Raw genomic sequence first — 56,287 nt, forward strand, 5'->3', positions numbered from 1 at the left:
TTTCTCGGAACTCCTAAATCCCTATGCCCGGTGAATATTGCCATTGTAACGTGACCGGGGAAATATTGCTGTTCTGAGAATTCTAAAAGCCCTTTTTCTGTCCCTTTGTTGTTGCACTTTTCCTCCGAAACCGAAGTTTACTGGAGCATCTTTCATCTTTTAAGAAAAGGGAGTGTTTCGTAACCAATATTTAGATATTCCAATTCTTCGAAAAAAATCTACAAATTATAATCAACGTTGCAACTTCGCGAGCAGTATTAATTAATTAGGTTGGCGTTACATAATCGGTTTACGTGTTCTCGTTTAGGAAGTTGAATTAGATTTAATGAGATAGGTTTCTTATTTGTTATTTCTCAAAGATCTTGACTTTAAAAGGTACTGTATTCCTTGAAAGTGTCACGCTTCATTAAAGCTTCTGATGTTGGAAAATAATTTCTAAATCAACAAAGTTTAAAACACCAGCATGTGTTTCTTCTCGGACTGTCTCGGAGGCACCTTAAACTTTGCATCAGAATTGAATGCACTAAACTCATGCACAAAAAACTCGATCACAAAGTCAATGTTAGAAGGAATGCAATTCACTGCCGCAATCAGCACATATGGTCCTCGGGCGGCACAACACTTTCTCTCTAACAAAAACAACACTTGCATCTTTGGCTTCTTCCTGCACTTTTTCGAAACCAAACACAAGGGAAGACAGAGATTACACACCACACAGGTAGGTAGTTACCGTAGCTGTAGGCACTTTATTAGAAGCAATTGCATTACGGCCAGCGCCAGCATCATCGGTACCACCGGGGCCCCGTCGGCCAGCGCCATCGCACCCCGATTGCACGGCGTACGTCCGGCGGCCGATTCGCACACACACACCTCGATCTCCCGGCCCTGGCGGTCCTCCTTGTAGCAGCTGCTCGACGTGGACGACTCGTTATCGACGTTCAGTTTGGCGCACATGTAGGTTATGTTCTCAACTGTGGCCCATCGAAGGCGAAGAACCGGAACCGGAACCGGGGGATGAAAAAAGGAGAGGGGGAAAGGTATGGATGAAGAATACAACAGCTTTTATCCACCACCACCACCACCATCTTCTTTTGACGTCAAAGGTTGTCGTTTTCGAGCGACAACGAACAACGTTCGACGTGGGAGAAAAAAGGCCTCGCCATACGCAAGATGGCAAACATTGTTGCGACAAACGCAGCACTTACTTGCGCCATTGTAGCGATAGGAGTACCGGGCGCACACCTCACCCCGCACCAGCCGGCAGGCGATCTGTAACGGTTTGTCCTTGTACTCCTCCCACATGTAGTTAGTGTCCGGCACGTTGGTGTTGTCTGGTCGGTGATTTTTTGTTTTTGTTTTTTCGGGCAGGTAGACGCAAACGGTGAAAAAAGAAAAATAAATCAATTTTATGCCACGCGTGAAATTTTCAAAATTTGTTTCGTGCCGACGTCGACAGCGATGGAGCCAACGCACACAAAATCGCACAAGCACTACGAAGAAAAACACTCACTAGTAACGACCAACGGATGGAAGCACGGGACACCCTTCGCCTTCTTTAGGACGTTCTCGCAGCTGAGGTTTTTGTACGGCGTATCCTTGTTGTACTTCGGGCCCATCCAGGTAAACCGGAAGCAGTACGGATTGGTTTTGTAATTTTCGACCGGCGCCAGGGTCGTGTTGGGTTCCTCTGCAAAATTCAATCACATCGTATGTTTGAACATGCGAATTGCTTTAGCTGTGGCGATTTTTTTGTTTGCAATTCCCGGTTTTTCTCTGTTTTATGTTTTAGCCATTTTGCAGCTGGCCATCGTTTCAATTTTTGGTGGTTTTTACGGGACGCTTTTCCATCCACCTGTGCTTGGAAGCTGGAAGAACAGTACACCTACCAAGGCCGGACGTTGCCGTGCAGAAATAAATCAATCCAATCGACAGCAAATAAATTGCTTTCATTTCCGAATCGAAGATGATCGACACCGGTGACGACATCGATTGGAATTCCGCTCGTTGAAAAAAACACTTGTTGCTTGGCGGCGGCCAAATGGGTTGGGAAGGAAACCCCACAGTTGGTAGAAAGTTTCAGTATGATTTGTGCACCCCAACGATGGGGATAAATTATTGTCCACTACAACAGGCAATCAAACGAAATCACGTTGGGAAGTTGGACGCGCAGAACTACAATCGCGACTGCACCTCTTAGAACTACTGCATGCCAGACAGGAACCACAAGAGGAATGCTTATCAGCGCAACGCAGCTTCGAAAGACACTCGATAACGGGGAAAATAATGGAAAGGCCAAGATATCGGGTGCCGGTTGATTATCTTATCAGCGTCGTGACTAAAATATTCCACTTCTTCCGGAACGATGACCTGCCACTAGCAATATCTGTTCCACGCACCCACTATCGATATGAGTAAAGTGACTTTAAACAAAAATCTAATTTTGAAGCATCTTACGCGTTTAATTATTACCCGTAAAAAGTACGACAGTAGACTGAACTATTAGAATTCTGATACTTGAAACGTTTCGTTTTGCAATGCATCTCATTCTTATCAATGGATGAGTTTTTGCACAAGTTTGTCTAACTTAAACCGGGCCCCTCGACTTGGCGCCACCACTCATCGAACGTAACAATTGTTAACCCAGCGTTCCAGGTGGAGCCGAATACTTTCAATTAGCACAAGATAATCGCCGTAATCCACCAGATATCATCGAGTTCTAGGATTAATAGTCACCGAGAAGATTTCTTTCACACAGTAAAAACAAGTACAGTATCACATCACTTTTTAACCAAAACAAAAAATGATGGTAAAAAAGATGATGATTTTCATAATTATCTCAATTAAATTTCACACAATTTTAGTTTTGAATCGTTTTAATAATTTCATTCAATTTTCAAAACTCCCAAGTGCTCGTTTGAACCCTGGCATCCCCTAACAACTTGCACCGAATTGTTTACCAAATCAAATTTGAAATTAAATCCCCTTAAAACAACAATTTTGTTTATATTAAATTATTCTAATATGCTCTGAAGGCGATCTGACTAATAAAAATAACATTTTTAGGTAAAAAATCATATATTCCCAAACAATAAACGGTCATTTTGAGTAAACTATTATGATTCATCTGACGTATCGTGTGACATATGAACAAAACAGAAAACATGGAGTACCTGACGTTGTCAAAACAAAGCATTTTACAAAGAGATCTGCGTAAACAAAATCTAGTGGCGTCTTTAAAAACATATTATTCATAGAAATCATACACGATGACCACTGCGGCCCGTCCCACGTTTGATCCCGCGCGCGGAGGAAGCGGACGCGGTGAAAAAGATTTGAGTGCACTTTCCAAACAGTACAGCAGCCGCGACTTGCCTGGACACACGAAGCTGAAGTACAGGGACCAAGGGCAAAACTCGACCGATGAGCTGCGTAGCCGTGATTTCCGTGAAGAGCTCGAGAAGCGCGAACGTGAAACGAAGCAGACCAAAGGCTCCGCTGTGCCTGTCGCCCGGCGCAGTGTCGACCAAGGGACGGCAGCGATTGCCGGAGGCCCATCCAAACGGCAAAAATTGGACGCTCCCCAGAACCTGGACGCGGACGATCCCGTTGACAGCGAAAACTCGGACTCGGACTCGGATGAGGACGATACGGCCGCACTGTTGGCGGAGCTGAACAAAATCAAACAGGAGCGTGCTGCTGACATGGCGAAGAAGGAACGCAGCAAACAGCAGGAAGAGGAAAAGATTCGCATGGAAAACATCCTGTCCGGAAACCCGCTGTTGAACTATTCGTCGACCGCCAAAGCCGAAATGAAAGTGAAGCGCCGCTGGGATGACGATGTGGTGTTCAAAAACTGCGCCAGGTCCGAGCCCGAGAAGAAAGCCAACCAATTCGTCAACGATTCCCTGCGGTCAGATTTTCACAAAAAGTTTATGGATAAGTACATTAAGTAAGCTACTACGTAAATAATCCGCTTGTACCCTTCAGCATGATGTCACATTGAAATAAAACTGTACATTTATATGGTAATAATACGAGTTTCAAAGTTCATTTATTTCTCTTCGAAAGTATTTCACCAATTGAGATGCGCCAAGACATCGATGTCGCTTCCAAAGATATAAATTAATTTTTGTTTTTCTGTTTTATTCCTAAAATGTTGTTTTTCATCTGGCTTTCCTCTTGGTTTTGCCCTCACCTTCGTTATTATTTACCATATGCATACAAGCATAGATATACACTTATAGTATTAAGTTGTAAATTCCATCGTATATGACACCTTCATCACATGGCAAAACGGATGTTCCGATAGCCGAGCATAGCCTTGCGGGGCCGAAATCGGCCCATAATTTTTCAATTGATCACACCATCCCTTGCCACGACGGTAAACGTACGAAGTAAACGGCATTCCGTGATCCTAGGGTGTTCTTAATAGTATTAAGCTTGGTAAGATTTAATGTCCATGCATATTTTGGTAATGAGACGATCGAACGATCCTTTCCGTTACTATCAGTTGATTGAATTCATTCCCAGCTTTGACGGTGCCAGGTAGAAGAAGTTTGTTCAACTTAACGATTAGTTGGCAAAGTTTAAGATAGAAATTTTCCTCAAATAGCTCACTGACTGGCTTTCCAATCATTTCGCTGCCTATATCTCTACTGTTAAAATTGATCGAAGGATTGATGCAATATCATCTCTGCGTATGATCATGTAAGAGGGAAAGTGTTTGCCGATTCATCTCGATTTTTAGCATTTTCCTCAATTCCACATCCTTCTAGTTGCCCAGCTCTTAGCCTACAAATACACATACGGGCACACACACACACATACGAACACAGACACACGTAGAGACACATGATGCGAAATGCAGATCCTTTGCGATTTACTTAAACAGGACACCGAGGAAAAGTATTTGCAAGAACGAACTAAATTTAATGGTACGGTTGGATTTGAAACGTTTGGTACGATTTTGATACTATAAGACTAGCTTCACTAAAGTTAAAAAATAAATAAAAATAAAATAAAATATGTTTTTTAAAACCATAATTTAAATAAAATAAGCTCCTCGGTGGGTAAAGAATAGATATGACCGAATTATTCACCCTCTCTGCTACAACCTATGGGATTTCCTAATTTTAAATAAAAATAATTCCAATGGCCACACGCGTTACCATAACTAGATTTCTTTGGAAAGTTTACATTACAATGCGATGTACTAAGATCGTACGTAGCTTCCAACGACGGACAAACGACCACTCCTAGTCCGTTCCGGCGCGTAAACTACGAAAAAGTTTCTTTAAAAGTAATTGAACCATCGATCAAGATGCTTCGCAAAAATGTACATCAAGCGCCTCACTACAACCTGCCCGCCCCCTGTAGGAACCTAAATCGTTTACCAGCGAAAGATCTAACCTGGATTTTTAGGATTTGTAGCGTCACCTACGGACGCTCGGTAGAATGTTCGAACGAATCTAGTCTGAGACGGAGCACGGGAAACCTTAGCTGGTATTCCGAATGCCACAATCAGTCAGTGGGCTTGCCAGTTCCGGATTGCACTGTAGTAGCGCTGATACAGAGCTGATCGATGCAGTGTTTGTCCTTGCCTTGGCCGCTCCGTTTCGCCGTCGACTACTTGTGCTGGTGGCTGGGGGAACGTTGGCCGGGGGAACGACGACACCCAAATCCTCGCCAACCGAGGTATTCAGATCGAGAGACAGTTGTGCCTTGCAGCGTTTCAAGTTCCGGTGCATCAGATAGTACGATCTGTGTTTGAACAGCTTGAAACAACCCTCGCACTGGTGCATGGTCGGCTTCTTGTGGCTTCCGATGTGTTTGTCAAAGTCGTACTTCAACTTGAAGCTTAGATTGCACTCGACGCACTCGTAGGTGCGAGGTTTACGTGTGTGCTTCGGCAGCTCAATCGTTTCACGCGGCGCAGTTTGATGGTGGCTCCGGATGTGCAAACGGAGTGTCGACTTGAAGTTGAATGCCTTCGAGCAGATCGCACACACCAGATCATCCTTGTCCGCATTCAGGGCCTCGACACCGAGCTCCGTCACGACAAACGTACCGCAAGCAGCGTCGATGTAGTGACCATCGATACCACCGGGCGTTGGTGGTGACTCGAAACCCTGTCCATCACAGGGCATCGCTATGTGCACCGGTACGCCGTTCTGCATGGCGATGGTACAGGTTTTACTCTGCGCATCATTGCTGTACATCTGGCTAAGCATTTCGTAGTACGCATCCTCATCGTAATCGTAGCCAAGTTTGGCGCGACATCCGCTACACAACGGTTCTATCTTTCCATTGACGGCTTTAACCTGGAACGTGATGAGAAAAATATGTTTTTAATAACAACTTACTCCCTTCAAACATAAAAACTGATAACGTCCATACGCACCTCTATTTTGGCAATTTTGAAAATATTGTCCACTATCCGCTTCAGTTCCTCCGGTGATTCCGATCCGATGGAGCCCAGCTCGTCGAACGATTGTAAGCACATTAGACACGTGCCGGGAGATTCTTTGGTTTGCCCATTTGTGCCACTGTTGCCGTTTGAGATGGTTTGCGGAGTTGTGGATTGGTTGGAAACATCCGTGGTAGGTTGGTTCACTTCCACCGCTTCCGCAGGCCGACTAAGGTATAAAATCCGGGAAAAAACATGTTAACCACGTTATGAGTTTTCGATAAAGTAAACGGTACACACTCACCTCGCAATTGATAGTTGATTTCCATTCCCCAGCTGACCATCCATAGCCCCGTAGGATACACAGCACTTGAACTGAATGAATTCGGAAAACGGAAATACACTTTCCGGCAAATCCTACTGGATTTACTAGAAGCACAAAACCACAGCCACCCCGCAGACGAAGCAGGGAACAAGCAAATATTTGTAAAAAAGAAAAACTGTGACTCGTAGTTTCCTTTCGTTTTGGTTTTGCTTAATTTTTCTTCGCCCTCACTTTGCGCAATCCCGCAGGATCCCAAAGGATCTGCCTGTCCCTACCGCCACCACCACCACCACCACCACCAACACAAACTGGGGCCTGTGCGTAAAAGGTAAATAAACTAAGCAGCCAAAAGTTGTTTAACAATAACGGTTGCCGCGTCACGGAGAGCGTGTTTCGAAAAATGCCGCCAAAGCTACACAACCGATCGTTGAATGGCGTTTTCAGCTCACTCGGGCCCGGAAAATTTGCACAACCGCGAAAGGAAAACTTGGAGCACTGGGCTTTTCTTCCTTCTTTCTTTCTGTCCCTGCTTCGTCGTCCTTCTGATGGGTTTTCCTTTGAGTTTTTTTGCCTCTCCCCCCCACCCCTCCCTTTTCTATCAGCGAGCGACTGTCAAACATATTTGACAGCGTTGACACTAGTGATGTGCGCTCTGAGTGAGAATGATTGAGTGATTCGAATCTTAATATTGAATGAACGATTTAAATCCTAACTGATAGTTTTTGTGACTCCCTTTGATTTGAATTCTCAACTGGGATTCGAATCCCAAAAGAATGAACGAGTTGGTAAAAGAGTCGCTAGTGGCCATAGAGATTCGAATCCCAAGTTGTGATTCGAATCCCAGTTTGGGATCACTACATGGGCGACTAGCGACTCTTTTTGGCCTTATCACACTGGTCACCAATGGTGGCTTTGCAAAGCCACCGTACTGTCAAAATTTGGGTTTGGCATCCAGTTTGACATAATGGTGCCTCTTGGTAGTGTGATAAGGCAGGCCACCTGGGAGTGGGAGTTTATATAATTCACTTTCGGTTCATGCGGTTTTCGGCACTTTAAGATTAAAATACCAAAATCTTATAATCTTATTATGCCTATAATTGATTATTAATAAAATTAAAAAACATGAATCACTTTCAAATCAAGCTTAACATGCCAGATACACCAAACTCCACACAATGACAGGTCGGTGATACGGGTAAGCTCATTCACCAACGGACCCCCAGCCACTCCAATGTCATTCGTTTTCGATGGTTGTTTGACAATCCAGTGCTTTTTCCATGCCACCATTGGTGACCAGTGTGATAAGGCCATTTACCAACTCGTTCATTCTTTTGGGTTTCGAATCCCATATAGTGATTCCCAAACTGGGATTCGAATCATAACTTGGGATTCAAAACACAACTTGGGATTCGAATTACAACTTGGGATTCGAATCTCTATGCCGACTAGTGACGCTTTTACCCACTCGTTCATTCTTTTGGGATTCGAATCCCAGTTAAGGTTTCAAATCACCTCGAAGGTTAATAAATCATTTTACACGTTTTAAATCCCAAAAGAGTGACTTAAAGATTCGAATCATCGTTATGATTATTCACTCTGATTCAAATCTCTAAAAAGAGTTGTTATACTCATCACTAGTTGACACTTGGCATGGATGGTAGTTAATGGTGCCGCAGGTTGCCCAAGTTTCGTATTTTTCACGTGTTGCGTTAAATATTTATTCAAATATTTAATTTACAAACGCTAAGGGTTTAGATTATAATGTTTATGATGTAGGGAGAAGGTTAACCAACATGTATACCTATTTTGTTACATGTTTGAACGAGTCTACCGTTTGACTTAGCTTTGAAATGCTTTGCCTACTCCAACTTTATACAAACGGTAGAACTGATGCTTTCCACTCAAATTCGAGTCATCAACATTCTTTAAAATTCGACAATTTCAAGTTTTAAGTTTTCCTATCCATACGATCTTTATTTATGGATATTTTGTAACGGCCTCTTTACATCCAACACCATCTTTTCCACACAGTGAAGCATCCCAAAATGTGCAATCTTCAATCCGTCGCGGGCTTCTGCTGTCTCGCGGCCAGTCTTGTTGGGCCTCTAAGATTTACAGGTAGTTTTCTGGGAATTCGAAGGTCACGTCGCGGCCAGTCAGCTTCTTGTACACCGACGTGAAGGTATCAACCTGAGGAAAATGAAGAAAATGAATTGATTAAGCGATCAAAATAAATGCCGTCGATCGAAGCAAACGGGAGAACAGGAAGATTATTGTGAAGGAAGAACAACTGTAACCACTCAGCATCCAACACGTTGGTTACTCCGCAGTGATTTAGACGAAACGTAGCAGATAAAATAGCTTTTAGCCTTCGGAATGTAGTACAATGCTCCTCACAAATGTTTCACAAGTTCACTAGATATTCGCCACAGATGCACACTGCTCGTTACACCACTTACTTTGTGTTCGATGGTGGTTTGCTGATTCTTGTCCAGGTGCACCTTGATCAGCTGGGAACCATCAAGCTTGACGCGGACACGCTTGCCAACGACTTCCGCCGGGAACACCAAATCCTCCAGCACGGCATCGTACACAGCGGTGAGGGTACGGGAGCGTGGTCGCTTCTGCTTGTTGGGATCGCGGCGTCCGCGCATTGGCTTGGGCAGAATACGGCGCTCGCCAATGAACACTACGTGCTTGCCGGAGAACTTCTTCTCAAGCTCGCGCACCAGGCGGGTCTGGACCTTCTGGAAGGCCTTCTGTTTCGGGACTGGAACGTAGATGACGATCGCCTAAAAATGATAACAAAATATTCCGGCATAAGGAAGGTGAGCTTTAACACTCCGATGAATTGTTTGATACGACGTACCTTCTTGTTGTTGAATTCGATCTCACGAGCGCGGGTGATGTGCAGATCACGAAGCTGGGGCTTCAGATCGGAGTTCATCTCCAGCTCCAGGATAGCCTGGCCAATCTGGGCCTCGAACGCATCGGGCTCAGCGCCCCCGGCCTTTACCACCTTTGAACCGAAAACCATCTAAAATTATGAGACGAAGAGGAGAACCATACAGTATATGACTATCACAACATGTCCTTCCGAATCAATTAGATCCAGTTCTTTGGCCGCAATCCGTGCAAAGGACCGGTACCGCCAGGGTGGCATGTCATCAACATCCACAAATCTGACAACATCAACCACTACCGGGGGTTCGATCTGAGACGGGTCAGCGGGATGTTATTCGGTGAACTTTTTCCAATTAAAACCCCCACAATCTATATCAATTCGATCATAACTGCACGCGGGGACTTTTCAACCATCGGTTGGGCGGCATTTCACCAGATTCCTTCAATTTTAAGCACCACTTACATCGATTTTAATTTGTGTTCACAACGAAATGTGTTCACTAGCACATCAAGATGCCCGGAAAAAGAGCGAGAAAAGAGAGTTTTTGACATTTCTTGGCAGCGCCGGAAACTGCTAGCTAGCGTTGCGTTTTTGGTGCCGCTGTCAAAATCGATTTGACCGATAGGACAGGGTTGCATTGCACCCCAATAAAAATTATTATGGAGGTTTTATTTCAAAGAAATCAATGTTCAAACATTGACCAACACTTTATAATTTTCACCATTATTTTATCTGAACATCGTCAGGGGTAAAACATGAAAACTTTTCAAAATTGTACCATCCGAAAAACGCAAACTCGGTTGCTTGAAGTTTGCGTTTCTAGCCAATTGACAACCCATTTACCCGGTGACGTGCAATGAAACACCAAACTCGTCCATTTCGTCAAAAGTCGTTCTAAAGGGAAGTTCGGACTGGTTCAGCGCTGGTCAAACGTGTGTTGATTATCTCGACCAGGAAAAACTCACTGAATAAACAAAATGGTAAGTTTTAGCTTAAGGCAATTACGTTAAATATAAATTTCCACGTGCTTTACTCATCCCACCGTTTCTGAAAACATCAGTCGTTTTGTTAGGTTAGGATGATCGTGTCTTGACTGCCCACATGGTAATAGATTTATTGATATTCAATTGTGTTCTCTCTTTGTAGGCCGCCACGGGAAAGGACATCGAGAAGCCCGTCGCTGAAAGCGCGACCGTGCATCGCATCCGTATCACCCTGACCTCGCGCAACGTTCGCAGCCTGGAGAAGGTGTGTGCCGATCTGATTGCCGGAGCCAAGAAGCAGAAGCTGCGTGTCAAGGTAAGCATTAAGCACAATGGGACTTCATCGCCGATCAGCATTTACCTGGAGGGATCAGGGTGACCAAATATGTCCTTTTCCTTAGTTATGTGAATGCTAAAGAAACTCCTTCATGTTCGAGTGATTGTGCCCTTCCTGAATATTAGTGGGTTGGACACGTCGAAAAGAATTGTACATCCTCCCCATCAACAATGAATACAAACTTGTGCATTAATGCTTATGACTAATCACATTTTCTCTTCGTTTTACAGGGTCCAGTGCGTATGCCGACCAAGATCCTCCGTATCACCACCCGTAAGACGCCTTGCGGTGAGGGTTCGAAGACTTGGGATCGTTTCCAGGTGTGTATTTGTAGAAGTACTATACGAATTACGGCAACAGTTTCTAAGCAATGTGCACTCTGAATGCTTCGCATTCAACTGGGTTCATGTTTGAAAAGGCGGCCTAGAAAATCCGACTCCTGTCATAGTGCTTGATTAATGGTCTGTAATTTTTCAAGTCTCTGCGGTTTCGTACATTTTCCTTTCCAATCGATCCGTCGGTCACATTTTCCTGATATTGAGATAAAACTAATTTGGAAACTCCTTTCATTTTTTATTTTACAGATGCGCATCCACAAGCGTATCATCGATCTGCACTCGCCATCGGAAATCGTCAAGCAAATCACTTCGATCAACATCGAACCCGGTGTAGAGGTTGAGGTGACCATTGCTGACCCTTAAACGACCCAGCAGACAACTGAGGGCAAATCGTATGTTGGTTGTGATGGATTGTGGAAAAAATCTTTTCCGACATCATCGCGACAGCTTACGATTATCTCTGTCCGCCGTTTTCATGCATTACTTTGCATGTACTAGGCACAAGGCCTTCGAACGTGGGGTGCTAGGTTGATACATTTCTTCTGGACTGTAGCAGAGCTTGATCCCTCTGACATGCCCCGAAGATGTTAATCAACTGTATCCCGCTTCGTGAAACAATAAAAAAAACTGTAAAAAGTACATGAATTTTGTTAAAACCCTTAAAGAAAGAAACATTGTCGAATGTGAAATCTAATTTTATCACTAAAATACCACGAAATAATCATATTCTTTCACTGCTATTTCATAACAATTCAAATTCCACTAACACGTGTTCGAGACGTTAACGGCATGACGAGAATATTTTCATTGCTCTACTTTTGGACTTGCCGGAAATCACAATATTAACCCACCCTTCAACGTAATTGAAAATACATTCTCTCAAACTCAACTCTTTCTCTTGCGAAACGATACAATACTGTAACTTGCCACCGTTATCGGCTGCCCATGGAAACCATTCCAGACTGGAGGTTTCCAAAGAAGCGTCCTTGTTGGATCAATAAACTGCAAAAGTGTAGCGTTACGCGGTCGAAGGGATCGTCCGGTGTTGTTATTATTGTAACCCTCTGCAGGATTGAAAGTGCAAGTGGCTCTCGTTTGTTTTTCGCACACGCGAGGCGATGTGGAAGTTGAAGAATAAATTAAAAAGAAAGTTCCGGTCCTCGAAGATCGACTGTAATAGTAATCGGGTCGATTTCGATACGTTTTCGTTCGATTCCGAGAGTGCAGCACAACCGGAATCGGAACAATCCGATACATCGGCGGCGATAAATGGCGGTTACCATGGGCGCGCCCCCGTGGCCCCGCGGATGGAAGCCACCGGAAGCGGTAGCAGCGAGAATTCTTCCACGCTTAACTACAACTGTTGCTATAATTACAACTTTCACATCAGCTACAACGTACACCATCGATTGCAACATCATTTGGCACATCATCATCACCATCAGCATTCGCATCATAATGGACATTCAAATCACCATTTTCTGCCCGAAGATACAGACGGTACTCCTTACGAAAGCACGAGCTGCCTGACGGGTGCCGGATCGGAGAGTTCTGCGGAACCGACACGTCCCAAACGACACGCCGGTGGCCAACGAAAGGTTCGACCAATGTCCACCGACAGATCCATGCGCCACAGTGCTGGATCCAGTGCTTCGTCGACGAAAGTTTCCTCCGAACCTGGCGTCGGGACAAAGACGTTCTCCAGTGGGGGTAAAAGTGCCACCCGTTGCCTTTCAACAAGCGATCTTTCATCCTACAAAGGATCTCGTGATCGACAACGAAGAACTGGCACAGGTGATGGTGTCGTTAGACCACGTTCGGCATCCCAGAGGCGCCCTGCACGTGCTACCGGGAGCGAGGGCGGTGATGGAGCCCCTTCCGGGGATTATCTCACCCTCTGTAGAAAACTTCACGCCGTGTCGCTTCAACCGGAAGCGGCTCCAACCGACCTAACGGACCACGATCGTCGCATTTTGAACTGCATGGTGTTGAAGCGAATCAAAGAACTCGAGCAGCTGGAGGAAGCGGTCCTAGCGCAGCAGTGCTGGGAGCAGGAAAAAGTCTTCCGGAAGTCGCTGCTGGATCAGCAGGAGCGCAACTATCGGAAGGCGATCCGACAGAAGCGCACGATCGAGATGATCGAGGTGCGCAACCGGAAGCAACGGCTCGCCCGGCTCGAGCAGCAGCAAATCGAGAAAATTCAGAACGAGATCAGCGAAAAGGACCTCCGGTCGGCCAGCCTGCTGAAAAACATCGAGATCAAGAAGGGTATCCGCGAGTGCGAGAGGAGAAGCCGCGAGTTGAAGCGCCTCGAGGACGCCACGGTGAACCACGAGGAAAAGGTGCTGGATCGGGACATCTGGCGGCAGTCGTTGGTTGAAACGCTCGAGGAGCGAGCCAACCGGGCGGAAGGACTACGCCGCAGGGTCATGGATGTGTACCGGCGGCGACTCAAGATCGACAATCAGCTCGAGCAGAAGATGCACGCGCATAATCTGCAGCAAACGCTCGAGCAGGAGCGCTACAAACTATCCCTGCTGAAGGAACGAATTACGGTGCGTGAAAGCCGGTTCCAGAAGTTTAAGGACAGCAAAAAGAGAATCTTTGACCAGTTGAAGAATCGCGCCAAAACGACTGCCGCCCTGCGGGATATGGTGAAGCATTCGATCGGTCCGGGCAGCACTGCGCCGGGAAGTGCTTCCGGTACTGGGAGGCCCAGTTCGGTCGTGCAACGGTGCGGGTCTTCCGCACGATCAGTGGCCACTATCGGGGGCTCGATCGGTGGCATGCAGTCTCACCGGTTGCTCGATGTTGTTCAAATTAATTGAAACGGATGCAGCATCGAGTGTGAGAGCAGGACATTTTATACATAGTAATTAAGAAAACCGAAACCACGATGTACCCTTTGGTGTGCTTTCAATAAAACACTACACAATTCATTAATTGATATATTATTCCATTCATTTATGTATTAGTTTTAATATTATTAACAAATTGGACAAATACTCGGATGGCTTTTAAAAGAGCGTAGATAATTTAAAATTTATTTTCAATAATCGTTCATCATGGGACGTTAACTCAAGTGAACCTTACATCTGCACATATTCTCAAGCAAAAAAGAGGTAACTGACCGCTGGCAGATTCATTACCCCTTTTGGTCAACGGTTCTAGAAGGGATTAGATTCGTCCTTGAAGCATCCGTTACCGAGGGGGGAAATGCACACTGCACTTTTGTGCATCGCACCGGATGCAGAAAATTGCAACTTACAAAAGGGAGGGATAAAACCGGTTTGATCCGTCGATATACGATTGTGTCGTTGCAAAAATCGGGGGAAAACTTTGCCAATGCACATCCTTTGCTAATGTCCTTCCCATCGTACCCCCGTATACCTGTGGCCAAGGGACTGGTGGTTCTCGTTTGGCTGTAGGTTATGCATCGCTAAAACAGCAGGACGAGCTCTGGCCACTACCTTCGGGCCGGACCGAGTTGGGTTAGCTTTGCGCAGTGGCGATATCGTAACCAATGAGGTACAACCGAGGTGCGATTATTGCTAGTTGAAAACTAATACCAATACCCCGCCTAGAGGACGTGCAATACCGTCCGCTACGGCAATTTTTGAAAACCCCGAAAGGGGTAACTAATAACACATCAAACAAATACTCCACTAAAGATAATCAAATTAAAAGTCCCGATAGTATGGTGATGAATTATCTATCGTCAAGGACTTCCGACGTCGTAGCTCCTGATCTTTATCTAATGTTCTAACCGCCGGGCCTGTGTATGATCTCTTGAACGGTCCTAGACAGTTCGCAGATGAATACATAAAGTAAAGGATAAATTAGCTGTTTTTCTAGTTCGATTATCTGCTGCTTTAATATAGACCCGGATTCATGTCCTAAAACGAAATGGTGAGAGTTTATTTGTACCTTCCTCAATTGGAATAGCTACCTGGATCTGGAGATACAGGTAGATTCTTCCGCGAAAACTTTTTTCCGCAAATCTACCATCGATTCATCGGCTCGGCATGGGCTACTCAACAATCTAAAATATCTTTAATTTCCCTAGTTTTGGATCAACGTGTTTTGTGTTTGCAATTTTGTAACAGAAAATTTTCCAAGTATTTTAAACAACTGTCAGCAGTCCGTCAGTTTTGTTTGACAGAACGACAGCGGATTCGATTGCCACCTCTCTGCTAGACACACAAACGTGTAGTTATGTAAAATAAACGCAAATAACATAAGCCGGTAAAATGTTTAAAGTTTTCCAATCATCAGCCTCGCTTGGGCAGCATCTAAAAGGTTTGATAACTGTACGACACTATGGCAAACCGAACAAGAAATTCCTGTACAAAGATGGCATTCTGAAGGACCAAATTTATTACTATCCAAGGTAACATGCCTCTGTTGTTTACCTCCGTACAGCAGAGGAAAATGTACAATATCTGGTCTTTTCATGCGCTTATTTTTAGGGACAACAACCGAGAAATACCACCGTTGGAAGGTGAACCATCCAAACTATTTCGTGTCACAAGATTGAAGCCCATCAAAGGACTACCATTCTGGGAGAAGCGGATACTGCGAGGATTGGGATTGTTTGAGGTACGCGGTAGTCGATGAACACACCTTCGGATCGTCCGTATTAGCTGGATTTCTTTTCCAATTCACAGCACAATGCCGTGGCGGTGGTGAAAAATATTCCCGAAAATAATGCTCGCCTATGGAAGGTGAAGCACCTGGTGGAAATACAGCCCATCACGTTCAAGTACGGCGAACCGACGGAGGCCGACGTTGAGCGGACGTTTCTGAAGGAAGATGGGGAATGTGTAGTCGTTCGAAAGCTAGAAGCGGTTGAAATTACCAATACGAAACTCGAGGCGGCCGAAGAGATCCGTAATGCCAAGAAGCGTATGGACGGAGAGACGTTACGGAAGGATTCTAGGTTAAAGTGGCTCAATGCGTGGTAATCGAAAATTTGTTCGATATGTGTAAGGGGAGAAGGAGGGTAGTTTAAAACATAAGAGAATATAAAGGTAAATCTCTAAACAAAATTAATGAAATCAGTTTCGGAAACAGAAAGAAAGACGGCACAGTTAACACCAGTTAGTTACACGATACATTTAAATAGTTCCACTGTGTATTAGTTGCACATAATCATTTCAAGTAGTTTCGTCCGCTTGTCGTCACAATAGGGAAGGAACGACCGTATAAGGCCCTGGTAAAAGTGGCCATACCTGCGATCTGGTACGTTTCAAAACGTTTTCGTAAAATGATTCTTTTTCCCCCAGCAGGACTATTCAGTTTCGGCGAATGGTTGTTCTCACGGGTTTTAGTAAATAGTAACATTGATATAAGATTTGAGTTCCCTTGCATTTTTTCCTAATATACTTGTACAACACCGACGACAGTCTGTAGCTAGTTAGTTAATCTAATTGGCTACACTTTGAACGAGAGCAATAGGTTTCTTATTTGTCCTGTTGATTGCGGTTAGTGTAAAGTTTTCCTCCTAAATATTTGGCTTCAATTTTGTCCGGGGCATCTGCTGAAATGGTGTATATTCGTATATGGAACCGCTTAAGGTCCCGCTTCGGTGTGAGATTCTCGTCAAGCAAAAAAAGAGGACAACGTACCTCGCCCGCCACCGTACTGTACGTTTTGGCATCGAGAAAAGAAAGTGCAGCAAATTTTACCATCGTTTTGGTCGTTTTGCGTCAATACAAACTCTACAGCTATGAGGAGATGGAGTAAATTGCATATCAAAATGCTCTCGTCTTACTTTAAGCCTGTTTTATGGTTTTTAAATTCATGTTTTTCCTCGTGAAAAGCTTGTCCTATAAGCAGACACCAATGTGGTTTTACTTTTTATGGTGGGTGTGATTCATATTGTTGTAGTTTTTTTCTGGTATTGCATTTTTTCCTTAATGATTCGTCAAATAATGAGTTATAATTCGATTGCTAAACAGATAAACAATAGAATGGAGTAAAAATTATACGGTACGTTTGATTGACATAAAACAACAAACTGTTGCTTCTTGAAAAGGATTTCCAAATATTCTAATGGCCTACGAGATGCGTGAATTAGGTGGATGCATATGTGGTACTTCTATTGCCCTTGGATGTAGGGCATATTCCAATTCCATAGACACTTAACACAATATAATTCATCTCCGGTACGAATGCACTCCCCCTGCACCACCCGAATGAATGACGTCATCGCAGCGATGCGTATGCGTTCCTTCCTTGCGCCATCGAGAAGGAACCGATTTTCCGGCGGCACTTGCTTCGGCGAGGAACACGATGAGCAGACGGAAATTGGAAGCGGGTTACGGCGCTTACAGGATGCTGCAGGAACTCTTCTCGCGGAACGGGTTCACCTTCTGGCTGGAGAAGCCCACCAGCAGGCAGTCCTCCGCTTCGTGCTCCGTCACGTACTTGACGATGTCCGCGACGGCTTGCGACACCGTGATGCGCTGGATAGCAGCTTCCCGTCGGAGCTGCTCGGTGATTGCTCGTTGCTGCTGCAGGTTCGAGGCCATTATATCCATCACGGCTGTCTCGGATAGCCCTATGGTGATTGTTTTACCGTAGTATTAGCGGGACACAAGCGAATGTACAGATTGTTACGGTCGATTTGGCGACGGGCACGGCGACGGCGTTACTCTTCTCACTGCAGGACACGAATTACTTGAGGGCTTGGTGTTTACGAAGGCTGGTAATTCCTCGGCGGTAGGAAATTCGACACTTTTCTGCACCTTTCGCGTCGTGAGAGATACCAGAAAGTTTTAATTGAATGATCGTTTTGTTCCGAGTAGTGAAAAATTTTCATTTGACAGCTTGATTTGACAGATGGGCAAAAAGGGCGATCAATTATCGTTTTTGGTATGGGAAGATAAATTATTAATAAAATATATTAACAAATGCTCATTATTCATATTATCCTTCAGGGAATATCTTTTCCATGTTTTGATATTATGAAAAAGGGAAAAAATTATAATTAACGGGCTATTCTAGAAATTCTACCCAAGATTGTATGAACCTTTGAAACGAACTAAACTGACAGTTAAACGATAACCTCTAGGAAAGCACGAGTTTGAGGTTAGCCATTGTGCGGATTGTAAGTTTTCGGTCGAGCTAAAACCTTCGCGAAGAAAAATCTGTGCACAAAAATGGCCCTACACGTACCCAAAGCACCTGGTTTTGCGTCGATGCTGAAGGATGGAGCTCGGGTAAGTGGAAAACATTTGCCCACGGTGAAAAACAAGCCGTTCGAGTACCGGCTGGTGGAAAAATTGACATTTCCCAGCGAGATGATTCACGTGAGGAGTACCAGTTTTGTGACCTACGCATGTTTCGCCTTTGCAGACATATTCCGGCCTGGAGGAAGCGGTGTACCGCAACATTGGAGCGTGTAAGGAGTTCGCGACCTCGGTCCGCTCGGCTTACGGTCCGAATGGCATGAACAAGATGATCATCAATCACATCGAGAAACAGTTCGTCACCTCGGATGCCGGCACGATTATGCGCGAGCTGGATGTAGAACATCCGGCGGCCAAGTTGATGATCGAGGCGAGCCAGATGCAGGAGGCGGAGGCCGGCGATGGAACCAACTTTGTTGTGGTGTTTTGCGGAGCCCTGCTGGAGGTGGCCGAGGAACTGCTCCGACTGGGGGTCACCAGCAGTGACATCACCGAGGGCTACGAGAAGGCACTGACGAAGACGCTCGAAATTCTGCCCACTTTAACCTGCCACGAAATCAAGGACTACCGTAGCCTGCTGCCAGTGCGAAATGCAATCCGAGCAACCGTGATGTCGAAGCAGCTGGGCAACGAGGATTTCCTGGCTGATCTGATCGCGAAGGCGTGTATTTCGATCATGCCCGAGAAGACGACGTTCAACGTGGACAATATTCGCGTGTGCAAGATCCTCGGCAGTGGTCTGCAGATGTCGGAGGTTGTGCCCGGCATGGTGTTCAAGCGGTTCGTCGAGGGTGAGGTCACATCGGCCACAAAGGCAAAGATTGCCCTGTACTCGTGCCCGGTCGATATCATTCAGACGGAGACGAAGGGCACAGTGCTGATCAAGTCGGCGGATGAGCTGAAGAACTTCAGCCAGGGTGAGGAGAACCTGCTCGAGGCGCAGATCAAAGCAATTGTCGATACCGGCGCAACGGTGATCGTGTCGGGAGGAAAGTTCGGCGACATGGCCCTCCACTACATGAACAAGTACGGTCTTATGGCAGTCCGGTTGAACTCGAAGTTTGACCTGCGCCGTTTGAGCAAGGCCGTGAATGGAACCGTCTTGCCTCGTCTTACGCCGCCAAGCACGGAAGAGCTCGGTTACTGCGATAACGTGTACGTGCACGAGTTGGGCGATACGTCGGTGACGATCTTCAAATCGGATGGCACGGAAAGCCGCATCGCGACGGTCGTTATCCGTGGCTCGACCGATAACTACATGGATGACATCGAGCGCGTGATCGACGACGGTGTCAATACGTTCAAGGGATTGACCCGCGACGGACGCTTCCTGCCTGGTGCCGGAGCGGTCGAGATCGAGTTGGCACAACAGTTAGCCGAGTACGCCGACACTTTGCCCGGATTGGAGCAGTACGCCGTACGCAAATTCGCCACCGCGCTCGAGTTCTTCCCGAAGGCGCTGGCCGACAACAGCGGTGTTAACGCGACGGAGGTCGTGCACCAACTCTACCTGGCGCACAAAGAAGGCAAGAAGACGCAAGGTTTCGACCTCGAATCCGAGCAGCCAGCCACGGTCGACGTGACGACGAAGAACATTTTCGATCTGTTCACCACTAAATACTGGGGACTGAAGTACGCTGTCGGTGCCGCCTGCACGATCCTCAAAGTTGACGAGATCATCATGGCCAAGCGTGCCGGTGGACCGAAACCTCGCGGCGCCGGTCCGGGCAGTGACGACGAGTCTTAGGTCTAAGTCGGCTTTCTTCATTCAAATGTTCTCATCGTCCTTCGTTTTTCTACCGCATTTCGCTTACCTTTACCTACATCGCTAACACCACAAGAACACATTTGATTAATAAGTACGTAACGCGCACCTTTAAACACCACAATTCTCTTATCGTCTGTGAACGTTCATGTTTAGTTTTGTCGGCACGACAATAAGTTGTCCCCTGAAAGCACTCCTTACTAATTACCCTTGATTGTACGGATTGCTCTAGGATCGGCTCGAAAGTATTAACAGAGCCCTTGGCCCTTTCGCTGCTCGCTGTACGTACGTGCGATTTAACACTCTTTCGTCGTATCACCAAAAGATGTTTGTACAGTGAACAAGAGGGAATTAAATAAACTTAATCATTGCCTTCTCTCCGGAAGGGGAAGCTAACAATAAACATGAAAGGTGTACTTTTTGTTTCATTTTCACCGTAAATGTTATCCACGCGTAGTCGTCTTTACTGGGGAAAACATATATCCTGTTATCGGTGTCCCGCGAATAGAACAAAAGTAGAAAGGAACCGCACAAGTTTAATTTAACCATATCCGATTTATTGATTAGATTTCATATCTTTTTGGTTTCCGCTTCCGTCCCGATAATAGCTAATTGTCTAAATTCTGTTCCCGAATTGTCTCTAATATTGAACGAGCGCTTACGGCCGCTGTAAACGCCACCGACTGGGCACCTTCTGACTAACGAACATACATAAAATACACGTTTTAGAACCACGGAAATGGGAATCGTTTTTCCCAACAGCGGTATATTATATCCTTAACCACACAATACACAAGGTGGCCATGTTAATGTTATTGATTTTTTTTAGGGTTTACCGGTAACGTTACGATCACAGAGGGATGATAAAAAAAGCGAGCAGGGGATGATGATGGGTTGAAACAAGTGCATTCGGTAAACAAATAAATATAACAACTATAGGCGACGTGCGCACGAAGGGTCAGTGTTGTGTCCGCAGGCATTAAAAACAAGTATCAGAAAACGAAATGCATACCAAACCTGTCCATTCGAACTTAAAAATATAAAAAAATAAGTGTAATCAAATATCCCTTCACTGACGGGGTAATACTTCCTTTCGCCTTTCCCTCCAAGCCACCTTCACCAACAACAAAATACTTCAAACTGGACGAAGGTGTAGAAACGGTGTGTTCGAGAGAGGGATGTAGAGTTTCTGTTCTTGGCAGATAATCTGAATCCTAAAATTAGTCAACGAACGATGAGAACGATTTTATCGATTGTTACTAGTGACCACCGGAATAACGCGGTTTCATTTTCTCCCCCTCCCCCTAGGAAGTGGTCGTTTGTGGGAGATTAAAACGGACGAATAAGGGTTTCCACATTTAATCGAACACGAGCCCGAGAGCGTTAAACGGTAGCACGGGACAGAATGGTTCCAGTTGGAGTGCCGTCGCCATGCAGTCCGCCGATGCCGTATAATCGCCAATGCTCTCCATAACGCGTCCGAGGAGGAACCTAGGGAGGTGAAAAGAAGAATTGTTACCAATTTGTGTTTAAAAAGGCACAGGGTTATTACGGCTCACCATATTTTGGGACAGTTTGGATCAATCTTGGCGGCATCCTTGAGCGTCTTCTCCGCCAGCCGGGGTTCGCCGAGCGTAAGATGAGCCTCGCCGAGCGCACGAAGGGCATCGGTGTGGTACGGGTTCGCCGAAACCGCGTTCAGGAAGCACTGTTTAGCTTCAGGCCATTGCGATTGATAGATGTGTATTTGGCCACGCTGTAACGTTGAAGTTTGTGAATGATACCGGATCCTTTTTGGAAGTGCAAGAAATTGAACCTTACCATATACATAACCTGATGCGATACGGGATTGATCAGGCTTGCCTCCTGGATGCAATTGATTGCCTCGTTTGGCTGCTCGATCGCGATGTAAACGTCGGCCAGCAGCAACCATATCTTGAACTGAATCATCCATGCTTTCTGGGGTCCGGGCCGGGGACTAAACGAGCTGAGCGAGCTAGCCGCTTCGCTGAGCGCGTGTTCAATGCGGGATGCCGCCAGCGATGCTGCATGAATCGAGTCTGGAGTGAAAAGATAGACAATCCAATGTAGTTCTTCCTTTGTTTGACCTCAGACTTAAACCAATGGAGTACTGATACTTACTCGAATCTTTATCGGACATCTGCGACGATTGCATCTGAATGACGCTGCGCGTATCGGAATGCTTTTCGTGGTCGTGCTCATTGGCAGCGTTCGCAAGCTGCACCTCATAAACTTCCCTCCAAATGGCAAACATCTGCTGAACCGTCTCGAGCGCCGTCTCGACGTCCCGTAGGTACAGCTCGAGGTGCGCCTTCACGTGCAGCAGATTCAGATTGTCAGGAAATTCTTCAACCGCATCCTGCACAACACCGAGCGCTTCCTTCGGGCGTCGGTTGGCCGTGAGGAGGAGGGAAAACAGGAGCAAACTGGAGGAATGTTCGGCACGCAACGAAAGAGCCGTTGTGATGTGCACCAGCGCCTCCGTTATGTTGTAGTTTAGCGCGTGCTGGCAGGCCAGATAGTACTCGACGAGATGATCGTTCGGATCCTGCTGGACGGCACGTTCGAGCGCTTCGAAGGCGAGCCGGTTGTAGCGATCCTTTTCCGACACAAGGTTCGACGATACGGCCATCTGCTGGAGCCCTATGCCTACGTACAGTTGAGCCCGCGAGCGACGTCCGAGTGCGGGGTTTTTCGATTCTTTCCGAAGCGCCTCCTCCGCGAAGGCGAGTCCTTCCTTCACCTGATCAAGGTGCTCGTAGCAGATGCGGGCTGCCATGAGGCAGGAAACGCTACTGTCTGTTGGTTCGAGTTTCGCGTGTTCCTTGAGCGCACACACAGCATGCTTGTAGCGACCCAGCGCCATCAGACAGGTTGCGTACTGCTTCCATACGTGTGCCTCGCCAAAGGCAAACTTGAGCGCTTTCTCAAGTGAATCGTGTAGTAGCGCAATCTGATTCCAGCGAACGGTGGCAAGCGTTAGAAGATCGTAGATGGCCGCAGCGTTACCCAGCGAATGGACCCGTGCATCGCGGAATTCAGGGCTCTGTGACAAAACGGCGTCACGAACGGCGAGTGCCTCAGCGATCAGCAACAGCAGGATCGTTTCCTCGTGCTGGTTCTTCGGGATGAATTGCTGACGTCCGGAATATTTGCGCGGTTCCCAGAGGCGCTTGTTACCACCGGACGCACTCCGTGTCGGCGTGTTATTGGCCGGTGATGTGTATATCGTACCGGAAACACCCCGTAACAGTACCTCCGCCAATTGACGGGCCAGCGTGAGCCGTAGCGTTTGTGTCGCTTTCGTTTCGACCGCACTCAGCATGACGCGGTAGCGGTCGATTGCGTTCTGCAACTTGCCCGCCTTGATCAACACGATCGGAGCACGCTGGAGTCCCGTTTCCAGGATGGCACCCATGCGACGGACCTCGTTCTGGTTGCTAGTATCCTGCCCCTGCAGATACAGGATGCCGAGATCGGCCGCTCGTTCAAAGCAGGTTATCATTTCCGTTTCCTGCTCAGCCTGTTTAAACTTGGACGGTGCTTTGGAACCTTTCTTCTCCAGGCACATGCCCTTGATGGCGTACGATTCCGCTAGTATTCGTATACTTCGTCTGCAAATCGAAAACAAACAGCGTGAGAAAATTATATCCATAATGTTTTACCATAAGAAAATACCCACGCGGAAAGATGCTTCTCCGAGAGGGTGTTCAATTCCGCCGAGACAAAGTTCTGCAGTGATTCATCGTACTGGCCGCAGGCAAAGTACAACTTCGCCAACAGCAGATGCGCGTCCAGTGCAAAGCCCGCCTTCTTTCCATGCTCTCCGGTGACGGAATTCAGGTAGCGCTTTGCCTCGGACAGACCCAGCTTGGCCTTGGAATAGTTATCCTCGATCGGTGGGTGCTCCTCGAGGTAGCTCTCAAGCTTACCCTCCCCAGTGAGAAAGTTGGCCAGGCATTCTGTGCGAAAAAGAAGGGAACAAACAAATTGCTTGAGTCCGCATATACAACGGTGACTCACTCCAATTGAACAGCACCTTGCGGATAGCCCGTTTTCAGTTCCTCCGCCAGCTCTATCACCCGTTTCCATCGTCCTTCACTGCGGCACTGCTCGATGGTGGTTTCAAGCTTGGTTCCTTGATTGCGACCTCGTCCAGTCATGGTATCGTTCACCTTCCACGGCACACTCTAGAATTAACTGCTTCGAACGACACAACGAACAACACTGCAAATCTTTTTTAGGCCTTTCCTTCCCACCCGGGAAATCGTTGTGCACTCCCAAGGGATTGCGTTGGTACAGGATTACCAAACAGGCCAAATTTTCGCTGTCGTGTTTTGTTTTTTCACAACCACCCACAACTCGACGAGGACATCGTTGACAAAAGTCTTATCACAGAATTGTACATGATTTTCTGCACACAACTTTGACAGCTCTCGCCATTGCTGAAGATGCGTTTCAACAACAGCTTTTTTGAACCAACTAAAAGGGATTCAAAAAAGGAATGTTTGAACTCCAGGTGAAAGTTTTGTACAAGAATAATTTTAGAAGAATAAAATTAGCTGTTTGTTAAATAATTTTTACACTAAAATCACATAAAAATGTTATCTCGAATGTTGTGCTGTCAACCGTTGATGTAAACAATTCAAATCGGTCTATTTTGACAACAAAGACAGTTTCCACGTTGTTATTTCCCTTCGTGGATGAGGTGTTTTGGTTTCGCAATTTTGGGGAAATCTTGCGGCAAATCTACCGGCATCACTTGTCCTTCTTGGATTTGGTAAATGTTCAGTGTCACCTTTGGCGCACTAGTGAAACGTATATTCTCCGTGCCACGGATAGTGAAAATGAGCGACATAGAACGCATTTTGGCCAACAATAAGGCGGCGGAGGAGCTACTCGCCGCGCTGAAGCAGGAGGTATGCACAAAGTAGAATTTATATTTTTATATGCATGCTGAAGGTTGATTGACCTGACTATTTTTTTCTTTCAATGTCCAATTTTAGCTGAAAACAATCCGCAACGAACAAGTGCAGCAAAAAATTGTACAATTGCAGGCGGAAAATGAAACACTGCGCAAACAGGTCGACTCGTGCCTGAAGAAGCTGGTTTCGCTTGAGGTAGCTCACGGAAAGGTACAAATTCCTGTGCCAACACCGGACGAAGTCCGTGCCGGAGGTCCCGCGACGGTAAAGATTGAACCCGTTGCCCCGCAACCAGTGGCACCGGTCGCTAAGACAGAGTCAGCCCAGCCAGCGAAGGCTCAACAAAACGAAAACAAACCACCGAAGGAGAAGAAGCCGAAAAAAGAAAAGCCAGCGGGAGAGGCGAAACCGGCCGCACCGTCCGAGGAACCTCCGATCGACGTGGGTCGGTTGGATATGCGTATCGGGCGCATTGTGGAGGTTTCGCGCCATCCGGATGCGGACAGTTTGTATGTGGAGAAGGTTGACTGCGGTGAGCCGAATCCTAGAACCGTCATCTCCGGGCTGGTGAAGTTCGTTCCGATCGAACAGATGCAGAACCGATTGGTGGTGGCACTGTGTAACCTGAAGCCCGCCAAAATGCGCGGCATCCTTTCGGAAGCGATGCTCATGTGTGCCTCGACGCCGGATAAGGTGGAAATACTGGCACCACCGGAAGGTTCCGTTCCGGGAGATCTTGTGCACGTCGAGGGATACCCGCGCGTACCGGATGCCGTTATGAATCCGAAGAAGAAAATTTTCGAAACCGTTGCTCCAGACCTGAAAACGAACGGAGAACTGGTGGCGTGCTACAAGGATGGAACCTTTGTCGTGCCCGGAAAGGGAGTGGTTAAGGCACAGACGCTGAAAAACGTGCAGGTCAAGTGATCATCGTCTGTTCCGCTCAACATGTTGGTCAATACTCTGCTATTGTTTTGCATTAACAAATAAATAATTTTGACCGTTTCTTATGAAGAAGAATAGCAGGGCTTAGGATTCTTACATTTTCTCAAGATAACAGTCGGATTAACAAAAAATAAAACACCCATAAAACACTTTTTTTTCTTTTTTACTAAACGTATGAGTAAAACAATGTATTTTATTATTTGTTAGATTCAGTAGACTGCGCGCGCTCGATTTGCGGTCGTCGTGTTCCTTGCGCTTCCTTTATCGGATAATGCCCGGTGCCGGTGTCATGTTTATGCATATAACCGTGTCCTAGTATTTCTTCAGCTCTGTAACTTGTGTTCTAATGTCTCAGGCATTGGATTCTGTTGGATTGGAGATTTTCTTGCTCTTGGTTAACTATATATAATTGCCGAAATGCACAAGTTTCCACTAGAGGAATCTATAGCCTATTATATTGTTAATGCTTCAGGTGTTGCGAAATATGACTGGTAAGTTTTAAGTACAGTTTTTGCATCGTGATGGTGTCGGGAAAATGGATTGGTTGTTTTTTGAGAGTAACAGCTAGTTGTTTGTCTTTTGATGCCCTCATTGATACAAGGGCCTGTCTTCAAATAGTTCCTCCCAAATTTATACCAACCCGTTGAACTTCAAAACTGTGTGTATCCTTCATTGTATTCATCTCTGTGCAATTAACGCTGGTGCACTTCGTGCCGAGTTACCATGTGTTGTAGATTTCTTTTTGCATATTTGTGTTGTGTTTTTGAAGATCGACACAAAAGTTGGTTCCATGTAGCATGCTTCAGATTAGTGTCTTTATAGAAAAGGTTTATGGATGCCTCCTTTCGCATAAAAGATTTATGATATTTGCATCCATTATAGAAGAAGCCAAACTGTTTCGTCAATTTGCTGATCTTTTTTCGGTAATTGAAGGGGGTGCTTCTTGTGTTGTGTAGGCCTCTTTCAAGATAGGTTGTGCAGTATCGAAAACCAGCTCGCAGCAAGATGCCACGTGGCTCAACTTTTACTCCGTATGATTGTATCCTACAGTATTCTAGCCTATTTCACCTCGCTTTCCATCGTTCCGCTTGTTTTTTCTCCTGTTTCTTCAAATGCTTTTAATTATTTTTAAAGTTATTTTTAATGTTAGACAGTTCATTTCCATCGCCATTGCTGGTGGAGCGCAGGTGCTTTCGATGACCGTTTCCGACCTTTGCCTCGATAAAAGGAATGTGTACTGGATGAGGGTGGGCTACACCGAGCATGCTTCCTATGGCGAACAACTAAAATGAACTGTTCAGTCTTTATAATAACCCCAGCGTATGTTTGTTTGTTTTTTTTTTTAATTTGTTCTCTCGTTATTCTTCGTATCTATTTTAAGTCAATTTTTCTCGTTTATATTTCATACTTTTTTCGTTCGTTTCACTGTGGTTTATTAGTATCTGAATCCCACTTTGTCCAATCGTTCCTATCAAATTTTTCAAGTCTGCTTAAAAGTGTGTTTCCACGTGTAATATGCTCGTCTATTCATGCTGGTTGAAGACGTAGGACGATATACTAAAACTATTTCTTTCCTGTGTTTGCATTACTATTCGGGTTTCATGCTGCTTTAGGTAAGCACGTGTATGGCTAAAAGTGTAACTCAGGTGTGTTTGTGCGCGAAAATACACTCTTTGCCTTCAAGTGGGACATTTTTGTTTGATATCTTCTAGCAGGTGAACGAGGCTGTTAAATTGCAGATAATTTTTCTCGCTACATGGCGCAGCACGTGGCTGTAACTATTGATGTAAGTTGGGTGTGTACGTGCGCTAGAATCGATGTTTTACTAACGTATAAGCAGTGCAACGCTTTACTACCTCTTGTAATTGTTATTCACTTGTTTACTTATGCTTATGGCATTGTTGGCAGTTAAATAAATGTTACTTATTCGGCTGATTATTAGTTCCGTTCTGTTTCCTTGTTCCGTCGATCGGGCACCACTTACGGGCGGTTAACATGTTGGGATAATTGATTGATTTTGATAGATACACGTTTCTTTAACAGGCTTGTTATTTAGCATTTTTCACATCTTGTCTTTACTTGAAATTGAAAATCACAAAATTTAACAAATAATCCTTGGTTCTTAAAACTTACGACATCTTTGAGTGGTAAAGTTTGGATTTTGATTATTTTTTTCAAGAAGCTGTTTCAAAGGCCTTTGTGGCCTTCAATTTAAAAATTTAAAAATCATTCAATCTAAACAAGAAATTACACCAATTTTTATAACAAACAGTAAACAATTGGCGATTTGGCACATTTTTTCTTCAAAACGGACACAATCTGGCAGAGAAACGCTTACTTATGACAAACGTTTATCTGGTACATTAAATATCAAATGGCTTTACCATGGTGCGCGTTGTCACCGGCTGCCTTGAGGGAGTACTGAGAGTCAGGATAGACCGAAACGATCGCGTCCTCCTCGGCATCGCCACCGCTGCTGCTTCTCCGTACGGCCGACTCCAGGTGCACGGTGATATTGTGCTGTTTGCCATCCGGGGTCGAGTCGACGGTCGCCGGAATCGAAACGATGGTCGACGGGGTAGAAGGCGAGGAGGATGAAGGCGACAAGGATTCGGCCGCTGCGGCCGTTGTTTCGGACCGCTGGGCAATGGGTTGGTTTGTGATGGGTGTGCGCTCGGGACGCAGCGCAACGGAGGACAGGAACGAACGGAGCTGCAGATCGTCGGCGGAATCGACAGTCGTGTGATCGTTCTGCTCCTCATCCGGTGCTGTTGCGATCGGTTGCTGCTTGGCAATGATCCTTAGCAGCTCAATTGCGTCAGCAGCCTTTCGTTTTTCATGCAGGATTCTGTGGGATTCATAGATGAAATATAAGAATGAAAATGGAACATGAAGGAAGGGATCCTACTCAGTTAAATTTTGATTTTCTAACGAAATTAAAACAGATACTGCTTCGAAATGTACGATTCAAGTATGTTACAAACAGTTTTTAAAAACTAACGTGCACAACACAAGAATTTACAGAGTGTTATTTTCGTATTCAAATGTTCATTCAACGTTCAACGATTGTTCATATATTTTACAGTTAAACTCATGTTCCATGAAAGTATAATGATGAAGAGACACTATCGTGGAAGTGAGTGAATGTTAATTAGTTGAATTGATGTAGTTGTTATCAAATACATGGTTAGATAAGTGATGTTTAACTCCTGCCGTACCATGAAGTGAGTTAATGAGCCCTCTACGAGCGGTGCGATATGGTTAATGCAACGATCTACAAATCTACTTGAATTAGAAACACTTCGAAAGCCGTGAATGGAACCATTCCCAAACGTAAATGAAATAAACGAACGGAACAACCTAAACCAACACGAGCCGTACAATACCGTTCGCACTACTTTGCTACCCGAAACCGAAAACGGCAAACGAAAGCGGAAAAGTAAAATCATCGACTAGGAGACGGTAGTTCGCGATGGGGGTTTTCTAGCAACCAGAACCACATCCCGGTCTCGTCGCCGCCCCCTAACCTGCCTGAGGCTTCCTTGAGCTGCTCGATAAAGTCCTTGCCGGTGATGTCGGCCACCGAGTTCGGGTCCATGTTCGACAGCAGCTCGAGGTCCGGCTCGCTCAGCACCGACACGTTGCACAGGTTGGTCTTCATCTGCGCGACCAGCTTCTTCAGATGTATTCGCTCCACCTCGGGGCTGTCGGTGACGTCGGCCGAGTCGCGCCGCGTCGTTATCGTCACGTAGTGTGTCGGCTGCCGTTTGGGAAAGAGAGGGAGACATTTCGATTAGTTTCTTGTGCAATTTCGGAAAAGCATGTTTCGTCTGATTATTTGATTTGTTCTCTGGTTACGGGAAAGAAATTCGGGAGGAGAAAACTTTGAAATTTGTTTGTCAATCTAATTTCCTTGACATTTCAAGCCTTTTCATTCAATTTCCTTTCACGGGATCTCCGGGCGGTTCTTTGAAACTTATTCCCCTGATGTAATGCCATGTAAGGCTGTCTCCACCACCATCCACTTTGTCCACAGTTGGTATTCACAGCTGCTAAAACTTGTCATTAAGTGCATTAGTCAACGAAGGTTGGCCGAAGTGGAAGGGAAAAAAAGGTTAAGAAAGTAACTTCCTCGGGCGATGCCACGCCGGCAAAAAAGTTCCATAGAAGGGAAGAGTGCTTTTTCTACGGATCTGTTCCACCGGACGGGGAGGACCTCGGAGAAGATCCATTAACATGCCGCTAGTTTGTGTTTCTTGTTCGGGAGTAAGGAAAAGGAACAGTTGTGCTTCAAATTTGGTTCGAACAGTGTCACCATTAATCAACATTTCTCACCCTCCATGCCGCGGGTGACCAAATTGGACATTTCTACAAGTTATTGAGGTGGTTCTTGGGTTTTTTGGGGGTGAATCCAACATTCTATTCTACAACTTTTTCACGGAAAACTTCTCTAGGATAAATGTTCGTGAACCGGCGGAAGATTAATGCGCCTCCAAGTCGGGGTTCCGTTATCCTGACCCGGGCGAAACGGAAGGGGGAGGGGATGATAATGAGATCAAGAACCCTCGAAGCCGGTAAGACAATGAGGGTAGGCACAAGGCTCGTGGACAACTCACATCGATCCACTGTTCGCCGGTGAAGACCGCTATCAGCTCGGCGTTCGGTTCCAGCGTCTGGAAGTAGTCCTCGTCGTCCACCTCGGTGCCGTCCGAGTCGAGATGGATGTTCGGTAGATCGGTGCGGTCAAACTTTTCCGCCGCCTTCGTACGCACCTCCTGCAGCGTGCCGGCCACGACCGCCTTCTTGATCGCTCTCGTCACGTCCTTAATCTACAATTGAATAAACGAGAGGAATTTGAAAACACAATTAAAAAAGAGGCAAATGAAAACGGAACGAAAACAAGTATAAAACTAACTTTGGAGCGTAAATGATAGATTAGATTTGGCAACTACCAGCATCGGCGAGTTTTTCAGACCCTCCGAGGGGAACTTTTCGCTTAGGAAAAAAGGGCCAATTATGTTATACGTTTTTTGATGAGAGAACGTTATTGATCGTTTTCCGAAAACATCAACCCACTTCATGCGTGCATTCGATCGATGCGTTAGGAATGTGCCTCCCGCATGAGGTATACGATATGTCAACCCAAATGATACGGTACTCCATCATACCGAATCCCTTTTTGTTCGAACGACTACGTCTTCAGTCGGGATGCATCACAAGAAGCCTCGCACCATGTGCACACAAAAACGATGGGGGAAGATGGAAACAGGTGTGGTTGTTAGTTTTGCATACGATACGTTCCTGCCGGTGTGGTTCATTTGAGGTTGTGATGGGATTTCTCAACGACACTGACTTGGTTCCAAAGCTACCAGGAAGGGTGACACAGATGTGTTCTTCTTTTCGAACTGAACCGATACCTTGTCTTTCGATGAAAACACACAAATGATCCCGGAGGAGAGAATACATGATTGCAGAAGAAGGACGAAAGTGTTATATTAATTACTATCAACGGTCGGTTGTGCAAATATAAGCAAGGAAGACGCGTGTGGTTGAGTCTTACTTATTGATTACTAAACAAATAATTCTACAGAGTTGTTATACGAAGAATCTAAAATGGGAGCTCATTAGGGGTTGGTTAAATGACTAAAGGTTTGCCTGTTTTGGACTAGTTTATATTATCATCTTTGTTATGTTCTGGGAAGGAATATCTTCGCAGACCTTTTTTTTCTCCAGGGATAATTTCTCCTAACTAACAAGTTATGTTTTGATTTGGATTTATTTACAGACGAAATCGGCTTACAGTCACACACTGATATATAAATAAATGATAAAAAGGGCTTATGTTTTCTTTAAAATCTCCTAATGATTCCCGGTAAATAACCCTTTCTTTAGAATTCAGTCGTGCATTCCTCGTTCGCCGTTAGGCTATCAATTATGCCATTTTATTTGCCGGCAGCAGTTATGCTTCCGCAAACCTGAACGCGTGTGACTGTTCGGCCAACAATGGGCGTCCTTTATTGAGAAACGATAAAATCCGTTTAGTCACAACAATCCGCTTTCGGTGGCCCCGAAAAAAACCTTTGCTAGTGCAAGGAACACACAACCCCGGTACGACAATCATAATGTTATGTTACGTGGAATAGGGGCACTCAAAAGAAGGACCTCCCGGCGTGGGTTGAAGGTCGTGGTACCTTTCCGCTAGACCGTCCTATTATGCCCGGGTAAGTATTACGCCTGGGAGTCCCATAGCCAAGCAAACGATGCGGATGAAAGTCACGGTTGTAGGCACAACCTCGTCTCGTCGCATGTGAAGAACTAGAGCTCCGGGTGGGCGAGGTGGGATGAAGGATTCCAGGCAGGAGTTTTGATAGAGTAGATTGCACCGGCATGTGTTGTGTGTGTGTGCTGCTGGTGGTGGCTAATGTATTATTCACATTCATCAGCTTCATCCAGTGTGGCGGGGATCTTCCCGGTACGCCCGCCGGAGGGTGTGGAACAAGGACATACCAGCATGTTAGTCAAGGCTTTTTTTTTGTCCCAGAACACATCCCTACGGTGAAGGTTATGATAATCGTATTCAATCCCCGAGACAGCGCAACGTGAATGCAGAAATAACCTAATTTTTCCACCGGACTTTGTTTTAATGTGCAACTCACGAACTTCTGAAGATGGGGGTAACGGTAGAGAGTAATAAATTATTCCACTCAGCGCAGCAGTATTTGATCAATCAGAGGCGGTCCAAGATTTCCAGCCGTTGGACAAAAGTTGGACGATGGAATTTTTATCCTTCCCAACTCGTATTCCGATGAGTTAAAAAAAAAGGATTCTTGAGCCCCATTGCCGAACCGAGCGCAAAACGAAACGATGCCACAATGGCTGCAGCCGGCTGGAATGAAATTGGAATGATTATAATTAATAGCCTGCGCAAACACAACCAGCTGGCTCGCCGTGGAACTAGGACTTTTCCCGATCCACCCGATGGAGGCGCCCGGTGGTTTGTGAAGGCAAAGGTCGGTACATTTTCATAGCACCCCCTTGGAAGCTACATATAACTAGCGGGCCGGTAGAAGAGCGGACTCTCGCTTTAAAGGTTCGCTCGTGTGGTAAAGTTTACCGATGGGCGGCGAGTGCAATCAGGTCCTTCCACTGGGGAAATACCTTAATTATGATGAACGGTCGTGTTTCGCTGGTTGGGTTATTTTTCACACAGCCGTTAGGTGTCATGGCGTGAGGGGGAATTCGAAAACCATCCTTTCTCGTTTGTAATTTCAAAGCTTGGAGATAGAAAAAAAGTTATATTCAGTATGAAAGAAAATACAAAGTATAATATATTTTACGATGCTATCGAATACAGAGTTATAAAAAGTCAAAGGCTAAGCTAGAAATAAAGCAAGGGTAACTATGATAGATCACGAAAAAAAAAGTATCGGAAAGGCATTCCGCTACACTAAATCATTGCGGCACACTCGGATCTAAGCTAGTCTGAAACTAGCACAACGCCCCAAGGGAGACACATTTCCACTCGGACACTTTTGTCGATAGGAGAAGTAGATAAATAATGTCTTATTCGATTATCGTTCGCTACCTGAGGGCTATGTTTGAACAGGTTCATTCGAGCGAAACGACGAAATTCTTTCACCTTTTAACCTTCCTGCTGCTTGATGATGACTCAAAGCCTTGGGAAAACACACACAAGCCCACGTTAGCAGCTAAAGGAAAACATGAAATAACCAATTCAGCGGAAGTAGATGAACTCGACACAACTCTCCTGGGCTCCGGTGTCGTATGTGTGGCAATCGATTACTTATTAATGCAATAAGTTTGCTAACCTTTATTCCTATTTCCGTTTGCCTACCGATCAGATCGGAACGATTGCCGCAAGCAATGAGTTATTTTCCTTTCCTTTTTTTTTGTTGCCCGACGATATCCTTCGATTGCCTTCCTTTCTGGCCTAAAACAGTACGTAACGTTAGAAACGCCGTTAGGATAAAGTGGTACACTTTTCCACTTTCGGATAACCAATCATCTGATATATGTGTGTGTGTTTATATCCTTTTTTCCGCCCCAATTCTATCACCGATCATTCGGCCATCAAAAAGTGGATGGAAAAGTAATCTAGCATAAAGAAGTGGCCCGGTAGGCACTTTGTCCGGTTCGGAGGCGGGAGCGAGCCTTTTCGGTTGATTCGATTGCTGCTTCGCTATTTATATTTCGTATCTTGTTTTTTCTTTTCCCTGTATCTTCCCCGCAATTCCGTACCACCTTACAAACTCCCTCCGCGGTTTCGTCGGATGAAAGTTTTAGATGGTATTAAACTGTATTATCCTTCCCACAGAAATTAATCAGATAATGGACACGTTATGACGGTGGCTGCGATCGACGTGCGACGTGTGCTATGTTTTGGGACGGAAGGAAGGTGTGACAGCAACCTGTAACAAAATGGCTTAACGATCCGCGATGGTTTTTTTGGTGACGGAATGGATTAATGTGGTGTGAAGAAAGCAGTAAATTACATTAGTCATTAGCACGGAAGATAAGGAGAAGCTTAGAAACAGAAGCTAAAATTAAGGTCAGCTAAAAAGGAAAACGAACGTAAAAGTTGTACATAAATTTTAACAAATATAGAGAACAATACAAGTGACGAGTTACGACACCATTTGATAAACAATTTTTAAACTGCAAATAGCCGAAGCTGATGGAAATCTCGTGGATTTAAAAAGGCAATAAATTTAAAGGAAAGCCTACCCGCAATCGGTGTTCGTTGACGAAGCGTTCTTGCAGTGCACTATAAAATGCGCCAACATTTTTCACGCAAACGAAATCCAATTAATCTACGTCAACGGAGTTGGTGGGGGGAAAGCCGGGGAATCATCGGCGAACTTGGTGGTGTCCAGCCACGCTGTGGATAATGTACATTAACATTTGAACATAACATCCTCTTCCCAGCCATGCGTCCTTGTATTTCATTGCGGAATGTAGGAAAACGGCACGTTGGGCCACAAATGATGCGAGGAGATCCCCGCGGGACAAGCGTCGGAGGTCCATGTGAGGGAGAGCGGGTTGGGAGGCAGCATCACAGATTTCAAATTCTTCCAGAGGCTGCGGGCGGGCGAGCGTGGCGTGACATAAAATAACCGAAATTCCGCCGGAACACATTCCACCAATCAAATATTCATTGCCATTTCCGCTCCATTTTTCATCGATTCCAATTAACATCGGAGCTTGTCATTTTGGCTCACGTGCTCGCTTGACGATATGCTTTCTGACTCCCGCCAACTCCAACATGTCACTCTTAGGGGGGAGGGGGAGGTCAACAGTGGCCCACAGGCCGTTTTGACAATGTTTTGGCACTGCCAATTTCCGACAGTGTGACAAGAGGGAACCGCAATGTCCCCCCTTTGGATGTGCGTTCGTGTGTGTTTTGAGTGGTGACTCGAGCAGGATCATTTCCGGTCGATGATGGCTTTGGGAGCGGGTGGGGAATTTGAAATTTGGACCTGACAAAGAAGCCGACCCGGTTGACAGACTCTTACGATCAACGACATGAAGTTGTTCTCACTGCTGTCCTCCGGACACGTGAATGGCTTCCGGTTGTGTTCATTTAAATTGAAATGCTTCGATGCATTTATTATGGAAAGCAATTAAACTTCGAACCTAATGACGAAATGGGATTAGATTTGCAGATCATCATATTTCATTTAAAATTGTTAGAATAATTAATTTTCAATACTATAATTATGTATTCTTGTTATATATTTTTTATTGTAAAGAAACTATATTTTCATAACCATAGAGCAACTTGCCTTGTGTCATTGGTTGCATTCAGGGATGTGAAATTTTTCTAAAATTATTTTATCGGATTGTTCTATCAAAATTCTATTTTTTGCAATTTAATACAGAGAATTGTTTTGTGGAAAACATAAACACTATTATTTTTAAAATATGGTTATCATCCTCCTTCGTATTTACACTACAGCAAAACCAGTATGTGTTCCCACTCAGGGAAGAAGGAAATGAGCAAAGTTTTTCCGCTGTGAAACTCCTAACGCCATTTTCTAACTGGGGCAAGTAAATTATGAAATATGTCAAAACTTAAATTGTATGCGGCGACTAACTTACCGAAGGACATTTCGATCGTTCGACCACAGAAGCAGTCTATAAATTTCCACCACAAAACAATAACTTCACTGAGATGGGCGAAAACTTCCCGTGGCTGAAATCGGTTTTCGTTATTCAACTCCTTTTTCGTTGGTGGTAGAGACATTTTCCCCGCTTCTTATTTCACGCCTGTGTTCGGAACAGATAGAATGCACATCGGTACAACAATGGTGATTGCTTTTGAATATTGAGCACTTGAAAGAAGATGGATGGAAAAGCCATAATCAAGCCCTGCCAGCTGCAGTTCCGGATTATGTAGTTGAACTTGCTTGTTTCTTATTGTGCGAAACACCCAACGCAACTTTGCAGCGGCATTCAACGAATGCCGAACGTAAGACCGGAAATGCTTTTAATGAATTCCATTTGACCTACATTCACCGGGTTTCATAGCTACTAACATTTACACGGCCATCGGAAATGGCCTCTTAGGAAGCACGGTTCGATTGCAGCATCCGGAAAAGTATCCGACAGTACCATTTCCCGTGCCCCGCCGGATACAGGTTTACGACGCTTCCGAAGCAGATATTGACTTGAAAAAGTGTTTGCATAACTAAAGCGAGCGACAGGAAAAAACACAACAACAGCTTGGTTCAAGAAGAATATATAATTGCTACGTTCTCAGAAGTTTGAGGAAATACAACCCTTGGTTCTTGTTACACCCGAAAGCCTCCGAACGGACCGGGCTGAAGGTGGCAGTTCAAGTTTAAACGGGTGAAAATGAAAGATTACGCTGGAGAAAAGCCGGTGCCAGCGTAAGACTGTGGAGTGTGAAATGATAATTACGACCGAAGTCTAAGTGAAACCTTTCAAGTTTTTAATTAGAAACAAGTTTCAAGAGGTTGCGCGGCCGCTTCAGGAGCTTCCAGATTCCGGGAGGAATGGCAATGCCGACGTCGGTGCTGAACAAAGCGTTTGGAAAATTATAATTCGTGTTGGGAAACTATAAGTTGAGGTGATGGGTCGTGCAGGGCGAGGATTCAAGGAAGTCGAGGATAATGTGACGATAAAATCTGATATAAATGCAAATGGATAAGGATAAATCATGGATATTGTTTGTTGCGCTTCTCGGAACGAGGGTAAGTTTCCTTATCTTGTTTATTCATCATCTTCTGAAACAAACAGGGTACCTTTTCTTTCTTTATTTTCCTTGTAATTTTTTGTCAGGATGGATAAGGTTAATTAATTAAGCTTAAAGGTTGAAACGCAAATCCATCACATAAAAGATGGGACACAAATCCCACACATAACGTACAACCATATTTATGTCTTATTTCCTCCATTCGTGTCTCGTCATTCACAATTCATTTTTAATGCCCTCCAATACTCTAGCAGGGCATTAAGTTTTTTTTTTGCTTAGCTCACCAGAAGCGAGGACATATGGAATGTAGTATGTGTGTGGATGTTATTATGAAACTAGTTACATTCGTCATGATTTGCAACACATATTTTATTATGTTTTTCTACGCCCCCCTGATAATGGACTAAGCGTGGCTCTTGTTGAAGAAAAACGTAATGCTCTTCTCAGGAAGGGGGAGGGAGGGCGGGTGTATGCAAACGAGGTCACACTTAGCACGCTTATTCATTCCATAATTTTCCATCTCTGAAAAGCACTACTCCCATCGTTCTAGCAAGGATTTTACCGGAGCGGAACACGACAGCAACGTATGGTATTCATGTTTTCCACCATCTGGGAAAACGCGTGGTTCTAATTTGTCTTCTGAAAGCAATTTGTTTTTCCGCATGCCTTGTGCGCGTACAGTCCTGATCTCGAGGGAAACCGGGATTAGCTGCAAATAGTTAACTAAGCCCTTTCGGACCATTGTGCCTCGGTTTTGTTCATATTAAGTGTTGGGATTTAAAATAACTTAACACACCGGTGTCGGGAGGGTTTGGGTTAGATTGTTTTGCCATCTTAAAAGGCAGGAAAAAAGGACATTAAATTGCCCAACATAAAAAGAAAACCCCTCGGTAACTGCCATAACGTTCCCCGGCGTTGCAGTGCCCGATACGTTTTCCCAGCAGTATTTGCCGCAGCGCCAACTTTCCCGACGGGGGAATTCGAGGTGTCCATTTTCGCAACACCGAAACCCACACGCTGCTGCACCGCCGTCGGCATCGGTGTTCACACCCACTGGTCGAGAACCATTACACGTTATGTTGCAAGTTTTATGTTATTGAATTATGCTTCATCACCCCTTCCCAAATCCCCGTTAGGTTTTCCCCGTGCCTTTCGGTCGACGTATCGGCAAAGAAAGGGAAAGCGAGCAAACGAAATAAAGTACATTTTTGGCGCCGTTCGTTCGCGTTCCGCAAAGAAATACCGCTTCGTTCCGTACCGGTTTTCCCTTTCAGCCATCCGAACGGGCGCGGGAAACTGAATTCCACGCCATACGATACGTACAGCGTACATTCTTAGCATCAACAGTTTACGAAACATCACTTAAGATACATATTTTATTGACACCGTTGTATGTGTGTGCAGGGGCGCGAGTGTGTTTAACTTTTGGCACATTTTCCCGAATGGAGTTTCCTTTTCGGCCGGATCCATCTTCCAGGAATTCAACTTTCACTGAGAAGAACTTCCACTTCATGCTTTGGGAGTGATTTTACGGATTTAATTATCGCATGACGGGTGCGGAATGTTTAAAATAATGGAAAAACTTCGGTGTGTGTGTTTGTTTGGTTATGTGCAACTTAAAGCTCGCTTGCTTTGTTTTATGTTCCTTCGCCCAGCCAACGCATGATGTTATGGTTCATTTTTAATCTGCAAACAACATTTTACTGCTTTGTAAGTTGTGTCGCTAAAATAAATGGATTCGGCGTGTGTGTGTGTTTGTTACACTTTTTCTTTTCTTCAGCACGACTTCAAAATGCCTCCAACTCGGTGCGAATTTCGGCGCCCAACTTCTACGAAATCCTTCGCAGAACACTCCGCCTTTATTTTTTATCTCGCCGACGACTGTTTGCCTTCTGCTTCCGCCGGTCCACGGTAACATTGGAGACGCGCCACGAGGACGCAGAATTGCGGGCTTTACAGAATGTTTTGCTTCAATTCAAGTAACGAGCATATTTTGGTGCGAGTTGTGTCGAATAACATTCCACCCCGCAACGCAGGAGGAGCAACAACAAAAAAAGGCCTTTGAAGATGGTTCCACGCGACTCAGATGGGCGCTTTCAGTTCCAGACGTCGCCGGAGTTTCTTTATTTTCTTTCTGCAATTTTTATTGCGATCGAATTGCTTCATTTGCTGGCGGGTGCAAAATGGGATGAAATCATCTGCGTACGATTTTGTTTTGCTCGAGCACTGGAAAAATCAAGTGGTAGACACAGCTTCCATGGTACAAACACTCGAGAAGAACTATCGTCATTTACTATCGTTGAAACATGAAAAATAGATTTTTGAGCTACATAAAGTTGTCGTTTTATGGAGTAGGAGGAAATACAAACCCCATACGGAACATACGAGTATTTATGTTTGAAAAAGATAAAACCCGAACACAAACAAAACAACCCCCCTCGGTTCATCCCCACCCGGAAACGATGTTGACAGTTTAAACGATAATATAGCGAAAATGAATTCTCCATCTCATGTTGGTCATTCGAAAAAGATTAATGTACGGCACGGGCTTAAATTGTCCCTTGACGCCAAGCCGCCTGGCGTGCAGGATCGTCACACAATGCTGGGTCGACCAACGAAAAAAAAAAAAAAATACCGGTGGCCATTTTTTCATTGCCTTATTTTGACTCCAATCCGGCTTACTCTCATCCCGGCGGTTTACGGATTAAAGTGGATGCCGTCGCGCCTCGCCGAAGCTGCCGTAAGCGCCAATACGTGACAGAACAAAGGCATAGGCCGGTTTGGTCGAGAGGGTTTTGGGGAGGGGGGGGGGGGGGGGTGTCCTTTTCCAAGCTCTTTTCTTGCGGTACTTCATCCCATGTGGATCAAGGGCCGGGTCCGAGGAACACTTGTGCCAGCAACAGACATCTTCACACAAAGGCCCCGTCGATGTTCGTGGTGTCTGAGAGGTGGCTGTTCGATGTGTTCGCTCGACTAACGTTCAATTATGATCGATTGGTCAATGGTCGGTTGCCGTTGCTCATGAATCATGCGGGAAAAATGAAACACCGGCGAAGAAGTTGGGCAGAATGAATGCACAATGGACGGAAAATCGAAAAAAGAAACCCTTCCCCATCCCGTATGATAAAGCAGTAACATTTTCGATTAAAAAAACGATACCCTAGGCTTACCCAACGTCGAAAGGATGCGCTTGGTTCGTGCGGGTTGATTTGATTATGTGGTAATTTGATTTGACGATGAATAATGGCCGGTGCCGCCGTTTGTCGGAAAAGGCCGGGCCAAAGCACGTGCGGGATTTGAAAATTTCCCTTTTCTAATCTAGAAAAGTTAGAAGTTGGTAGTAGATAGCGGTTTGAGCTTGGGTTGGCTAAAGTTATTATTTAAATTAAAGGTTTAAACAGTAGTTTTAGAAAAATCTAGTTGACAACATTACCTTCATCTAAAAAAAATTGTTAAAATTCGGAGAAACAAAGTATTCAAAGCGCCCGTTCGATTTATGATTAAATGAGCAGATTCATCATGCGTCCGATCGCTAATGGAAAAAAGGGCCTCTTTGGAAATTAGGAACACGCCTTCCTCATTGAACTCCCCAATGTGGAGCATTCCGCTGCCGTTAGTAGTCGTCGGCCAACGCGAGGACGTGACGGCCAAACAGAATGTATTTGATAATGTTTACTTTTTCTCGTACCGAAGGCTTCCTCCTTGAGCTCTCATTTCTCGTCCAAACTCGTGACCACACCAGCTCGCATCTTCGCGAAGACCATCGTTAGCGATAATGGGTGAATGGAGTTGCTGGGTAATCGGAAATTCGACGCACGTCGCCACCAAACGAGGACACAAAGTTTATTTCTTTTTCCCAGGCCCACGAAAACACGCTGTAGGTTCGCCCTTTGTGCAGTGTTCTGGAGTTTATATCAGCCGAGCAGAATCTCTTCGTAATGATGTTGGTGCATGATGGCAAAAAGAGGTGCCTTGAGGGGGGGATAGGGAAGGGAAAGTCTAATGGGCTTTACGAAAATCTGTCAATAACACTAACTTATGGGACAATTACGATTGCTTCGAACTGGTAATTAATACTGATACGGAAGGAATTAAATGAGAAGTATTCGTGTTTGCAGATTTTTAACATCAGATTGATCAGAGTATTCATTGGCTACCAGCTGTCATTAAATATAGGATACGTTGAATGATCATAGTTCTGAAAAACAATCAGAGTAGACTGGAAAAAAAAATATTCAATTTTGGCAACGTCTCTATTTTAAAATATTTTATAAAGCAATCTTTGATGCTTTTATATTTTCAGTTCTATTAACGTAACAGAAAGCCAAACCAGCAAATGTCTCCATTATCCAAATTGTAACTGTCGTCAAATGAACTTCAGTTTTCGTTTACTTTAACAATCTATGTTATCTTTTTTTTCCACTATTTACACTTTTGGCATTTAACTCTATGCCTCGAACAAAAATATAAAGCGTCGCGCAAAGCACCGATGTGGTGTAAAATAAAAAGCAAATTGATTTCAACTTAACTCCCCGTCCCCGACGAGTAAAACCCCGATTGTCAATTATGAAACGATCAGCAAACTTCAAAGCCATCGGCATTCGCTTGGGGAGAGTGCGTGGGTGGCGGCCACCACGTGGCACGAATTTAAAATGTCAGCTTAATAACCGTTCAGCTCGTTTGCCAATTTAATTATTCCCTCGCATTCCCGTGGGGGTGGTGGGACGGGAAGCCATTTTTCGACACCCACCGAGGAGCGTTTACTCCGCGTGAAATCCGTGGATCAGCCGAGAATTTCTCCACAACATTAACACCTATAATTTGCTTAACAGGCAAGGATACATACACGCACATACACACACATACAAAGTGTATTGCAATCGCGCAAACCAGTAGCAATATCGCAATGATATACGTAATCTATTTACGCATCATTTACTTTATTGCCCCGAAGGATGTTGGGAAAGGATGAGAATGATTTTCGTGGAAAAAAAACATCCTCTCGGGAGTCCCATAAACAGTGATTAACCAACGAGCGACTGACATAAAACAAGTAGAAATCGAATCCGAATCGAAGACAAGCCTCAACGGAAAAAGAGAAAAGGTGACTGAGAGAACACATCAAACGAAAAGAACGAAATCTCGCCGGTTAAGTTGAGGGTACAATTCAATTACGACTATGCCACGCGCGGCTTACTTTCCTTTTGGGGTCGGCCCCTGCTATCTAACAAAAGCCCTAAAAAGGACGTCGTAAATGGCGTGAGGTGCGAGAAGAAGAAGCACACCGTCCATTAATTGGCACGGTGCGTTTGAAAAGGAAAATGAGCTCGGGAAATGAAGCGATGGGGAGAAAAAGGAACCCAAAAAAGGAGCAGGGATCTTTGTGGTAATTATTTATCACCCTCGGGGTGGGAGCAGGGGGGGGGCTTTTTTGGGGCAATCGGCATGACTGGCACCGATGGACGAGACTACTAAATGTTGCTTTTCCGTTTGAAGCACACCACGTGGCGCGGATTTGCACGATTTCGTTATTTGAATGAGTCGACCGTTTGATTGGATCGAAATTGAATGTAACGATGCTTCTGTTTTTACCGGGGCAGCGAGTTGTTTCTTGGAAAGTAAATTAGATGACTAACAACATTATCATTTTCCCATGCGATGAGGGTATCATTTTGATCACATTCCGTGACATCGGATGGTGGTCGTTTTTGGGTACACCAATGACCAAAACAAGGACAAGCGCACGGCGGTTGGTGTTTTTCGAAACAACACCATCACAAAGGGATCTAATTTGGTGTCAGGAAATTTCAAATTAAATAAAAAGTTATCCCCAAACATGACATGCACCAGAAATGGGGGGCAGGAAAGTTTGCCCGAAGGAAGCTCCAAAAACCCTGACATTTGACAGAAACAATTTTATTAACCACACACACACACCAACGAGCACATCGGTCCGATATGCCTCACCATTGGAGAGGAAAAAGTGCACATCATGTCCCAACGCTCTCAGTTTCCAACTGCACACCGGCGGACAATTTTGCCCGAGATGAACAATGCTTACCGGGTCAGTTTTTCCAGCTCGGATCGCCGCCACCCGGAAAGGGTTGAGAGCGAACGAAAAAAATTGCATTAAAACAGCCGAGGCGACCATAAAAGTTATAAATTAGGCTTTCCCCCAGCCCGGCTGGGAAAGTTCGCCCCAAATGCAATTGCGAGGAGAAGGCTAGGACGATAGGAGCGAGGGTGAAAATATAACGAAGCACAACGAAAGCCACCACAGGAACGCCAAAGTGCTAAGCGAATGTGACGGTAACGGTTATTGCATCGCATCTACACACACACACACACACCCACATCGACCGAATGTTTCAGCAGCGCACACCTTAATGATGTTGCATAATTTATTGCGCTTTCCATTGCGCCCGAGACCGGCAGCATCCGAAGTGATGCAGTCTCCTTTTTTTTGTTCTTATAAGGTCCTCCTATAAGGTTCTCGTTCTCGTAAGGTTGCACGATCTCCAGTGGACCAAGTGAACCTTCAGTGAGGCCAAACCTCCAGCGATCATAAAAAGCAGGCAAGTGGCCTGTTCCCAAACGAGAAACCGCGTGCTAAAAGAGACGGTCCTTATATGAGCCTTCGGGGACGTATACTTTCTTCGGGAGTACTTACAGTACGGGAATGTATAATCTAGTGCCACAGTTTATCGACGCTCGGGAGACATGGGCACGTCAAAACGTTACCTTGGGTGGTTGACATTTGTTTAATGACACGATAAAAGAGTGTCCTTCCCAACGAGATAAGTGTTTTATTTTTACACTGAGTACTTTAGAATGATTTATTTAGATTCAATTGCAACAGTGGGGACCGAGGAAGATCTCCGTTCCATGGCAGAAAAGGCGGAACATAGGTGAATGGAAAGAAACAGACCTTGGCTACTTTTTCAAGGTCGACCGAAGCGAGACCGAATTTAATAAAATGGTTTCATAAGAGTTTTCGCAGAATTTGGTCCCTTTTCTTGTAGCATGAAGTTGTGTGTCAGGTTTTCGACGATGCTGTCTGCTTCCGTGCGCCCGAGGGAATTCTTTGCCGAGTTTTTCGCAAATCAGTGTACGTTCCCGGTTGTCGGCGGTCAAGTGGAAATGTCAACGAGAATAACAGGCGAACTCAGATCATCCTCGGAAAAAAGTTCGTGAGTTGCTTATAACGGTCCGGAGATTCCTCGAAGAAGCCGTTGAAAACGGGGAATCAAAGACCGTGTTTGCCGAGGGAAATATTTGCTCCCCTTTTCTGTGGAGTGTGCACGAACTGAATAGGACGTGGTCTATCGATGTGGTCCTGTTTCATCCTGGCTTTATTTTTCCTGGTGGAAGCTTTTCGGAACTCGCCTTCACAACTAGACGAACATTGATTTGTTGTTGACGGCATGAAATTGCAAACCGAGCCCGCTAGCTAGAGCTTGGTTGCTGAAACCATAAAATCAATGGCTTCGGATCAATAAAAAGCTGCCCCCGGGCAAGCATTCTAGTATCCACGCGCGATTGGAATGGTCAGAGATAGCACGGAATAAGCTCGTTAACTTATGCCGAGCCGAACGCGGGCGCAATAATCGCCAGCGTAATCTCTATTTACAATAAACTGGCCTGTGTCTGGCTAGTGGCGTTTGGTCTATTTCGTCCTATTTCCATCGCCGGAAAACCCACTACAAACAAACCGCGGGGGGAAAGTTGCTGATCCTTTTCTGCGAAAATCGAATGCGGGATGGTACTGGCTGGGCCAGTTAGGCAGATTCTCCGTTCGAGACACAGTTTACCCAAATGTTCTGTGGTTATTGAGAAATCGTAAAAATCCTATCAAGATTCTTCGGCATTCAAGCGGCCAGTTTCAGCGGAGATAAAACCGTCCGTTGGCAGCGTTGAAGGAAAGCAATTTCCGGCCATTTTCTTCTGAGAATCGTAGCCATCAGTACGCCATTGTTTCGAATGGACAGAGAAGGATGCAGCGTCACGGTTTGGTACGAGAACCGACGACTCGACAGGGCACAAGGGAAGGGTCAATCGTTCACCCTTCCAAGCCAACGAAAGACACTTCGTTTGCTGGTACAAGTCGAGTCGAATGAGTTACGAGCGCAAGAACCACCAGACGATAGTAAAGTGATGTTCGTTCCCCGATGATTTTCCGGAGATTTGTCAATGCTAGAGCATTTCAAATTGTAGCATCGAACATATAAGCATGTGGTTGGCAATTGTCTGTTCACGAGGAGCTCATGCAACTTTCTTCCATATTCCTTCGTCGCTCGGGCGGGTCTGATGCAAAAACCACTGCGATTGTAACTCGTGCGTGACGCTGGCATATCACCCACGGTTACGATCCTTCCAGGACTTCCAATGACGCACGCGAACTCAATTAATATCGCCATAACAACAACTGTGGCTTCGACAGTCACCACGGAACGAGTTCGAGAAATTTCGCAACGACACAATCGGAGAATCTTCCCACATAACCACTCCAAGGCTATATGGTGGTATTATTTATCAATTTTTCTACCAAAGCTATTGGCATTATAAAATGTTTTCCCAAACATGGGGCAAGGATTTATCCGATTGTTTTCGTTATCCTCAGTTTCTCGCCAACGGAGAATATTTTGCATTTCTTTGCTTGAAACGCCCTTCCTGCTTCGTACGACGCTGGGCATATTTTTATTTGGAGGAAGGAAATTATACGCCTCAATGCAAACCTCTAGTGTGGATATTTTTTCTCGATTTGCAAACCAAATTTCCACCGGCTCACCGTGAAGCCACCGTTTTGTGCGGTTCGTTAAGGATGAAATTGAATTTCTCCATCCTAAAGTCGTTGGCGTGACACGCGTGGCGGCCAAGCCAAAAATAGTACCAATCAGCATCTTCTGGTTGGTATCTTCTTCGATCTCTCGCCGGATAAATGCGCCCTACACTTCGGCACTTCGTCGAAGGCCGTGTCGTTTGTCTACGGTCTATTGTAACCCCTTTTTTCCGGCAGAGTTTACCACACGCCAAGGGATTTTGTGGAAAAAGAGCATAAAGCCTTCCGGCTTCCATAAAACTACCGCGAGTAGATCCATCAAGCGCGCGTTCCGGGGACGCGGATCAGAAGGTAATAGGGATACGGGGCCCGGCCGGGTCTCGAATTATGCCCGACCGAAATGCGTCCACGAGAAAGCACCACAGAATGGTCGGCCTCGGCCTTGCCGAAATGTGACATCATCCGCAGAAGTAATAGGCACCGGGGATGACGATGATTATTCCTTTCTCGGTCAGGATGGTAATGCCGGACCGCAACAGGGGATACCCGTTTTATTATCTCTCTTTTTTTATGCGCGTCCTTTCTGCGTTGGCCTTTCACCGCCAATAGAGCCGGGCATCTCGTCGAATGGGATGATGCAAATGAGACGCGTCAGTGACAGCTTTGTCGTATCCCTTTTCTCCACCATTCAAGGTTTTTGGTGTGCGCCACAAAAGCTTAGCGCCGGGAAGCTGTAAAGCGACCCAAGGGAGGGGTTGGTGGGAAAATCGAGATAGGTTGCCGGTTTTCCTAGCGAATGGTGTCCATTATGTGCTGTTTGTTTTTTTTTTGTGCTACTGCTTTCCAAAGTGCGGTCGGGACATTTTCATACTTCAACGGCAAAAGAGAGCCTTAGGTCATGGTCGATATTTTTCATCCCACTTCATCCATCTTCCATCGTAAACGGTTACCAATCGGGCTAAGGTTTGGTGGTTTTGGGAGGTGGGTCAGGAGGAAAATATCCTAAAAGAACAATAAAAGTAAAAACGTCAATAAGCCGGAATGATATTTCGTTCCTGCTGTTGCCGATCGATTAATCACCGAAAGCTATCCCAACTGGAAACTGCGGCCCTTGCCTTTGCCGGGATACACCGGTGGGAACTAATTTTCCGCCGAACTGAAACGCTCGAAGGTGCAAACTTTGCACTTTACGGGACGGTTGATTCTACCAGAGACTTGTGTTTGTGAGTGTTCGTGTGCCAGATGGTTTTGCAAGGACAACGTTCTTACCGTGGTTTGGGCAAACACAAACTTAATCGGTAAATAATTAATGTACATTTATACACCGATCGTTTCGCCGGTTTCCCTCTGGCCTTTTTCGGTACCGGAATACATCGGTTGCTTTGATGGAAATAATTTATCTCCATGTAATAGGGAAAGTTCCCATCGATACTGCAGCATCTGAAATGACTCTAGAGGAATGTTTTAACCTAGGGATCTTCTATTGATGTTCACAAAGTTGAACAACGTAAAATGGTGCATTTATGGTGTAATTTATGAAGAAGAGAATAACCTTTTCTCTAACGCCTTCATGAAAGAGAAATTCAATACACTTCACTTTACTCACAGACATACTTTACCTACTACACTTCGAACACATTTTATGAATGGTTTACGTCTTTACGAAAAATTTCCCACGCAAGACCCGCCAGTGGGTTCAGATTCGTGGAATTAATGTTGTTAAAAAAACAAAGAATTCGTTCGTTCGTATCGTATGCCAAACTTCAGATGCCCTTGGCGCTAGAGTATTCTTCTTGAAGCCCACGCACCCAAGCTGTCTGGAACGGTCGATGGCTGCGTGGTTCGTCTTTCGTCTCAGCACTTGGCTGGAAAACGTGTACAGGGCACGTGGTTTTGTTGGGTTGTCATGCGTTCATTTCATATAAAGGTCAAATAGTTGTCCAGAAGAACTTACTCGAGGTGCTTGTCTGGAAAAGCGAACCGTGACGGCAAGGCATGAGCGTTTTGTTCTATAAAAAATATCCTATCTTAGTAATCCGTCTAAAAGTTCGACACAAGAAAGAAAATTCATGAAAAATGTATTTAAGAAAACGAGTTGATCTAAACCAGATACTCTCTAGATGTTATTCACCACAACATCCTTGACTTCCTCCTGACGTCGTATCACCTTCAACAACCATTTGTTGTTATGATTTCATTATCCTAAAGCTTCCTAGAAAGCCATTAGCGTTTGTTTTCAGTCGTCGGAACGGAATCAGACCAGATCCGTCTGTCGGGAAAAGGGCAATTTTGGAAGCAGAAAATTTCCAAGCCCAACACGTGGAACGTCCGTTAAACGTAGCAAATTTTCCTGATGGAACAAATTAAATAAAAATGTATTCTCTTACGGAGAAATTTTCATATGGGTCCTGGCCATACAGCAGAAAATATATATATATATATAAATATATATATATATATATATACATTTAAAAGTTTCGTATAAAAATACCAAGCAGTAATAAAAGTAATCAAACGTGTCCAAGGAAGGTTGGAGAAACATCTTAATTGAACAAATTTACAAACGGTATGTCCTTCATCAAATCCTTAAAAATAATAAAGAACTACGTCGAGCGCTATTTCATGCGAATGCATTTGTCGTCCTCTAGCGGAAGGATTCTTTTAATGCACTAATGCACACACACAGCTTCCCATCCTTTCTATGCTGCACAATGTGTCGCGTGAAGCACACTTGTCTCAAAAGAGGGTTAGTAGGGCGTCTTGCGTGGAAAGATTACTTCCTTGGCGCCATCATCTCGTGAAGCAAGGCTCCTTGGGCGATGTGTAACACGATTGCGTGGTGGTGGAACTAAGTGTGTGCAGTTTTTGCCCCGGTTTCTCGTACGCCGAAGGTGAAACATGATCCTGAATGGGAAAACGAGGACAAGGGTGGCGCGTTTTGAATCGTCAGCATCTTCCATTCAGGATCCAGCGAGTTGTTTATCGCAAGCATGAGGTGCACGATTTGTAAGCTGCTGGAAAGGGGTGGCTTATTAATTCCCTACCTTGTATGGTTTTTTGTTTTCCTCCTCCATCGTTTGCTGGGGCGAGGACGATGGACAACTGTTTGCCGAAGGAGTTTGAGGCGAGGTCGGGGAGTTGTCTTCCGTGTGGATGTGTTTTGTTTGTTCTACCCCGGAACCGTCTCACAGGATAGCGAACACTTGACAAACACTGTTCACGGTTGCACCACTAGATAAGTACCTTATTGCACGTAGCTAAAACGAACCACAAGCGGAAAACTGCAAATGCAGGCGGATTTTTCTGCACCGAGCCTTCAGACAACACAGCAAAACAGCAGCAGCCCACTTTTTGACAGCTGACAAACAACCGACGCCAGATACCAGACCGCTCCAAGAAACGAGAACCACGCGAACCGTACGCTTCGAATGCACGGAGAGCAATGAGCGATGTTTGCGATTTTCGTTCGCCTATACCACGGTGAATACAGTCAATCCCACACTACATGAGAAGCGAGCGGACCGCCACCTCAGAAAGGTTAGCTCTTTCTAAACAAAATACACAGTATGATATAGCGATTGAAGGATATAAAATTGTTTGCTATTGAGCGTCTGACATTACATATAAAAAAAAACTGAACAAATCAATAGGTGCACTTTAAGGAAAACATTTTTAATGTTTTTATAAATTATTAAATCTAACAATTATATAAATTAACTCTCCAAATTGGGCGTGAAAAATACCTATCTTAGGTACGTTTTTTATTTTAGGGAGTTTGCACCTAAGATAGGTTGGACTGTGAAGAGATTATCGCTCGCGAATGAAACCAAAAACGTGAGAGCTAACAGATTGTAAATGAAGAGAGCGAGAGAGAGGAGAGAGTTGAGGTGCAATTTCATCGCCAATCGGAACGCCTGGGATCCTGACGAAAGCTTCTTTCGTGAATTCGATTGTTTGCAAACAACAAAAGCGCTCTTTTAAAAGGGAGAAAAGAAAATGCATTTACATGACCCAGATTGGGGAAATGTGCATCGTAGCTTTCCTCCGGCGAGAGAAAGAGAGTACGCTCCCCAACGGAAAGCTTATCGAGACACGTGCCGCCAATCCTTCCCCAAAGTGCAATCCAGTTCCTCACGTGCCGCACACGATTGAGAAAAGCTTTTTATCCTCGCGCCTTCGCCTTAACCAACCACTTCATACCATTTAAACATGAAACCAGTCACCGGTTACAAACCATTTGTGGAAAACGGCTCCGAAGTGCATGGAACGATTGCATCGACGGTTAGTTCCAGTTGCCTTTTAGGTGCATTTCACAAGGCGCATCGTTGCGGTTGAGGACGACCACACATTGCATCCCTTTGAATAGAGATAATGTCAACACGGAGTCGCCTGTTTGTCTTGCCTGCGTGCGTGCAATGCATTACGAGAATGCAACTGCACCTGAAGTTGATGGGACGGTTTGCGATTTAACAGCATTCCTCGTTCAAGCAAAGGGACCACTTCTATGTGAGTGAACATTGGATATTATGCTGTGGAAATGAAAATAGAAGAATTATTATTATATTGTGTACCTATTTACATCATACTTCATACTGCACTTCCTTTGTTCGATTAACTTCTCTTTTTAAAAGTCATATTGGTTTTTATTGTAACCTTCAGTTATGTTTAAATTTCACACACATTTTCTCATACGAAACAATTTGGGAAGTTTGAAGACAGCTGTATGAAAACTCAATCCAATAAAAGTCGGTAAAACCGAGATGAGTTTGGAAGTTTCGAAAAAGTATTGAATCTTTTCAAATTCCATCCAATTTCGCTTGACTCCCGATTGTGGAACAAGGCAAAAAAAGTTGTTGTAGGGAGAAAAGCGGAGCATAGTTTATGCTGTAGAGATTGTTTTTCTTTTCGTTCTCATTGTGTGCCCGGATCGGTGTGCCTCACGTTGCAGTGCGTTGTGGCAGGACGCTGTGCCCAACGGAACAAGCGCAGCCAGACGCAAATTGCTCAATGAACCATTCGACTGGCGTCTGCGGTGGCTAGCGGATGCTCATCAGCACCGTCTGCACTTGTGCCAGGACATCGCCAAAGTCCTGCCGACGACGAAGAAGGACGAAAAAGGTTACGTGAGTTCATAGTTCCACTTCAAAGTAATCGTTGGGTGCGCGGCCAAAGAGCGCGGCCCGGGGACGAGCTGGTGCAAATTAAACGGATTTGTGGAAGTCCTCCACGGATCCTCTACGTTGTCTGGAAAATTCATCCCCACCCCACCCCTTCTCTTTCTCTGTGGGGGCGGCCATCCTTTGTGGTGGGAGAAAATGTCCAACCCACTCCACTTTTCCACCCCTTTTTCCTCTCACTTTGGTAGCGCGTTTAGCAACCGACCATGACAAAGGATGAACCTACGATCATTCAACGCCCGAGAAAATACTTCGGGTCGGGACCAAGCGGATCTAGGACGCGGTGCAACGATTGATGCGGGCAACCTTATGGCCTTTTCCGTGCCTGAAACCCTGACCGAGTGGCGAACGAGCAAACGGTTCCATTCGGTTGGTTCGACTCAATAGATCAGATTGGCGATTTACTTTTGCGGAAAATGGAACACTGAAAGTGTGATAGTCTCACTGTGCGCATACGGGATGGTTCTAGATGGGTAGAAAAACTCATTTTCCATGCACATTCTACTTTTTATTTATAAATAGTTGTTTTACCAAACACATAAATCTGTAAACTAAAAACTTTCTAATAGATTCCTGGATGAATTCTTGAACAATATTTTTTTTTTAATATAAACAGAGCCAATGGGGTGGGATGCATTAAATTGACACCTTAAAGAGGATATTTGAAAGTTTCAATAAGAAAACAAAAAATGTGTCTGGGGCCATGAATGAATGAATGAATGAATTTTACCCACTGTTCTATCAGAACGACAAACGATCCGATACTAGAGCTCACGGCAAACAAACGTTGGCAGACTGTTCTTTGAATCGGCGTCGTAGCGCGAAAACGGACGCATTTGCATAAAATATGCTCTGATTTATCATTTATCTCCTCTTCCCTATCTGCTTACCCACACTTTCCATACTTTACTGCCACATTCCGTACGAACAATCACAGACATTTCGAAAAAGGAGCGCGACTCTCTATTGAATGAACGTTGCACAAAAGTCCGTTCAACGGAACGTTCGTTGCGAGGATCAAAAGAATTATTATGTTGCGGTAGGGTGAGTGATGTGACCTCTTTTTTCCCCGAATCGGATGGAAAATTTGTACATTTTCCGACGAAACACTTTCTTGTTCACAGTTTTTGTCATAACTCGCCGAACGATGCTCGATGTTCCCGTCATCCTCATATTTCTTCTGTTCTTTTCTAACAACCATTTGGTATCAAAATTGCTAGGATATTTGTACAAAAAAGTTAAGTATTTTGTCAAATGTTTTTGAAAGGAAATTGTAATTAAATGTTTTTTCTCTAGACATATTTGGATTTGAAGCGTACCCTAGGCGTGCTTGGAAATTAATTATGTGAATAATCAGGAAAAGAAAATGGAAACCCGTAGCAATGGTATTCAAATTAATCTAGAGAAAACGTGACGTTAACCTCTCTTCCAGGGATCATGGGGGGGGGGGGGGGGTTGGGGGGGGGGGCAGGCAAGGGTGTGGTTGTCTGGGTGGAAATGTTTGCGTGTCTAGCATTTTCAGCATCTCTACTTCAAAGCCACCCAGTAGAAGTCTGAAGTTCAGGTAAAGTGAATGAAATTCCGCCAGAGTGATGATAGCGTACATTTTCCACCCACTCGAGTGTTGTTCGGGGGTTTTGTTTTTCCAACTTATATTGACTACGAACGCGCAAACATACGCGTGATGAGATGCATAGAAATGAAATGAAAAAGAAAACTTTGTCGACTAAAAATATTTGTATGGTATATGTTCATATTCATTTTCCTGTGTACTTATCAAATACTTCATATAGTTAGTACCTAGTTGAGTTTCATTTTACTTTATTTGTTGTTGATATTCTATCGAATTGGTTTTTGTACTATGAAAAATAATATATTAATAAAAGCACATGAAAAAAAGCTGCTCTATTTAAGCCCATACCTTGAGATTCTTGAATGTAAAAGGAAAAAGGATATTTTACTCGAAGGATATTAGCAGAACGTAGTTTCGATCTACGGACCTCTGGGTTATGGGCCCAGCACGCTTCCACTGCGCCACTCTGCTTTGTTGATATCCAGTCTCTAAGTTTGGAATAAAATTCGGATGATTATTCAACCGTGTTGGAAGAGAATTTCCCAAGCATGTGACGGTAAGAAAAACACAGGGGAGGATGGTGGGTTGTTTGACCGTTTTCTAAATTCCTCCTACGCCACAAGGGTATCGAAAATTGGGTGTTGAAACGGCGTTGAGTTCACTGGCACGCCGTTACGACCATGCTTTATCGATGTCCTTTCTGCAGCTTTATATACCACTCGCAAGTGGGAGGATGACTTTGGGCATTTGTTATTGTGTATAAGGTGTCGTAAAATGTCATCTGAAAAGTTCACAGGCTAGCAGACTGTACCAGAGAGGAAACCGGAGTCGGTATTATTTCGAGCTTAATGGTCTTTAGTACGAAAAAAAACGCATTAAAAATTTGTGTAAACAGCAACGGTCTATAGAAGAAAAAGGATACGCAAAACGCAAACATTAAATTCCCACAAAGGAAAGAACGATAAATTGAGATAAAAAATCCAGGTCAGTGCATGGCAACGACTAAATAATTCTCACATCTACATGGCCAAAAGGGACGCGTCTGGGTGCTTTACATTTAGTGCGAGAAAAGCGTTGAATTGGTTTTTCCCGGGAGTCCACCTCCGCTAGCCGTCCTTTTCAATTCTTTCCTCGCGAACCATGGAGCCACCATGTTTGAGTTTTCGGTTTGGGTTTTCCTGCACGTCTCTCGATTCCGCTCACCCACGAGACCTTTCGCAAGGATTCTCCACAAATATCGGGTTTGTTGAGCTTCGGATCGAGAGTCGGGTACTTCTTCTTCACATTTCCTTCTCGATTTTATTTTTATCAATTCAGTCTAGACGGGCAGTATTGTGTTCCTTCTGTTTGTGTGTGTGTGTTTAACCTTGTTTTTGCCTTTGTAATGTCTCTGCAAATGAAACCGTAGACGTTGAGCGTTGGCATGTTTGAAAGAAACATATCCGAGAATCATGCTGGTGGAGCAGGAAAGCACCTTTTGCTGATGACGTTAACACTGAAAACTGATTCAGAACAACAGCAAAAAAGGAAAAACGACACGAAAAGCTCACCCAAAGAACACTTCAACAAGGCCGCAATGTGAATGCATGGCTTGTCAAAATCATGCTTCGGAGGAGCCCGCAAAAAAGGTGAATGTTTCAGATTTGTTTCCCCCAATCGTCAGGGGTGAAAAAACACACCATAAAATCGTGAGGTTTTTCCAGTTTCGGTGTTTGCCTCCCCCCTGGGGGCCAACGTCTTGCGTCACGTGAATTGTTCGAGATTCGCTGGCGTTGGTTCTTCGTTTAAGTTTTTCCTTTTCCACGATCCGGGTGAATGCGCCTCCGTAGACGGTAAATATTTTCCAAAGACCGCGTCCGACGATGAGAACCAGGTTCGGGATGGAGAAAAAACAAAAAATCCCACTCCGGGAACATAAACGAAAACGTGCAAATCTTCTGTTCCCTGTCTAAACATGGCCATTTTCTTTGCATTTTCATTTTTATTCCTGTTTATGCGATTATTTTTTTTTTTTGTGAAGCTCAAACTCGCTCGGTCGGAAAATGTACGACCGTTCCAGTGAAACATACGGCTTTTTGTGTTGAGTGAGGTAAAGGTTAAAACATCGTTAGATAATAGCCCTCGTTCACGGGCACGACTGCTGAGGGAGGACTAAGGATCGAACCGTGCAAGAAACAGGAGAGCAAACCCTTTTTCTGCAACCAGGAAAAACCGAAGGGCTAGCTGGGAAAATCCACTCTCAAACGTCTACGGAGTGTGCATATCGAAGAGCTTATTTGAAATTGATGATGAAAACAGCTGACGGCGTCATCGAACGGTCTGCATGATTTGGGTAGGCTTGACACACGTGGAAGGTTAGTACTCATGACGTTGCCCTACATTCAAGTGGTTTTAGTGTTTTTAAAACAAGTTTCTCCTTTGGAGTGTTATTTTATTTGAAATATAGGAATATAGTCTGGTTAAGGTTTTCATGAAGTTTTTCGCTAATCCTTATGTAGTTTCATTTAAAGCATTTGGAAATAATATTCAACCAAATTGTAGAGTTCAATAAAAAATTTAATCTTGGTAAATCTTTTGTCTGCTATTGATTAATTTAATTAGCTAAGCTCTATTCACAGCAACAGATCCCATGTAAAAGCCCAACATATTAACAAATGAAGATTATCTTTACTAAACCAACACATCGTTGAATTCTAAATTGAATTGCTCCTGAACAAAACTTAATCGAGTTGCAAGAGATTGCCGTTATTTTTTGTAAACGAACTTTTTTCATAATGACCGTTTTTTTACCTTACCAAAACCCTAATCTTCAAATTAATCGTTCCCCTCAACATCCGACTTCACCCACAGACTCAGATTGAACTCATATTTCTTCAACGTTTCGTTGGCCCTCCCCATATTCCCATCCCTTACGTTTCCGCCCACCCTCCAAGGTGTCTGGAAAAGGTAATCAAACCATCCTTTACAACAACCGACGGGCTCGCGACCCGACGAAGCTCGTTCACGGTGGCGTAGATCAGGGTACGGATCCGGATCGTTTAGTGCCTTTGTTGTCTGGAATGGTGGCGTACACCGTGGAATTCATTCCATTTTCCCTTAGCCCCTTTTCCAGCCACTCCATTTCGGTTCCTTGTGCTGTTTTTTTTCTCTTATTTTCCTTATAGCAGGTTGTGTGAGAAACGCAAGGAACAAATTGAATGCAAGCTTCTGCTAACCGTTGGATACCTCGCTTGAAAAAAAGGACGAACCGTCTTTAACGGTTACTTTTCCTTTTTCTTTGTGTGGGTAAAACATTGTGCTTTGAAGCATACCAACGCAACAACACAAAGCTTGCACGAATCCTTTTTAATGAGATTTTCTCCTCCGCAAGGATGCTGTG

The 56,287-nt window shown here is 44.8% G+C and overlaps 12 protein-coding genes and 2 non-coding genes across 16 annotated transcripts; 7 read left to right on the forward strand and 7 right to left on the reverse strand.

Annotated features, from left to right (window-relative positions):
• Nucleotides 1–726: 726 nt before the first annotated feature.
• Nucleotides 727–1,986, reverse strand: LOC131285876 (uncharacterized). Its single transcript, XM_058314731.1, has 4 exons — nt 1,887–1,986; nt 1,511–1,687; nt 1,206–1,331; nt 727–971 (listed from the first exon to the last, which is right to left on the reverse strand). Exons 1-4 carry the CDS (start codon nt 1,984–1,986, stop codon nt 727–729), a joined length of 648 nt encoding a protein of 215 aa, XP_058170714.1.
• Nucleotides 1,987–3,197: 1,211 nt separating this feature from the next.
• LOC131287368 (protein CWC15 homolog) lies at nt 3,198–4,023 on the forward strand. The gene has a single exon (XM_058316411.1). The coding sequence runs from the start codon at nt 3,267–3,269 to the stop codon at nt 3,951–3,953; it is 687 nt and encodes a 228-aa protein (XP_058172394.1). The 5' UTR covers nt 3,198–3,266; the 3' UTR covers nt 3,954–4,023.
• Nucleotides 4,024–4,921: 898 nt separating this feature from the next.
• Nucleotides 4,922–7,246, reverse strand: LOC131287343 (zinc finger protein 599-like). Its single transcript, XM_058316384.1, has 3 exons — nt 6,711–7,246; nt 6,401–6,635; nt 4,922–6,320 (listed from the first exon to the last, which is right to left on the reverse strand). Exons 1-3 carry the CDS (start codon nt 6,752–6,754, stop codon nt 5,496–5,498), a joined length of 1,104 nt encoding a protein of 367 aa, XP_058172367.1. The 5' UTR covers nt 6,755–7,246; the 3' UTR covers nt 4,922–5,495.
• Nucleotides 7,247–8,685: 1,439 nt separating this feature from the next.
• On the reverse strand, nt 8,686–10,200 carry LOC131289104 (small ribosomal subunit protein eS7). The gene is made up of 4 exons (XM_058318304.1): nt 10,099–10,200; nt 9,601–9,768; nt 9,191–9,523; nt 8,686–8,921 (listed from the first exon to the last, which is right to left on the reverse strand). Exons 2-4 carry the CDS (start codon nt 9,766–9,768, stop codon nt 8,844–8,846), a joined length of 579 nt encoding a protein of 192 aa, XP_058174287.1. The 5' UTR covers nt 10,099–10,200; the 3' UTR covers nt 8,686–8,843.
• Nucleotides 10,201–10,295: 95 nt separating this feature from the next.
• LOC131285877 (small ribosomal subunit protein uS10) lies at nt 10,296–11,927 on the forward strand. The gene is made up of 4 exons (XM_058314732.1): nt 10,296–10,301; nt 10,783–10,935; nt 11,187–11,276; nt 11,541–11,927. The coding sequence occupies exons 1-4, from the start codon at nt 10,296–10,298 to the stop codon at nt 11,655–11,657; spliced, it is 366 nt and encodes a 121-aa protein (XP_058170715.1). The 3' UTR covers nt 11,658–11,927.
• Nucleotides 11,928–12,412: 485 nt separating this feature from the next.
• LOC131285878 (uncharacterized) lies at nt 12,413–14,122 on the forward strand. Its single transcript, XM_058314733.1, has one exon. It carries the CDS (start codon nt 12,413–12,415, stop codon nt 14,120–14,122), a length of 1,710 nt encoding a protein of 569 aa, XP_058170716.1.
• Nucleotides 14,123–14,788: 666 nt separating this feature from the next.
• LOC131290096 (U4 spliceosomal RNA) lies at nt 14,789–14,929 on the forward strand. Its single transcript, XR_009189276.1, has one exon. It is a non-coding gene; the product is annotated as a U4 spliceosomal RNA (small nuclear RNA).
• A 569-nt stretch (nt 14,930–15,498) lies between these two features.
• Nucleotides 15,499–16,266, forward strand: LOC131287831 (large ribosomal subunit protein uL30m). The gene is made up of 3 exons (XM_058316916.1): nt 15,499–15,684; nt 15,764–15,893; nt 15,962–16,266. Exons 1-3 carry the CDS (start codon nt 15,545–15,547, stop codon nt 16,256–16,258), a joined length of 567 nt encoding a protein of 188 aa, XP_058172899.1. The 5' UTR covers nt 15,499–15,544; the 3' UTR covers nt 16,259–16,266.
• A 358-nt stretch (nt 16,267–16,624) lies between these two features.
• On the reverse strand, nt 16,625–18,084 carry LOC131286392 (guanine nucleotide-binding protein subunit gamma-1). The gene is made up of 2 exons (XM_058315339.1): nt 17,916–18,084; nt 16,625–17,856 (listed from the first exon to the last, which is right to left on the reverse strand). The coding sequence occupies exon 2, from the start codon at nt 17,834–17,836 to the stop codon at nt 17,624–17,626; it is 213 nt and encodes a 70-aa protein (XP_058171322.1). The 5' UTR covers nt 17,837–17,856; nt 17,916–18,084; the 3' UTR covers nt 16,625–17,623.
• Nucleotides 18,085–18,381: 297 nt separating this feature from the next.
• On the forward strand, nt 18,382–20,649 carry LOC131289852 (T-complex protein 1 subunit theta). Its single transcript, XM_058319189.1, has 2 exons — nt 18,382–18,517; nt 18,654–20,649. The coding sequence occupies exons 1-2, from the start codon at nt 18,458–18,460 to the stop codon at nt 20,232–20,234; spliced, it is 1,641 nt and encodes a 546-aa protein (XP_058175172.1). The 5' UTR covers nt 18,382–18,457; the 3' UTR covers nt 20,235–20,649.
• A 648-nt stretch (nt 20,650–21,297) lies between these two features.
• On the reverse strand, nt 21,298–24,594 carry LOC131286179 (tetratricopeptide repeat protein 7B). Of its 3 annotated transcripts, none has more exons than XM_058315100.1 (6): nt 24,315–24,594; nt 23,956–24,240; nt 22,395–23,887; nt 22,074–22,297; nt 21,812–22,008; nt 21,298–21,743 (listed from the first exon to the last, which is right to left on the reverse strand). In XM_058315100.1, exons 1-6 carry the CDS (start codon nt 24,434–24,436, stop codon nt 21,611–21,613), a joined length of 2,454 nt encoding a protein of 817 aa, XP_058171083.1. In that variant the 5' UTR covers nt 24,437–24,594; the 3' UTR covers nt 21,298–21,610. The 3 variants fall into 3 exon arrangements, with proteins under 3 accessions (XP_058171083.1, XP_058171082.1, XP_058171081.1); XM_058315099.1 differs by having other exon boundaries at nt 22,074–22,312; XM_058315098.1 differs by having other exon boundaries at nt 22,074–22,312; nt 23,956–24,235; nt 24,313–24,594.
• Nucleotides 24,595–24,986: 392 nt separating this feature from the next.
• On the forward strand, nt 24,987–26,246 carry LOC131286996 (aminoacyl tRNA synthase complex-interacting multifunctional protein 1). The gene is made up of 2 exons (XM_058316010.1): nt 24,987–25,192; nt 25,280–26,246. The coding sequence occupies exons 1-2, from the start codon at nt 25,058–25,060 to the stop codon at nt 26,123–26,125; spliced, it is 981 nt and encodes a 326-aa protein (XP_058171993.1). The 5' UTR covers nt 24,987–25,057; the 3' UTR covers nt 26,126–26,246.
• Nucleotides 26,247–27,551: 1,305 nt separating this feature from the next.
• LOC131289913 (DNA fragmentation factor subunit alpha-like) lies at nt 27,552–49,560 on the reverse strand. The gene is made up of 4 exons (XM_058319255.1): nt 49,203–49,560; nt 30,760–30,972; nt 29,671–29,903; nt 27,552–28,991 (listed from the first exon to the last, which is right to left on the reverse strand). Exons 1-4 carry the CDS (start codon nt 49,230–49,232, stop codon nt 28,514–28,516), a joined length of 954 nt encoding a protein of 317 aa, XP_058175238.1. The 5' UTR covers nt 49,233–49,560; the 3' UTR covers nt 27,552–28,513.
• Nucleotides 49,561–53,307: 3,747 nt separating this feature from the next.
• Trnam-cau (transfer RNA methionine (anticodon CAU)) lies at nt 53,308–53,379 on the reverse strand. Its single transcript has one exon. It is a non-coding gene; the product is annotated as a tRNA-Met (tRNA).
• Between the last annotated feature and the right edge of the window lie 2,908 nt (nt 53,380–56,287).

Source organism: Anopheles ziemanni, chromosome 3 (assembly GCF_943734765.1).
Source record: "Anopheles ziemanni chromosome 3, idAnoZiCoDA_A2_x.2, whole genome shotgun sequence".
In the NCBI taxonomy this organism is placed as follows: domain Eukaryota; kingdom Metazoa; phylum Arthropoda; class Insecta; order Diptera; family Culicidae; genus Anopheles; species Anopheles ziemanni.

Bases quoted from the DNA above. Each gene is read 5' to 3' on its own strand.
- LOC131285876 (XM_058314731.1), bottom strand. From the start codon at position 1,986: ATGTCGTCACCGGTGTCGATCATCTTCGATTCGGAAATGAAAGCAATT. The intron at 1,688-1,886 runs GTAGGTGTACTG...TGAATTTTGCAG, and splicing joins CACGGCAACGTCCGGCCTTG to AGGAACCCAACACGACCCTG. The intron at 1,332-1,510 runs GTGAGTGTTTTT...ATCACCGACCAG, and splicing joins CCATCCGTTGGTCGTTACTA to ACAACACCAACGTGCCGGAC.
- LOC131287368 (XM_058316411.1), top strand. From the start codon at position 3,267: ATGACCACTGCGGCCCGTCCCACGTTTGATCCCGCGCGCGGAGGAAGC.
- LOC131287343 (XM_058316384.1), bottom strand. From the start codon at position 6,754: ATGGATGGTCAGCTGGGGAATGGAAATCAACTATCAATTGCGAG. The intron at 6,636-6,710 runs GTGAGTGTGTAC...TTTATACCTTAG, and splicing joins AATCAACTATCAATTGCGAG to TCGGCCTGCGGAAGCGGTGG. The intron at 6,321-6,400 runs GTGCGTATGGAC...ATCACGTTCCAG, and splicing joins TCAAAATTGCCAAAATAGAG to GTTAAAGCCGTCAATGGAAA.
- LOC131289104 (XM_058318304.1), bottom strand. From the start codon at position 9,768: ATGGTTTTCGGTTCAAAGGTGGTAAAGGCCGGGGGCGCTGAGCCCGAT. The intron at 9,524-9,600 runs GTACGTCGTATC...TATCATTTTTAG, and splicing joins TCGAATTCAACAACAAGAAG to GCGATCGTCATCTACGTTCC. The intron at 8,922-9,190 runs GTAAGTGGTGTA...CATTTTCCTCAG, and splicing joins AAACCACCATCGAACACAAA to GTTGATACCTTCACGTCGGT.
- LOC131285877 (XM_058314732.1), top strand. The intron at 10,936-11,186 runs GTAAGCATTAAG...TTCGTTTTACAG, and splicing joins AGCAGAAGCTGCGTGTCAAG to GGTCCAGTGCGTATGCCGAC. The intron at 11,277-11,540 runs GTGTGTATTTGT...TTTATTTTACAG, and splicing joins AGACTTGGGATCGTTTCCAG to ATGCGCATCCACAAGCGTAT.
- LOC131285878 (XM_058314733.1), top strand. From the start codon at position 12,413: ATGTGGAAGTTGAAGAATAAATTAAAAAGAAAGTTCCGGTCCTCGAAG.
- LOC131287831 (XM_058316916.1), top strand. From the start codon at position 15,545: ATGTTTAAAGTTTTCCAATCATCAGCCTCGCTTGGGCAGCATCTAAAA. The intron at 15,685-15,763 runs GTAACATGCCTC...GCTTATTTTTAG, and splicing joins CAAATTTATTACTATCCAAG to GGACAACAACCGAGAAATAC. The intron at 15,894-15,961 runs GTACGCGGTAGT...TCCAATTCACAG, and splicing joins GAGGATTGGGATTGTTTGAG to CACAATGCCGTGGCGGTGGT.
- LOC131286392 (XM_058315339.1), bottom strand. From the start codon at position 17,836: ATGGATATAATGGCCTCGAACCTGCAGCAGCAACGAGCAATCACCGAG.
- LOC131289852 (XM_058319189.1), top strand. From the start codon at position 18,458: ATGGCCCTACACGTACCCAAAGCACCTGGTTTTGCGTCGATGCTGAAG. The intron at 18,518-18,653 runs GTAAGTGGAAAA...TCGCCTTTGCAG, and splicing joins TGCTGAAGGATGGAGCTCGG to ACATATTCCGGCCTGGAGGA.
- LOC131286179 (XM_058315099.1), bottom strand. From the start codon at position 24,436: ATGACTGGACGAGGTCGCAATCAAGGAACCAAGCTTGAAACCACCATC. The intron at 23,888-23,955 runs GTGGGTATTTTC...TTCGATTTGCAG, and splicing joins TCGGAGAAGCATCTTTCCGC to ACGAAGTATACGAATACTAG. The intron at 21,744-21,811 runs GTGAGCCGTAAT...TCACCTCCCTAG, and splicing joins CCAAACTGTCCCAAAATATG to GTTCCTCCTCGGACGCGTTA.
- LOC131286996 (XM_058316010.1), top strand. From the start codon at position 25,058: ATGTTCAGTGTCACCTTTGGCGCACTAGTGAAACGTATATTCTCCGTG. The intron at 25,193-25,279 runs GTATGCACAAAG...GTCCAATTTTAG, and splicing joins TCGCCGCGCTGAAGCAGGAG to CTGAAAACAATCCGCAACGA.
- LOC131289913 (XM_058319255.1), bottom strand. From the start codon at position 49,232: ATGGAGGAGGAAAACAAAAAACCATACAAG. The intron at 29,904-30,759 runs GTGAGTTGTCCA...CCCAAACGGCAG, and splicing joins CCGGCGAACAGTGGATCGAT to CCGACACACTACGTGACGAT. The intron at 28,992-29,670 runs GTTAGGGGGCGG...TGAATCCCACAG, and splicing joins CTCAAGGAAGCCTCAGGCAG to AATCCTGCATGAAAAACGAA.